At 41.3% G+C, this 72,089-nt stretch overlaps 1 protein-coding gene and 1 long non-coding RNA gene across 3 annotated transcripts; both read left to right on the top strand.

Moving 5' to 3' along the window:
- The first annotated feature begins 19,572 nt into the window (after window positions 1-19,572).
- Window positions 19,573-25,564, top strand: LOC124286326. The gene is made up of 2 exons (XR_006901008.1): window positions 19,573-19,635; window positions 24,999-25,564. It is a non-coding gene; the product is annotated as an uncharacterized LOC124286326 (long non-coding RNA).
- A 21,320-nt stretch (window positions 25,565-46,884) lies between these two features.
- LOC124286298 lies at window positions 46,885-71,545 on the top strand. Of its 2 annotated transcripts, none has more exons than XM_046722654.1 (2): window positions 46,885-47,196; window positions 70,225-71,545. In XM_046722654.1, the coding sequence occupies exons 1-2, from the start codon at window positions 47,190-47,192 to the stop codon at window positions 70,812-70,814; spliced, it is 597 nt and encodes a 198-aa protein (XP_046578610.1). In that variant the 5' UTR covers window positions 46,885-47,189; the 3' UTR covers window positions 70,815-71,545. The 2 variants fall into 2 exon arrangements, with proteins under 2 accessions (XP_046578610.1, XP_046578612.1); XM_046722656.1 differs by lacking the exon at window positions 46,885-47,196 and adding an exon at window positions 68,568-68,916.
- Window positions 71,546-72,089: the final 544 nt, after the last annotated feature.

Here is a 72,089-nt window from a genome sequence, read left to right as displayed (position 1 = left end):
AACCATATCATTTTCCTTACAGCCTAGCCCTCCCTGCAATGCTAAACGCCTAAATGAAGCAAGTCTAGATTTCCCCAGGTTCTGAATCTCGGGTCTCCCTGGGGCTCCTTGAGTCTATTTGTTCCAATTAAAATTATATATACTCTCCCAAAAGAGAAACGCATCATGAAAATAGCAATTTCATGTAGCAATGAATTAAAACGTGATTAATTTTACAAAAGGATTTGCGCTGTTTATGAGTCCTATGGTGTTTATGTTTTGAAACATTACAACAAAACGCACCATCCGTAAAATACCCGTATTTAACAGCATGATTTTCAATTACGGCGTGTAGTGTCACAGAATACACAATTCACATGCAATTTCACGTGAAAGTTGGGGATCAGATAGTCTCAATGATGGGTATAAAAGGTTGATCGCTGTCTGTCGATTATTCACTGTATTTGCAATATTGTTGACGAACGCAAAATGACACGTCTAAGTGAAGCCAACAGTCGCCATTGGTTTGCTAGAAGCTGGCCAGTCTCAACGTGCAGTTGCCCGACGCATGAATGTTCACCAAAGCACCATTTCAAGGCTCTGGGAGAGATATCGCCGGCAGAATGCGGTAGCAGATGCCCCTCGTAGTGGGCGACCTCGAGCGACCACTGCGGCGCAGGATCGCTACATCCGGGTACATCACCTGCGTCATCGAACAGCTACGGCGACCAGTACCGCTCGACAAATACCCGGATTGAGGAGGCTTTCTGCACAGACCGTCAGGAACAGGTTGAGAGAGGCTGGTTTACGTGCCAGAAGACCTTATTTTGGCCCTGTGCTTCGACAACAACATCGTCGACATCGAGTTCAATGGTGCACCGACGTTCAGGCCTGGAACCTACCGAATTGGCGTAGCATCTGGTTCAGTGATGAATCACGATTTCTATTGGAACGACGCGATGGAAGAATGCGGGTGTACAGACGTCGACGTAAACGTTTCGCCAACGCTTGCGTTCCCCAGGTGGACAGATTCGGCCGGGACAGTGTTATGATGTGGGGAGCGATCACCTGCCGTAGGAGAAGTGATTTGGTGATGATCCAGGGCAACCTGACAGCTCAACGGTACTGTGACGAAATCCTACACCCACACCTCCTTCCAATCATTGATCGCCAGAGGGAGTTGTTTCAACAAGACAATGCCAGGCCCCACACAGCACGTCACACTAGAGACTTCCTCCAGAACCACAACATCAATGTGCTCCCCTGACCCTCAAGATCACCGGACTTAAACCCGATTGAACATCTGTGGGATGCCCTGGACAGACGGGTGCGACGCCGTAACCCTCAGCCCCAGACACTTCAGCAACTCGCACAGGCACTACTGGCAGAGTGGGCTGCGATTGGGCAACACGAGATTCTGAGACTTATTCGTTCGATGCCGAGGCGATGCCGTGCAGTTCTGGATGCCCACGGTGGTCACACGAGGTATTGACTTCAGAGCCACCACACGTCTCCATGTGACACTCAAACTGACTTTCCTCGAGTTGGTGCCAAAGACGGATAAGTCTGCATTCCCAGTGTGCAATTTCGCTATATTTCATTAACTCATAAAGCCTACAAGATGTTTCAAAATAAACATCAAAATACAGTTGAAATTCCTATATGCGTTTCTTTTTTGGGAGAGCATATATTCAGACACTTAGCGTTAGTCTATTGTTGTAGCAGCAGCCTCAATCAAGTCTATACATCTCTTACTGCTCCGCCTACTGCTTCGGATGACCACCTCGACGACTGGTACAGTCATGCACTGACATGGCTACAGGAAAACAATTAACTGTCAATAGGCAACAGAGGCATTGTTCATCTTGGCAAATAACACGTATCGGTATTTCCTGTTGTGCATTCAGAAAACTATACCCTCTCATATATCTTGATTGTCGTACGATGTAACCATCGCATTGTGTACGTGTACATGTATTGCATTTACATTTCGTCGTTCTTCAAAGCGATCTTTGTGCTGGGACAATCGTAACTCCCATACTCTGACATAGACTCGCCTCGGTCGTATGGCCAGGATCACTTCTTGGAACTGAACCCTGTTCAGTAATAATCTGTGTACAGTAACATTAAAGAATTGTGACATTTGTTAATCAGGATCAATTCGATAGGAATCGTGAGGTTTCAATTTGTAACCATTATAACATGTGGTGGTGGGCGGTCTTGTGCATAGAGCCCAGGGCCTCGTTTCACAAAGCTATCGTAGCGCTGCGACTGTCGTAAGTCTATCCTACAGCATAGGTGGTACGATTCCTACGAGAAAAGTTACGAAATCTTAGGCTTACGAGAGCTTTGTGAAACGGGGCCCAGGTGACAAATCAGTTGTTGTTAAGCAACGTTGGTCACGGTGAGTCCTTGGATGGGTGACCATGTTTCACATCTTGACTCAAGAGATTCCTAATTTTGTTTGATCGGCATTCTTGAGCTTGGTGAGTCAGTAATGAAGCATACAAGTTTATGGATTACAACTTCTTGTTTATTGCATAGAGTGACGGTTCGGTGTAGATTCTTACACCGTCATCAAGCTAAAAAGTCATCCATAAAGTTGTATGATTCATTCTTGACTCCTGAGAGTTTCTAAGACTTGAGCAATACCCCACAACGAAGCACACGTGACACATGTGGTCTCATCTCAGGTAAGTGAGGTTGTTCAAAATTGTTTCTGTTCACTCAGCAGAAAAGGGGTACCCGGTGGGATGAGTTATATGACTATTAACTTTCTTGCGCCTCACAGTCGCCCTGCGCTAGTTAAGCGCTATATAGGTGGCCTTTTTATAACAAAGGCTCATAATATTTTAAAGATACATGACATTTCATCCACTGGTTAACGTATGTTAAGTACATTCATTAATTCAATACTGAAATACCACTGGAACATATAACCACTTGCGATGATGGTAAGTGACAAGGTGTCGCCTTACAAAATACAGGCATGTGTAAATTGTCGATTCATCTTCGTTGGAAGATCAGATCAGTATTTTAACTAACAGGATGTGTGTTTTATTTCAATAGCAAACATGTCAACACAAATTATGTCAAAGTTGACCACGCGGCAACAGTCTGGCGCCATCATACCGTCCCCGTCTGCAGCGGGCATGACTTCGATGACATGTATATAGCCAGCTGTCAGTCACGTGCCATCAGTTACACACATCACGCATGACACATCCACAGGAAGCAGATCACACCCATGCCCGATTCCGAGAACATTCCACTCACTGTCAGTTGATGTGTATTTGATCCGTGGATTAAACAAAATGATTATGATTTCGCCTTTAATAAATGCAATATATGTTTGGTAAGTAAATGATATTTGTAATATCAGAGCATTGGCGGTGGTAGTTCTGGGAGGATTGAGATGAGAGGAGGCGACGGTAGTGTAGGAGAGGGCTTAGAAACATTTCAAAGATGAAAGGGAGAAGGGGTGAGTGAGTTTAGTTTTACGCCGGTTTTTACAATATTCCAGCAATATCACGGCGGGGGATACCAGAAATGGGCTTCACACATTGAACCCATGCATGTGGGGAATCGAACCCGGGTCTTCAGCATGACCAACGGACGCTTTAGCCACAAAGCTATCCAACCGCGAAGGAAGAGAAGATGGACAATGGGTTGAGGAGAAGGTGGATGGCGAGAAGATACTGACAAAGAAAAAACGAAACGGTTGTAGGAAATGTGGAATAGTGGAGGAAGTGGATGATAGAAGAGGAAGAAATATAACATGGATGTGAGAGGTGAAAGAAGAAGATGAATCTGGTGAGGGCAAACGGCATCGGTTGGGGATGGAAAGTGGGTTGGCTGGTTGGTTGGTATTTTACACCATACTAAGCGTTATTCGAGCTATATGGTGGCGGTTTGTAAATAATCGCGTTTTGACCAGACAACCCAGTCATCAACATCATAAGCATCGATCTACGCAATTGGAATACGATGACATGTGTCAACCAATTCAGCGAGCCTTACCACCCGATCCCGTTAGTCGCCTCTTACGACAAGCATGGGTTTCAATAGACTAGACTAACAGCTAGTCTCTGAAATGAACATATTTTATAGAAAATAAAAGTTTTTAAATTAAAATTGTAAATACAATAAAAGGAGCCCAGGGACTTTCTTCATTATCAGAAGCTGTGGAAATCTAGACTTGCCACATTTTTTCTAGACTTGTGTGGGCTTTCTTGGATATATTTGCTTCAGGGTCTGTACGTCAGACCAGCCATAGGCCAATTCTAGCCCGCATCTTCACGGATCGGTGATGAAAGGCAGAAGTAACAGAGTAGGAAAAACGAGAATATAGGTAGTGGGGGATCGGTGGATGGTGATAGAGGAAAACATGAAGACTGAGATGGAGGAAGAAAAGGAGAAGTGAGTATCAAAGATGACAAGGCAAGGGTTGGGATTGTAAACGGGAATTCACTGATATTGTAATTTGTCATTGATTTATTCCCATTGCTTTGAAGCAGTTGAGTGCTTGACGTCACGAACTTATCATGCTCATAAACAGCAGTACTGGTAATAGTAAGCGTGGCTGTAGTACACGCTGGGGTAGGTGTTGAAGTAGGATGTCCAGTATATTATGTGATAAAAGCGTAACTAGAAGGAGTGTGTGGAAACGCAACGACAATCATCAAACCCTGTCACTGACGCATTACCAGACTAATTCGTGTCGATGTTGCTCTTCAAACTGTCACCTTCTCGAGCCGCCATTACGATGCATGTCATAAACACGTCACAGCCAGACTACACAAGAACACATGCATCTGACCAAAAAAAATCATGAACATGTCTGTGTTGTGACTGGCTATGGCTGGTGCGATAGTGCATTGGTAAACGTTTGTGAGCCTGTATGAGTTTTATTCTAAAATAACCAGTTATACAAATGTGTAAAACTGACAGCAAAGTAATTACAACGGCAGAACTAAATAGTCAGTGATAATAATATCTACCTACCAATTACAATGGTCAAGCTTCCAACACAGACCCATACTGGATATCCAGCGTAAAAATAAGGTTCTTCACACGACCACTTGACTTGATGTACCTTGAGATGATGAAAGCATTCACTTGTCCCTTTCAATGTTAAACAGCTTCGACACATTTCAATAGTTCTAGAAGTTTCCGAACCCATGACCAATATATGACTCGGACAGACCTCAATCGAATTGTAACAGAAGCAACGGAATGCTGTTACAACATTGTGTTACAGTTGAATTCACTACCTTATAACAGAAGTAACGCATAAGTTCTCAATTCTTGATTTAATGCCGTTTCTCTTAGATGTGATGAACGCCTTTGGGCTATTGGCATGCGTTAAACAGAAATAACTCAGCGAGATGTAGCCAGTGCGTTCAAGATGTCTCAAGTTTCGGGATTTTCCAGAATTCGACATGGGTTTCTGCAGATACGATATTTTAATGATTTGACCTGTTGAAGGTTCTGAATAACAGTTCAGGGTCGATTAATCAGAAACCAGGCTTTATGAACTCGAGTCCAAACAGACAGTCAGATATTTGTTCATTTGTCCGAGTGTTCAAGGAACTGAATATGTAGGCGTGGACGTGTTTGGTGGCGTCCTTAAGGCGGTCGTGCTGACTAAACGTAATGTAATGTGACAGGTTTTGAGTTTGTCTGTAATGATATTGGGGTATCACTATGACAATGATCATGACTATGAAAGCCACATATTGTCCATAGGAGATTCATGCTACAGAGATGACATACTGGTGCAAAACGTTTTGTTCCGTTGGCGCTCCATGCTGATCAATGTTGTGCCTTTCAAGACCCAACATACCAGCTGAGTACTTTATTTACTACGCTCCCTGTCGTATTTTACCGTTTCCTTGAATGATTCCAATGCGCCGTCAATATGATCCGATGATTCTCATGTTACTCGTAGTCCTTCCTTTTTCTGATCTACTTCCATCACTCAGTACAACCCGTGTCTTCAGTAACCCGTGCTTGTCGTAAGAGACGACTACCGGGATCGGGTGGTAAGGCTCGCTGACTTGGTTGACACATGTCATCGTATTCCAATTGCGTAGATCGATGCTTATGATGTTGATGACTGGATTATCTGATCCAGACTCAATTATTTACAGATCGCCGCCATATAGCTGGAATATTGCTGAGTGCGGCGTTAAAAAAGAAATACAAGATACAAGCACCACTCAATACCTTTATATTTCTGTAATCACATGTTTACGAATATCCCCCTCCTTTCTTTGAGAGTGTGTCATTAGAAAACTATAAGCCATTCATACAACACCAAGGTGATAATGTATCATATCATCAGAGTGACATGAGGTTATCATCCTGTTATTCACTTTAAATGTGTTTCATTCATAGAGATGACCTTGTATTCATCACAAGTGTTACTAAGAACATACCATTCTTTCATATTACTACAGTTATTAGAAATGTGTGTTATGTATTAATTTTTCTTTTGAGTCGTATATGTCATATACATGTATATATTACATCGGGGTTAACGCTTTGATGCGAAAGCACCGACTTCGATTAGCCGACTTCGATTTTCTTGTGTCCCCACTTATGGCATTTCTGTAATATTGGTAATATTGCAAAAGAAGCCCAAACCATACATTCTGTTATATTCACTCAATATTATTGCGTTGTCAGTGTTGGTATTTGGTTGCGTAACACTTAAACTTCATGTTATAGATTGAATCATTCGAATAATAAGTTACGCGTATGTGGGAACGCTTGTAGAAAAAGATGTTTCACTTTCAAATATAAAAAGTCGTGACAGTTCGTTGATGACTTATTGGCCTGGGGTCGCTTATCATGTTTTGTAGACAATAACAATGTCTCTTGAGATTGTACATCCATTATCTTAGAGATAACCACTTGTGTGAGAAAAGAAATCGCGTATCTGGGGCCTTGTTACAGTTGTACATATGTCTTCCTATGTCTCAGACCAATCTTATCGATACATACATCAGCGTTGTCAAGTGGACCTATGGTACTTACTGGGAATCTAGTGATGTAGATGAGGTTGTTTACTTGAACGTGAAACGATAGGTAGATAAGTCATTATCTACATGCTACAGGACAATGTCAATGACTAGTTCTGTTTGAAACCAGAACAAACCTGTGGCCAATACTATCTTGAAGGGAAAATTAAAGCGACAAAACACTAACTGCTAAAACATAGCTCATGGTATAATTCTGATTCAGATATATCATGAGTGAATATTACTTGCTTTAAAGGTATAGATGACCATTGGAAAGTTGAGGTCATCAGTCTTGTCATTCAGTCCAGAGGACAGTCTTGGGTTAAACATTGTGCATATGTCTAAACATGAAACAGATGGGACTGTCTCGCCAATCGCTTTTATTTCTAGCGAAACGGGAATTGGTTATTTAGCCATTGTTGAAGCTAAATTCATAAACATGAAGCTAAATTCAAACGACTGTGTCATTGTGCGTTCCTTTCCCAGTCCGAACAGAATGCCTGAATGTCTAGATTTTCAAAGTATCTTGCGCTCACATTACCGTTAAGTGAGTGAGTGAGTTAAATTTATCGGCAATATTTCAGCCATATCGTTACGAGAACAATTAATTTTATACGTAGGAATTAATGGTAAATTGTAAAAACCTGTCAACGAAGGACAGTAAAATAACTAGATTATCACAGATTCGAATTTATAACTAGTAATTAAATCTAAAACAGGTTAACTATAGATGACAATACAAGGTTAAAACAGGCTATATATTGCCAACAACTGAAGGTAGATCACCATACTAGGGACCATGGGGACTTACAGTACATTTGCTTCCTGCATGGACCCTAGTTGGATTTACACCATCCCTTCAGCTATTAGCAATTTTAGATAATCTAGCCACAAATTGAAGGAGTGAGTGAGTATGGTTTTACTCCGCTTTTAGCAATATTCCAGCAACATCACGGCGGGGGACACCAGGAATGGGCTTCACACATCGTGCCCATGTGGGGATTCGAACCCGGGTCTTCAGCGTGACGAGCGAACGCTTTAACCACTAGGCTACCCCACCGCCCACAAATTAAAAGAACATATATACTACGATTAAAGGCGCTATATAAATGGCCTATTATTTTTATTATTATTATTAAAATAGTAGTAGGTTTAAATTTACTTTGAATGTTTTGGGACTTACGTACCCTCTGAGACATTACTGTTAAGGTTGGCTGGAGTAGCATATTTTGACAACTGCCGTAGTCCTAAGATTGTCGTAATCTAAGATGGCTTCATTCCTGTCGCAAATTTAGGTTATCTTCGTCCGAGTAGACGGCAGACTTTGCAAAAGATATGAAATAATGTACTTTATTTCCAAATCTGACATTTATGTTGTTTATCGTTGTTACTCAAATCGACCCTTCAAACATCCAAGGTTTCACACCAGGTTATTTGCGTTGATTGAAACATTTGTTTTCGATAACTGGAGACGAATAAAAGCAGATAGTCTCCGGGCTACCGTAGAGACTGTGACCTTTTGTTTAACTCAAGAGCAGTTGATCTTTGTTCTTGCTACAGTTGGGAGTAATTTTTTTTCTGTATGTATGTTGTTAAAGGTATTTCGTTGTAGACGACCGTTTGTCGATGAAGGTGTAGCAGGGCAACACGTGAGTCTGGCTCTGTCTTTGCATGTCGAAAGTTGTCGAGCGAGCAGTTGGGCCGTCGCTTAAATCATTTCAAAAGGAGAGTTATCGCCCCTGGGAACAAAAAGATCGCCCGTTCCGTGTCACTTCTCCACGTGATTGACAGCGGCGGGAAACACCCAGCTTTTTCCAACACAAATGAGTCCAGTCTCCAACACAAATTAGTTCTATGTCAAATTGACAACAGTTTCGTATCTTATCGCCACCACGTCTGTTGACGTCATGACGTCAATCCGGGTTAGATTTTGTCGAGGTCGGGAATTTATTTGCATTTATTTGTGACAAACTGCAAAAACCTTTGAAGACAGCTTTGTTGGGGTGTTCTAGGGGGCATTTACGCCCCTTCCCTTGATTAATGTCCTATTACTGTTTAAATGTTAACCTTTTGAGACAAGCAGATGATGGAACATTAGTTGGAACCAGCCATATTTGTATAATCAAGCCTATCATTTACAAATTCAGTACAGAGGGGACGTGAATTCGTGTTTTTCAGTCCAGACAAAACCGGGTTATACTGAGTTCGTTGATGAAATCTACGGAACGGATGTATTCGCAGGGGCGCGGCTACCGTTATGATTTTTACTAAGTAAATATTCCAATTCTTGCCCAAAATACCTCAAATATTGTCTAAATATAAAGCGTTGCAACCTGTCGGGTTAATGGCTTGCTACGCGCCTGATTCGTATTCTGTAACAATGACAATATCACGCACAGACTTTAACCACCCGTGAATACACTCCGCGGTTCAGATCGGTCACCCATTGTTTGGCACACGCTCCGACCGCATCCTTAAAGGTTCAAAAGTTGAGGTTCCAATGGTAGCAGACTGTATTACATTGAGTGGACTGACAAAGGTTGTTATAGACAATAGAGATTATGTGACCAACAGAATAATAGCACCAATACTCATCCACAAATAGTGGAGTGAGTATCATGAGCTGCCATATTGTCCCACCCTTTCCTGTGAATGAACATCTTGGATGAAATGGTATTCCTAAAGAAATATGGAAACGTTCCTGGTTCCTGAAAATTCAAATAGTATGTGACATTTTATATAGTTGTATTTAAATCTCTAAATACCGAGCAAACTAAATACTACGACTGTCTTGACCGATATCAACTGCAGGGCTCGGTTTCTAATGTCAGCTGTAATTTACTGTACTTGAATAGGGGCTGAAACTACATTACACAAGTGAGGCAATCGAATCTGACGTCAACACGTATTTTTTATGCATAGGTGTAGGTAACATGCTGTCAATATGGATTGTACTAAAGCGACGCGCTGATTGTAAGATTATATTTAGTTTTTATGTGAGCTTGTTTGCTTGTGCACTCAGTAATCTTAAAGCTCTATGACGTCGGTTAGTAGATCACGAGACATGAACAGATAATCCGGTGATTGACATCATGAGCCTCGACCTACGCAACACGATGATGACATGGATCTACCACTCGATACCGTTAGTCGCCTCTTGCACGAATGTGTTGCAGAAGGCCAATCCTACCTGGATCGTCATGGGGGTGAACGTGTTCGTAACATGGTGTAAATGTGCATTACAAAAATAGACAGGCCGAATACAGTGAAAGAAACTGCTAGTATATAAGTCAACAATGACAGTCGAACCCATTTAACATTTCGTCTTACTATCTATACGTACTCGCCAACTATACTTGAGGGGTAACAAGTAAGGGGGTAATATACCATGAATATGTGCCACAGTGGGATTCCTTGTGACATAAAGTATGATTTCAATTCTGAATTGACATGTACGACTGAAAAAGATTGTAAATGAAAGGCATATCTAAAACTGTTTCAAGGTCCAGACAATTGTCAGGTAATGTTATTTCTTCATTCTGTTCCCCCAAATCAAGCCGACATAATATGCTAATGCCAATAATGGTTGTCATCCCCCTCCCCACCCCAACCCTCCACACCCCACCCCCCACACACACTCCCTCTCCAATTAAAAAAATTGAACGAGGTGACAACCATTATTGGCATGAGTATATATCTGAAAATACTTTTCCAAAAACTACATGCACTTACTCACTCACTCACTCACTCACTCTCTCACTCTCTCACTCACTCACTCACTCACTCATTCACTCACTCACTTACTCAGTGGTATGGTTTACACCGGCAGTCAAACGAAAAATGAAAAGCCCACATGAGACTGGAGCACATTTATTGTTCCCTCGTATAGATAATCACTGTACTGCATGTCCCTGATAACCCGTTTCTTGTCATGTTCAACAAAACACCTTAACACTCGGTCGGTACTTGATCCCAAGTCCTTCGCGTTGTGGAACAGTGCCAATTCTCCTTAGGTCATATAGGGCTCTGAACTCCTAATCTGTTGAGACGACGGCCAACTACAAATATTGACTTGAAAAACTGTATACCTAGACATTACTATCCAACCTTGAACATGTGTATATTTGCTGTGCAAATAGAGACTATATTTCGCCTATTTCCATGCCTTCCTCGGTATCTTCAACCCTTATCTGCTTGAGGCCAAAAGAAACATTCTGTAGGTTTAAGTATGACGTCATGACATTATGCAATAGAACAAAACGTCATGACGTCAATCCGGGATAGATTTTGTCGAGCTCGTGGAATACAGCATATGATGTAAGTTCGAAAATACGTCTTTTCCTTTTACTAGCCGACTATACGATCCGAATATAGGTTCAGATACACAGTCATAATATAAAGCGCTATATGGCAATATACTCAACATTCGGGCATCGTCACGTGTATGTAAATGTCACGTGCAATATCCAGATAATCAATCAGTGATATATCAGCCTGAGTAAATATTGATATCTCTCACATTAAGGTCATGAAGGCGGCCATGTTTGCACAACCTTGAAGGAACAATGTATCTGGAGAATATATGAAAACTTGTCCATGTGTATATCAAGTAGACGCCCAACGGCCTTCACCTTCTTCTAGATTTTAATCTAGTAACATAGTTACAGCCGGCAGCTGTTGGCCGGGAGTAGATACAGAACCTGTAAGTGCGCACTCTGCAGAAATTCACAAACAACATATATACGTAACTAGGCGGCACTCGCAGGTGAGAGGTATGGCAGCTGTTTGAAACAGCTGGTTACCAAACCTTGCAAATATGTTTGCTTTCAATGCATACCTTCTGTTGAACAGAAAAAACAAACATACCCGTGTTGGATATTGAATAGATATGAATACACATGAATACCTGTAAACTGACACTCTGTCAAACAGATACGACCGGTTGTGTAATGTTTATACATGTATTATAATTTCAAGCAAGCATGTGGTTGTGAACTTAGCCAGTGTGTAGTTGACCTCGTAACCTAAAGCTACACCGCCACACTGGAACAGTCATATGTCTGGCACGTGACAGACATAAATTTTAAATGTATATGCAGGACATCCATAATGTCTTGCCAGCTGCTGAATCCGTCGGGACAGTGGTGACCAAGTCGTCAAAGGCGCCGCAAATCTCTGTGTTGGTTTGCTCGTGCATCTGTGCAATGTAAATATGATCTATTCGGTTCTCAAAGGAGACAGCCTCGTCGGTCATCATTGTAAATGACAGTAAAAACTCTTTAACTTTCGGTTTTAAGGACTGTGGAGGATATAGGTGACACGTGTTCTGTCCTGTATATAGGTCTAAACATGAGGCCATCAGTTGCGGTGTTATTTGGATGGTTGACCGTATTATACAGCTTTGCGACTGACAGTTTCTAGGGCGTCGGTCCTGCCCACGCTTGAGCACATGCAGCAAATACGGTGTCTCCAAGAGCAAGTGACTAGGTTCGAAATGTGCCTCTGTCCTTTGTCCATCAGTAAATGGGTACCCGGTAGGATAAGATGCTAATGTGACCGATATCTTGGGTTGTATGTTTCTGAGGAAGCTGACGATGTAGAATCAGGTGCACACTGGTTAAAAGTGAATTAAGGCTTCGAGAAAACATTTCGAGTATGGATTTTATATTAACACGCAGATTGCATTTCTGTCACCACCATTATCATCATTGAAATAGTAGGGCTAAATATGAGAGTGGAAGTTTGTTTTTGTTCAGACTGTATGATAAACCCGCTGGCGTGATGCTTTTAGCTGTGCGTATTGATATGGTACTACAGTGACCGTCAAACATTTGGGTAAAATGTATCATTGATGACGGTGTTTTGTTGTGTTACAAATCTAAAACATATTAAAGCGTGAACCCTGCAACACGTGTATGGGTCACGCGTGACCATATACTCACGTGTTCATAAAACTCTCTCGGAGGTCTTGACCTTCACATGGAAAGCGAATTGTTGCTGGAGGGCAGATTAGCGCCCTGGATGCATGTCTGTCTCGCCAGGCTAATGTAATTCTGTGTGGCAGTCAACATGTCTATAATTATGAAAATACCATGGGTTTCTTCAGCCATGTAAATCATTAAAACAACATGTCACATATTTCCAACCCATTAAATTTGTAAATTCAACGATTTTTACGCAGTGCGTAATCAATGTCAAGGAGTATCATGTTATGTTTCATTATGTCATATATCTTTACAACTTTATATTTATAGTGTATATATTTTGCACACTATATATTCCGTCGTGGCAGGGAGGTGACGCGAGTCGGAGTCCTATGAGCGGTCTACTCCCATTTGTGAGAACTCCCAGTTGTGAGACTCCCAGTTGTGAGACAGTGGAGTAGGTACTTAGCAAAGAAAATACACCTTACTCCCCTATCTGATAGAATGGATTAACCCCAGCTGATTATGGATTAGCTGTTTAACTGGATCTTGTGGAGGTAACTTAATGAAACTCTAAAAGTTAAGTAATTAACCTACTCAGGTAAATGGCTTTAAAAAATAAAAACTTTGTGTAGGTAACGTCGTGATCATTTGAAAGAGAAATTAATTTATCTACTCAGATTTACGTGTTTGAAAAATCTAGCAATAACTGTTGTAACTATAATTAATCCAAATGTATTTATTAACCTTTGACTGCTCTTTCTGATCACCATTATGGCAGGCCTTCAACAAGTAGAATATATCGCCAGTTCACGATAATCTTCAGGGGCGGATACAGCTTTTTGAGAAAGGGGGGTGCACACCATTGAGAAAAGGGAGGGTGCTCACTTCATTTTCACCCGAGTTTCAATGGTCATTTAATAAACTTTCAGGACAAAGGGTGTGTGTGCCCCCATCCGCCTATGATCTTTTCAGTATTTAAGTATCTATTGAAAACAATAAATGCTCTTCAACGAACAATGTCTCCTGTGTTAATTAACTCATTAATAAACTATGCCTCTTGCGGGTACTCTTCAGCAACAGGGCTGTTCCCACTTTCATTGTAGGGTTGGGGAAGCACCACCTGTGTGCACTGAACCATTAATTAATGTGTCTCACAACTGGGAGTTCTCACAAATGGGAGGACACCATATGAGCGCGATGTTGGGGCCAGTTTACAATGTCCTGATGCGGGCGAATATGTGATATGATTAGGGTGGGGAGACGAGATCGCTCTCGTTGAGACCGTATGCTTACACAACGTATATGTAGGGTCAACTAATTAACACACTGGCTACCAATGTTTCTCCTGCAAACGTAATTAGATAAGCAGGAATGACATAAGAGACAAATCAGTCTAAGAAATAAAAGTTTCATTAATAAAATGAAAATAGGATTACTTATACCTATATTTTTTTTCAATTTCATTGTTGAGTTGATAATAACTTGTTTCCTTCATGCAGGAAAGAAGAACAAACCAATAATTTTATCTCAAGTATCACAGTTATAGCTCTTGAAATTCAGTGATCAAAACTTGAATAACTGATTCTGGTAATAGTTCTTTTCCTTGGTAACACATTGCCTTATTCGGTTGAAAACATTCTTACATCGGAGAGGGGTGTTTCGGAAAGTGGCGCCGATACTACTAAAATACCTGGATCATATCCCACAATGCACTAATTTAACCGGACAGTATCGTATGTGGTGGTTTATTTACGGTAACGCACCGTACGTGGGAGCAACGGTAACAAACCGTGTAGACATAACAGTGGATGGACTGTAATTGTAACGGTAATATTTTACAGTGTGAGTAAATTTAGTTTTCCACCAATTTTAGCAATATTCCAGCAATATCACGGCGGGGCCACCACAAATGGGCTTCACACATTGTACCCGTGTGGGGAATCGAACCCGGGTCATTAAGAGGTCAAATGTAAGGTATGGTATATTTGGGATTACACTTTCTCAGTAAAGTGCAGATTCTAGTACTTTTGTTGCTTGAGTCCCGTCCGGGCTTCGAACCCACTCTTCCAAAGTCAGGCTAATCGCCAACACACTAAGACAGCCGTCTCAACAACTTATAGTTTGGCATGATATGCATGTGGACCCGGTTTTTTGTAAATATCTCTTCATCCAATGACCCAATCGATCTCAAACTGTGCAAGTGGATGTTTTCTCAGACAACCTAATCACATTGTAAATCACCGATTTGATGCATTTGTATTAAAGAATCTGTCTATGTAACTGTCAACAAAATATACAGCAGAACGCAGACGGCTTGCAGAGGGAGGGAGCCAATGACCTGTAACAGCGGCAGTGTTGGGTCATAAAGGTCAACGTTTGTCAATGTAGGTCAGCTATGCACGTGACAGGTCTGAAGAGGTGTCACAGGTCGTGAATAGGGTAAGGTGGGTGCCAACTGTTAACCATCATACGGAGTTTGTTTCTCTGAGTTGTTCAACATTAACCACAAAACCCATTAGTGAGAATTAGTTTGTTTCTCTGAGTTGTTCAACATTAACCACAAAACCCATTAGTGAGAATTATTCTGTAGGTTAAAATCTTTGAATTTGTAATGTTAATGTCATATTTTGTTTATGCAGTACCTAAGTGGAAATGCATTTAAAGAACACAGAAAGTATATTTACACTAAATCATTAATCGGACCACCTATGGTTAGAACTCAACAACTGTTAAAGCCCCGTTCCCTCGGACACAAGCACACACAATCATGCACACTCATTGAAGAAAAGATAGAATGAAGACAAAAGTGTTATGTTTTGATGTCGTTCACATTCCAAATTAAGCAATGCATTTCTAATAGCTTTAAGCATATAGATAGTTAATATTTATATCTTCATGATAATTTTATGTGAAATGAGTGTTTCATGTTACACTGTAAGTCGTTGGAATTAGTCAGTGCTGTCATTGTTAAAAGAAGTTACATTTCTTTGAGCATATCTGGCTGGATACTATTATTATCTGTAAATATAATACAGAATTAAACTTCATCAAGTTCACTCCATTCTTCCACAGAGGAGTCATCAGTGTCCAGACGAAAGACAACTGGATTAACTGTTTGCTCCTTCAAGCCATCTTTGAGCCAGTACTCTTTCTCCACATTCTTGACATGTTCAACACATGCATGCCAGCGTGCAATGTCAATGTCACATATAGCAGTGTTGACAATGTGCTTGACATCATTCAACTTGAATGATTTATTTTTCCGGGCCACTGTACTTTTAAGGTCTCCCCAGATAAGTTCGATTGGGTTGAGATCACAGTGGTACGGTGGTAATCTCAAGACCTTATGGCCGTGTTGGCGTAGCATGTTGTCAATGTTATATGTGGGTGGAGGTTTGTTAGGTTTAATCAAAGAGTACAACTGTGGTTTAGTGGCCTTAATTGAAAATTGTATATTGTTATTTGTTAGCCATTGCTGCATATCTGACTTCTTTGTATTGGAAGTTGGGCACCTACTGTTTGGATCTCGAACACTGTGATAGGGAGCATTGTCCATGACAACAAGACTTTTGTAAGGCAGAGTTGGCAACAATTGTTCCTGAACATACTGTGTGAAAACCGTTGAGTTCATTTCTGTATGATAGTCCCTACCATCTGTGCTCTTTGACCGAAATACCAGATCACACCCAGGTGGAATCCACGGTGGGAACCAGCATGAAGAACGAATAAACGTTCACCTTTGCCTGTTGGTATTTTCCTACCATCACTGGGATCATTGGGTAGCCACTGTCTGGCAGCAGTATGGTTTGCATTGACCCAGGTCTCATCCTCTCTTGCCTGCTTAATTTCTCTCAGATAGTTACACCTTATTTTCACAATATCAGATCTCTCACACATTACAAGTTTCTGGTTTGCTACCTTCTTGTACTTGTATCCAAATTTGAGCAGAAGTTTGCTTAGCATAAACCTAGAAACATTAATGTCGTAATGTGTTTTAACTTTCTTGTGGACAGGTGTTCATTTCTAGCAAATAGCCGGCGAATGACATCTCTGATGACCCTGATGTCAAAAGAATCTAACTTTGGATGCCTACCTTTTTGTACAAGGTATTGTTTATTGGTTGTTGGTTTATTTTTCACAATTTTTAGCACGATGTTCTTTTTCATGCCAAGAGCAAAAGTTGTACGTTTCATGTAATCCGACACCTTATCAATCGGTTTGCTACGTTTGCTCTCTTTTAATAAAAATTCAACACATTTGTAATTAAACGTTTAGCATCATCTGAATAAGCTTTCATGATGACAGCTAGAAGTAGTCAATGTGAATGATCCAAACGGTCTATCACTGTGCAGTGCACAGGTAACTATCATGAACTGCACGTGCATTTACCTTTATGACCCAACACTGCCGCTGTTACAGGTCATTGGCTCCCTCCCTCTGCAAGCCGTCTGCGTTCTGTTGTTTATTTTGTTGACAGTTACATAGACAGATTCTTTAATACAAATGCATCAAATCGGTGATTTACAATGTGATTAGGTTGTCTGAGAAAACATCCACTTGCACAGTTTGAGATCGATTGGGTCATTGGATGAAGAGATATTTACAAAAAACCGGGTCCACATGCATTTCATGCCAAACTATTTTTATAGCCTCCGCGGCTTTCTGAAAAAGTCGGACAACCGGTAGTCTAGTGCACCTAGGTGCCATTGCACGCACTCGGCTTCCCCCTGCACGTGTCTGCTGCGTGGTCACACTTGGCAGATTTTAAAGCCTTGAAACTCTTTTTAATTTACTTAAATAATTGCTATGACGTCAGAAACGAGTCACGGTGTGTGATAAATGCCGGTAAGGTCAGTTCATGTCTTAACGTATCTGGGCCTACACGCTGTCAACTCGCTCTTGAGCTTAAAACGTCCTATAAAACACCACAGCAAAGGTGGTTGAAAAATGATGACGTGTTTACTGTTTGTAACGCCCATTGGGACTGATGCTTATTGTAAATTTTCTCAAGGTTTGACATTTTAGCCGCTTCGTGTACATCCCTTTTGACATGACAATGACAGGATATCTGATGCAGGTATGGATGACATGCAAGCAATGTATTCAGCCTCTTTAAAGTGAGAACACGTTTTTTGTGCTAATAGCAGGTGCTTTACCAAATAAACTGGCTCCGAGATCGAAAATCACTTGTAGCGAAATCCCCATTGTAGGTTCATATGGTTTAAGGATTATTTAGAGCCTTATCAAACCGTTGGTATACTTTCTCCACGCATTCGGTCTCAAAAAGTGTTAACCTGGTCAGATGTGACGTCACGTCAAATGGCGTTGTTGTGTACAATCTTAGAGAAAACAATGAACAGGAAAACCCCTCCGTCAATTCATCAAACTTGAGCGCATTCAGCAAGCCTGCAAGTCTGTAAACGGTGCCTGAATGCTATCAGACAGTCGACCCTTGTACCAGGAGACTACAATGGCCAATCCCACGGGCTGTAAAAACATCGGCAGCAACGTCACCAATAAATTCGGTAATCAGGACAAGGAATAATCCGACTGGAAAATAGTTACTTGCAAAATGCGTAAGTGAGTGAGTGAGTGCCTAGAGTTTTACGCCGCTTTTAGCAATATTCCAGCAATATCACGGCGGGGGACACCAGAATTGTGAGTTGGATTCAATGCCTGACGGGTTGTATGTCCCAGGCGTCCACCACTGGGGATGTCAAACCTAAATAATCGAGGTGGACCGGGATTCGAACCCATACACGATGATAGATTTCTAGTTTTTCCAGGGGACATAACTCTGCACAGGGAATTAGGACGCCTTCGAAGACTGGGTTTGGTTTTATGTTTAATGCAATATCGGAAAACGATAATCTTAGGGGTTAGCTGGCTAGATTGTAGAGTGATTACATGGCTAGTAATAATTATATGTTACAGGGGAATGTTGGAGCGGAATTGGTTTGAAAATACAACGAAACCGATCTCTGTGTTTGCGATTTAATTTTACCTTGTAAGATCTCAGAAATCCACTCACGAAATCTTAATTAAGTAATTAAATAACTGTTAAATGTACGCAACCTGTACATAAAATGCGGATAACATTGAGAACCTAAAGAATAATACCAAGAAATGATAACAGAGAAAGCATTTGATAAAAAATGGACGTTCATTGTTTGACGAAAGTTGTTGTTGTCAAACATACCCCCGTACACACAAAAATTTACAAGTGTCGTTTTTTTCTATCATCACGGTATGTTGCATCCATTAGCTGCGCTACCGGCTTTAGATCGCCGTCTTATTGAGTTTACATGAACTTGGAAAAAGGCTTGAGGCCACGGTACCACAGGAATGTCCATGGAGACTGATGTATGGGGACGAGCGGTATCTTGCTGGAAGGCTTGGGGTTAGGTTGACCCAGGGAGAGTGGTCTGACATGGTGACAAAGTACATAATCCCTGTCACATGCACACGGAACACGTGTATAGCGGTCCTCTGATTATAACGGCAACCTCCCCTTACCACGGTCCTCCTCATCGGTCAGCTGTTAAGACACGGGAGCGTAACGTTCTTTATGTCATGTCGTCGAGAACGGTTGTGACCCTTCGTCTGAAAAGGACGTCTTGTTGGCCTGTTGACGTTGCCGACGCAGCTGCCCACTACAGACGTTGATGCTGGTGATGCTGAGACAGTAGTGGCCACGTACGGAGGTAAGGACGACGACATCGAATTCCTGCCGACGACGAACAGTGGCATCTACCAAATGATGACGTTCACCTTGGGGTGAGTGAGTATGGTTTTACGCCGCTTTCAGCAATATTCCAGCAATATCACGGCGGGGGACACCAGAAATGGGCTTCACAAATTGTACCCATGTGGGGACTCGAACCCGGGTCTTTGGCGTGACGAGCGAACGCTTTAACCACTAGGCTACCCCACCCTCCCGTTCACCTTTTATGGTTGTAGGTGTCTATGTTACGTATGTCTGACGGTCTCGTAGATGTGCCCCCACCCGGGGTCACGGCCCCGCGCTGGAGTAATGACCCTTGTATGTCCAGCACCAGGCCGGTCTTGGACAGTGCCAGTCTGTTGATGCCTTGCAACCAATCTCGTCATAGTAGACACAGGACATCGGGAGTATCTCTACACTGCTGCTGATGTTGATCCGGCCTGTACCATCCCAGTGACAACGCCCCTCTGAAGTTCGGTTAGTCCTACCATGTTTCCTGTCCTTTTCAACCGCCTCCGTGGTGTAGTGGTTAGAGCGTCCGCCCGGAGACGTTAAAATATGGTACTTGTTGGTCCCTGCCAGGCGCTCGGCATTAATGGGTACAACAAGGACTGGTCGGCTCGGAGTCAGTATAATGTGTCTGAGTGGGGTATTCATGCTTCACTGCGGCATGGTATCTCAGTGGGCTAGTACTATAAAACCAGCTTAAGTCTGGGCTAGTACATGCATCCGCACATACACATGCATGCACGTCGGCTTATGAGCGAAATATTCTCAAGCACGACGTTAAACCCAATTTCACCTCACCTGTCCTTTTCAAATATCGCAGGTGAAATGCTTGATGCTTGTTCACGAAGGAAGCAGTGACCAGTACTTCTGCAATGCATTTCTATGTATGCAACTCGTGTGTATGCAACTGTTTACGCTGTCTTGTCTTTTGTTGAAGCGTTTTAAGTATATTTTCAGTTAAAATTACATGTGCATGATAATGAGACTGTCATTGCGATAATTCAAAGTACAAATATGGTCATTTTATATTAAACGTCACTTGATGCATACAATGCCTGCTTGGTCGCAACTGACTTAAGAGACTCGTGGGGAATTTAGTTATTAAAGCGTTGGTTCGTTGGCGCGTTGTTTTAATATGGCGGAACGCGGTGTATGTATAAAAACATATTGTTACAACTTTAAATACTAACGGCATCGCTCACTTGGTTGATGCATTTCATCGTATCTTTTTATCCTCGATCGGACTTCGTGCTGTCAATTACATACTGTCATATAGAGGCGATAACGTACAGGCCGCAGTCATTTAGCTGGAATATTACCGCGTGGCGTGTGAAATAATTGCATGCACACACGCACACTCACATGCATACTCAAACACTGTTTGGGGTTTTATCTAATGCACAGCTGGGATGGACTTGATAGGGTCCATGTGCACTCACATCTACCGTTATATCTAATCCTTAGTCAACAAGCAAGGGTTTCGAAATGTACGAGGCAACGTCCACGTGTGCAGATTGCCAGGTGTATCCCGTTTGTTTTATCAGAGTTAAAATACAGTATCTATTTCCCAGGTGTATATGACACCCTAAAGCAAACCGTATCTCCTCACTTGACATGACTCTCGGACACAGACTTATCATGTACTTAAAACGTTTTCCATACCACCGGTGTGCTACCTTTGTACTATTTGGTGGCTGATGTCGATATTACTGGGTTAAAGTCACTTGCGACCGGGGTACCCACATGCTTGCCGGCATGTAGCTCGGCACACGTGGTGTTACTTTTTGACCCACGATACAGGACATCCAGAATGTTCCTTGAACTTGTCTATATATTGGACAGAGAGGACAATGTCGCAAGTATCTACTTTATGTACAAACTAAATATAACCAGATAACGTATCCATACATTATCTGATTCATTGTTTTTAACACAGATATAGAACTCTCCACTCGTGCTGCAATATCAAAATTAGGATAAATGATCAACTTACTTTAACTTGTGTACGCCATGGCCCCAAAGCAACGTTAGTTATCCTGGCCTACATAGTTATTTAGACATTACTTTACAGTTTCATTGTTGCTTTGTATGATTTATCGGTTGTACTCTCACTCGTCCACTTCTAGAATTCCATGGTAGCACTAATACAATGACAGTATAAATTAGTAACTGGCTACTGGTAATAGCAACACAGTCTACGATCGTAATATTCAATTGAGGCAACATTAGTCAAGCTTTTGTAATAGTCCCTTGATATGCAGTGAAAGCATTTCATCTTTACAGTACCACTGGACTTATTGTAACACGAGGTGGGAGAGGCATGCGCTTATCCACTCTTATGGTCTCAATCAATACCTTCTAGAACGTTCTATACTTTAATGGGTTAGATTATAGCTTCGGGAAGGTTCCAGATTACACTTGACTCAAGATGCATGAAAATATGACAACTTCAACAACACTGCTTGCATAAGACAGAAGACTAAATATTGTTACACAATGTTGTCTAGTTCTACTGAAAATCAGTGTCACATAGTCTGTATGTATCTATGTGGAATCAGTGGTACATAGTCTATGCATATCTACGTGGAATCAGTGGTACATAGTCTCTGCGTATCTATGTGGAATCGGTGGTACATAGTCTGTGCGTATCTATGTGGAATCAGTGGTACATAGTCTGTGCATATCTACGTGGAATCAGTGGTACATAGTCTGTGCATATCTACGTGGAATCAGTGGTACATAGTCTGTGCGTATCTATGTGGAATCAGTGGTACATAGTCTGTATGTATCTATGTGGAATCAGTGGTACATAGTCTGTGCGTATCTACGTGGATTCAGTGGTACATAGTCTGTGCATATCTACGTGGAATCAGTGGTACATAGTCTGTGCGTATCTACGTGGATTCAGTGGTACATAGTCTATGTATTTACGTGCATATCTGTGCATATCTACGTGGAATCAGTGGTACATAGTCTGTGCATATCTACGTGGAATCAGTGGTACATGGTCTGTGCATATCTACGTGGAATCAGTGGTACATAGTCTGTGCGTATCTATGTGGAATCAGTGGTACATAGTCTGTGCATATCTACGTGGAATCAGTGGTACATAGTCTGTGGTATCTACGTGGAATCAGTGGTACATAGTCTGTGCATATCTACGTGGAATCAGTGGTACATAGTCTGTGCATATCTACGTGGAATCAGTGGTACATAGTCTGTGCGTATCTATGTGGAATCAGTGGTACATAGTCTGTGCGTATCTATGTGGAATCGGTGGTACATAGTCTGTGCGTATCTACGTGGAATCAGTGGTACATAGTCTGTACGTACGTATCTACGTGGACTGACTGACTGAGTTTGGTTTTACGCCGCTTTTAGCAATATTCCAGCAACATCACGTCGGGGGACACCCGAAATGGGCTTCACACATTGTGCCCATGTGGGGATGTATCTATGTGGAATCAGTGGTACATAGCCTGTGCGTATCCACGTGGAATCAGTGGTACATAGTCTGTACGTACGTATCTACGTGGAAGCAGTGGTACATAATCTGTACGTATCAACGTGGAATCAATGGTACATAGTCTGTGTGTATCTACGTGGAATCAGTGGTATATAGTCTGTACATATCTACGTGGAATCAGTGGTACATAGTCTGTGCGTATCTACGTGGAATCAGTGGTACATAGTCTGTACGTATCTACGTGGAATCAGTGGTACATAATTTGTACGTATCTACGTGGAATCAGTGGTACATTGTACGTATCTACATGGAACATACACGGATGTTAAGGTAGACGTCTGAAAATACTATCAAACACATGTCAAGTAACGAGTATACGTGTCGCTACACACATCGTTGGGATGCTGTCTCTCTGATGTCACAGACAGGTCAACCTCTCTGTGATTCACCGTTAGCTATCTACATCTGTCTGCTACCTTATCACAAGATAATTACTCAATTGATTACAAGGGCACACCTGTGCCATTTCATCTAGGTATTGTGTAGTTTGATATACGATGTATAGATAACATGTGTTGTAAACAACATCACTTTGATAACTTTGCCCCACGACGAGCATTGGTTGCCAAAGACCAATTCTAACCCGGATCTTCGCGGGTTGTGATCTTCTGGGAATAGTAACCTTAAACGCTCTCAATCAACACACTACCATTTGGTTATAGGTGCATATCTCAACTCCAAACTGATAAGGGGCAGAACTTCATAACGCATGACGGATTTTGAAGGGCTATTGGTACTTATGGCAGATACTAGAAACTAACTAAAACTGTAACTGTCACTTGGAAATCTGTATCATAATGCTTGGATAAGTGAGTGTGCTGCGGACGGATCTGAGGCTCCTTTCACGCAGCAACAGTTACTTAGGTTAACCTTAACTCTCATTCTTTAACATTGCACTAAGGTTACCTTAGTGACTTACGATCACCTTAGTGCTTTGTGAAAGGAGGCCCTAAACAGTATTTAGCTGAATCACAACCTGACACCATGGAGTGGAAGTATATAGAGACTCCAACCACTGTAGTGGAACCCCTGTGTTACTCACAAACCAAACTCCATAGTTGGGGATTGGAACCCATGATCGAGTCATGTCACAGAACAATTCACAGATGTGCGTTACCAAAATGAAAGCAATTGTCGTTTGAAGTTTACCGAAAAAACAATGTGTGAAATGCTGGACTTTCTCATTGATAACATCTTCGTGACATTTGGGGGTAAAACATTTCGCCAAGAAGCAGGCATCCCCAATGGCACCAATTGTGCTCCCCTCCTTGCGGATCTGTTTTTTGTGCATATGAATCAAAACAAAATAATTAGGCCAAGAAGTTTAACTTAAGCTTCCGGTACACAGATGATATAATATCGTTCAATAACCATCAAACAGCCAATTGTCTTCCACTGATTAACTCACCTGAACTCGAAATTATGGATACAAGTGAGACCGCTTCAAGTGTTTCATATTTAGATCTATGCATAAAGATTCAGTGTGACAAAAAACTTTCTTCAAAGCTGTATGACTTCCCTTTCATGTCGAGCAATATTCCAACAGCTCTAGTCTTTGGTGTTTACATTTCACAACGTTTGAGGTACAAGGGTGCTCTTTTTATCAGGATTTCAAAGAGCGTCATGCCACTCTTGCTCAAAAGTTGTTTGATCAAGGTTAAAACATTCAAGGTCTCAGTAAAGCTTTCAAGAAGCTATATGGTAGACATGTTGAGGAAATGCCCAAACTTGATGCATCAGTGACAAAAAATGATGTCCAATACAAATCCCTTCTTTGACTTATACCATCCGTTCCCGAATTGTTTCAGGTGAACGATTAGCTGGACTTACCATATGTTTATGACGGGTGCCACCGGTGGGACAGGATACGCCCAGGTTTTCGCGGACATCTGGCTGCTGGATCTGTTAGAATATTTATGGAAACAAGGATTCAGTTTTAGACTCCGTGCCTAGTGTACAAGTCACACCATGGCTCCATCATACCTGCCCAGACTGCTCCAACACTACAAACCAGTTACATCACTTCGCTCACAAGCCCAATGTCGTCGTACAGCTCCTAATTTCATGTTGGTCCCTGCCTGGCGCTCGGCATTAATGGGTACAACAAGGACTGGTCGGCTCGGAGTCAGTATAATGTGTCTGAGTGGGGTATTCATGCTTCACTGCCGACGTTTCAAGGCCGACCACTCAAGAGGCCTAGTCTACAGTCAACATTGAACTTTCAACAGCTGTCAACAAATCTCAATCAGGATATCAACAAGGATCAAGACTTTGGTTACTACAGATAATGTGACCCAATCGTATGAAATTAGAATCTGTACTGTCATTCATTGTAACCTTGTCTATCTTTTATCTAATATATTATTGAATATTACAGACTCGTTTGTGTTTTAATTTTGCTGGTTTAAAGGAGACTCACAAGCCTTTTATCACCGTAATTTCTAAACCGCACCACTATCTTATGATCTTTAATTTCTCTGCTCTTTAAGCATGCACTTGGTGTATGGAATTTAACGCTATAGGGCTACACATAATCATTATCATCATCATCATCATCATCATCATCATCACTATTTCATAGTGATTCATAAACACATGCTCTGTCATCGTGTTGCATGGTGACATTCACTGGATTGTCTGGTCCTACAAACAACATTGTGCAGGTGTAATACAGCTGAAACCAATATATAGTCATGATACAATCACAAGTGTACAATCGACATTGCTTTTAGCACAGATGTCTTATGGATGTGGAAAGGGTTTTGTCGCTTATATCTATATGTAACAGGCATTCATGTAATTAAGTGTATCACCCATTGCTTCAGTTATAGGCAACAATAATTATTTGTAGGATGCTAGATCTTATCAAAGGATGTGTGGAATACATCCTTTGAGACATCGTGAGAAATGCGTGAATTGGTCTTCAGCACGCCATGCGTATCAGGGTCGCTGACGTGGTTGACGCATGCCATTTTTTATCCTAGTTGCGACGATTCCTGTTCATGATGTCAAATGAGTGGATTGTCTCGTTCAGAATCGGATATTTACAGACCGTCGTTCAATAGTTGGAATATTGCAGAGTGCGGTTAAAAACAACAATTATCCGTTAATATGAAGACAACGGAGTGTGACACTGTACATCAACACGTATCTACAAGACATGTACATGTACAATGCAATCCACAGTAAAGATGTACGATATAGACTGTGTGACGTACATTACAATCCACAGAAAAGATGTACGATCTAGACAACGAGACATGTACATTGCAATCCACAGTAAAGATGTACGATATAGACTCCAAGACATGTACATTACTATCCACAGTAAATATTAACGCTATAAACTGTGTCACATGTACATTACAATCCACAGTATTGAGGTACGATATAGGCTGTGTGACGTACATTGCAATCCACAGTAAAGATTTATGATACAGACTGTGTGACGTATATTACAATCCACAGTAAAGATGTACGATATAGACTCCAGGACATTTACATTACAATCCACAGTAAAGATGAACGATATAAACTGTGTCACATGTGTACCTTTTACAATGTACCAACTATACCTGATACTTTTACAACGGGTATACTTTCTTTCGTGTGTCAGTATAATCTATAGCTGTACCTAGCAGCCCACGTACACAGGACATGTGACATGACATAAATGCAAGGAAGGCATATTTGTAGGACATGCACATATTGTAGTTTTTCATATTATTCACGAACTCTGTATGCATAAAGTTTAGGTAAACAAGATCACATGTCAAACAAAGAAGGACACAAGCCTTCTTTCAAGGAGGAAGTTCGAGTGTGTTGCCAGCCAGAATGAAGCACTTACGTCTCGTAATTCGGTTACCACGTCTTCTTTCCGACCTAGGTCAATCACATCATATAATTCTCATTATTGTGTGACAGTGGTCTATATGGTATGTGGTGGCCTCGTTGTTTAAACTTTTGCTGAACACACTTGTTCTATTCCCACCAGGGTACAATGAGTGAAGACCATTTCTGCTGCCCCCGATATAGATGGAAAATGCCGAAAACTGCTTAAAACCACATTAACGCACTCACTCACTCACTCACTCACTACAAAATAAAGACACAATCCCATGAAAGTTATTTCTCATTTTAAATAATAGTGAGTGAGTGAGTTTAGTTTTACGCCGCACTCAGCAACACTCCAGCTATATGGCGGCGGTCTGTAAATAATCGAGTCCGGCCCAGACAATCCAGTGATCAACAGCATAAGCATCGATCTGCGCAAGTGGCAACCGATGACATGTGTCAACCAAGTCAGCGACCCTACCATCCGATCCCGTTAGTCGCCTCTTACGACAAGCATGGGTTACTGAAGATCAATATTCTAACCCGGACCTTCACGGGTCCATTTTAGATAACAAAGGCAAACCTAACGATTTTTTAACTTCTTTGAGAGGCATTTAGAAGTGGGAGCAGTAAGGAAGGATAACAATATATGGATGAACAACTTCTGCTCTCACAGCAATAAAGAGGTTCTTCATCCATTTATTGTTATCATTCCTTAACGAATATATAACCCTGACATCAAGCATCACTCAGGATTTGGCATGAGTGTCCAACTGACCTAAAAATGTACACTCAAAAATATTTCTTATATGAAACAAAACGTAATTTTAAAATTCGTAAACATCAGCATTTGAAATTATGTACACTCACTTTTCTCACCTACGTTATATTGATCTCAGGTGATGACGTAATTAGGGACAATTTAGGTCTTCTGTCGACTCCCAACGCAAAAGGTATCCATAGTAAAATTAATTGACTTTAAAATAAGTAAATGATACGCAAAACTTGCATTAAATCGATTCGATTCAACCTCATGGAAATTCTAATTATTATTGGTCCATGGTCATTGATTTGCGTCCTTCAGAGCATTAAGCCGGATGGAAACTATAAATAGCTTCAGTGCAAACGTCCTTTCTCTTGTGAATAGGTTAAGTGCGATCTCATTTTCTTTGTAAATGAGCTTAATACAGTCAGCTCTGTGCAATCGCATTTTACTGTACCTACAGCACTTGATCTGGTCTAATAAGGTCCCTTGACGACATGCTTTTATATAATAGCACCAATCACGCCCCATTGCAAGTGACACAAGCCACGGTGTGTTTATTATGGGAAAAGAATTTTCCGGAAGTGCGAAAGATGTTTTACTCGTGATATTTGTATTGTTTGGGCTCTGTAACTTAAAGGTAAACACATTACATTAAAAATGTGCAAGATAAATAGCTCTTTTTCGTGTGAACTTGTGGTTTAACATTCGTCTGAGTCTCTGACGTCAATGGTCACTTCAACAATGGCCCGCTGCCCCATATAGTCCTGAGACAGTTGCCGCCAGCCCCCGTAGAATGTCATCGGGAGAAGCTGCAGGTCCCGGGGGTCCTACAAAAGGACACGGGGAACATGTACCACGGGGAACATGAACAATACCAAACATTAACAACGGGGATTATTTTTGTTTATGTCAAGACTTCTTGGCCACCTTACAGACATGCTACTGGCCTGTACAGCAAACGGGTCAAGCTTTCTAAAAGATTTTGTAACAAACGTCGAATCGTTTGATGATGTAGAGTATCAAGTCAAGTTTTTTAAATCGTGTTGTCGTAAATTCGTTGTCCATGAGGGTGTTACGGATGTAGTAAGTATTCCAACCAAGAACACCCTCTCCATAATATTTACAACACCAATAGCAATATGTTCAAAATACAAAAAGAAGGAAAAGTAACATAATAACGTATTTATAATTAGACGCGGCTATAAGTATTTCTTATGATAAATTGCCAACTGAACAAAATTGAATATACTTTGATATTCATTTAAAATAAATCTTTATCGGGATGTAAAATTGTTCGTCATCAATCCAGCAGAGATCATTCACTTTAGGGTGAATGTGTGAGCGAGGTGGCTTCTAGGGGGACAGGTGCGCTCCACAGCACTGGTTACAGCAATGGTTTAATCCACGAACTCGATAACTGTGCTCAAGGATCATAATCGGTACGAATCTGGTTGAAATCCTTGCACAATCTGGAGTGAATACACGCTACTGTCGACCATCGTCAATAATCTACTTTATCTCACTACCGCATGTAAATAGTCGAGGACCAGGATTTGGACGAGGCAAATATGTGCAACGATCCCCAACACCTGGATACAATTAAACTCAATTAGGTATGACTGTGCCGGACAATCCTGTTGCCATGTTTGTTTACTGTTACCAGCAGGAGATACACGAGCCTGTCCCAGGGAGATGTGTCGACAAGGACAGACCACCAAAAAGGTGTACAGAAACTAATTAAGTAGACAGATCAATACCAACCCATATATATATATTCATGCATTACACATCCTAACTCATCGTCATCTTCGAAGGATTATTTTGAAATGCCAATACTCAACCCTTCTCGTTCAATACTATACTAATCACCTTTGTGATCGTATCACTTTTGTTGTTTGCTTAAGTACATATGTATCTATCTTCTTCCTCGCTTCTATTTACTGTTTCTCATATACAGTTGACACCCATAGATTTTACATGATGTGTTGTGTGAAGCCTATTTCTGGTGTTCCCCGCTGGAATATTGCTAAAAGCGGCGTAAAACCAAACTCACTCACTCACTCACATGATGTGTATTACTTCCATATGCCATTCAAAGACACATTCCTTCTGCTTTGTTTTGTTTGTTTTTTAACGTGAGAACTCAGCATCTATCAGGTCTATGGCGGTCAATTGGGATACGATGACATATGGCAACCAAGTCAGTGAGCCTGACCACCGATCCCGTTAGTCACCTCATACGTTGCTGAAGGTTAATTCTAACCCGGATCTTCACGGTGCAATCCTAATGCAATTGCAAAATACGCGTCATATTGAGAGTGTGTTGGGGTCAAGCATAGAACTTGTGGAAAAGCCAGCTTGTAAAGGAGTACACCGTCAGTCACCTTGATGCCTGAGTATCCTCTTGGTCCCAGCCACAGGCTTTGTCCCACTCACACTGAAGTATTGACAAACTATATATATGACTCGAAAACTGCTCACTGCGGGGACAAATAACATTGACATTCCCAGAAGCTGCAGTCATGTCAATAAGGTATGTGAACATTGGTGTTTGCAGAACATATCCGGGACATTATTTACACATGTATACAAAGGAAACAAACCATCTTGAAGACTTAAAATGTAGGCCATGTTTGCGCCCTACTAAAATCTGAACGAAACGAAAACATTAGACTTCACAACACATTAAAAGCAGAGCACACATTACAAGTGAAATAGCCTTGACAGGCACTCAACATTTCTATAGAGACGGCACTGGTTCAACAGCAGGTGCTAGGAGGTGTATGAGTTTCGCATACTGACTGATAAATTGTATTGGGTTTATTTGTATCGGTGTGGACAAGGTTCATCTTAGCGTGTGGTGCTCCCATACATTGTGTGTAAGTATTTTGAAGTTAAATCTGACTATTGAAGATTGTTGATGTTCTGTTCTATATTTAAATCTCATGATCATTCCCCTTATTATTCATGGTCACAGTTTATGCCCATCTATAAAGAGGTATAATAACACAATTTCTATGCATACTGGATATCGGTTACAGCATTCATTGTTACATCTGAAGAGGCTGTTACAAGCTGTAACAATAACACTGAATACATTGACACTGTTCCGCCATATAAATTCAGACCTAGTGCACCTGTCTTGGTTTTAAGGATACATTAACCGAGATAGCGTTGGATATTCTTGACAAATCTATTGTGACTTAAATCTAACGCCATCATTTTACCCTTGCGTTGCTACTGCAAGGAGGTGCTGTATTTTGCAGCAGACTGTCCCTTTGAAGCGGTGTAGCGTTTTTCCGACCCGTATCTTGCAAGAAATAAACAAATGACACAAAAGTCACGTTGCATGCTGCATGTATAACCGTATAAATGAACATTGTATAGTTTCACTTTTACGATATTTTGTGTGGAATTTTCTTTTTGAAGCAACATCGTAGAGTTTATTGTTTGTTGACATTACTTATGCAAAGAAAACCTTCTTCTTTCCGCTGTAACTAAATTGCCTTTTTTCCAATAAATAATAACTTTATGTAATAACCGACATGACATCGTTTTCATCGTTGGGTAAACTACTATTTATCAATATTCCAGCAATATCACGGCGGGAGACATCAGAAATGGGCTTCACACATTGGACCCATGTGGGGAATCGAACCCGGGTCTTCGGCGTGACGAGCGAACATTTAACCACTAGGCTACCCCACCGAACCACAGAGACGGTGAAGCAACATATTGCTGCGAACACACGATTTGATAAACAAGCGGCTCAGGTGAAATTATTAGTGTACATATCACTGTAAACACAGCTAGCCTAGCAAATATACTTGGATCAAATTTCAACATCACCCATGCGATATTGTGGAGATGCCACCGTTTGCAACTCGTTACCATAAAAACTGTTTTCAATATTTTTCATTAATGTTAACCAATTACTTCGATAATTCCTTACTTTATGTTTACCCTGGCTTCGCATGAAACAACTTATGTTTTAGTTTACGAGGTTCGAACTGATAGATTACCAGTCAATACAATGACGGCCCATTCAAAACAAACATTCAGTTTTTGGCTCCTCCTCCGAAGGGAAGGTGTCCATGGAGGTGTTCCTTTCAACTCAGCGTGACTTGGCTAAAATAAACAGAGGCTTCATGCTACTTCTTCCTTCAACCTAGAAAATACCAAAAGTATTCCCATTCCATTAACAAAAGATGCCCTTATGCCCTTTTACCAAACGGACGTCTTAGGTAATGGTTTCTGCACAAAGGAATGGATCAATGTGTCTTTTAAAGAGGGCGTGTCTTTTACCCGGGTATCATAAAAATGTGTTAATTGTTCCATTTTCTACCTTATCTGCTATAGACACTGTTATCTGTGAGCTCATCAAGACGGGGCACCTCATGTAAGCATGATACCGCTACCACATATCCACGTGACCTTGACACAGTAACACCCACTTGCTCCGGTTCCACAACGTTTACATGAATTATTTCCCCACCAGCTGGTTACTTACAATGTGATATCTAGTCACGAGTGAGACAAGATTCATTTATCACCGGAATTTAAAGCTTCATGGCGACACGCTGGCGTTTTTCACAGTGTGTTAGACGACGCGTGGCCTCAGTGCTTTACACAGTCAAGACCACCTGACCCCAAGGCCGTATTACGACATGACCTCCAAGAGGTTGCGGAGTCTGAGGCCACGCAGTTCATTCAGAACCTCCGTCAAACTGGTGTTACAGTTCCGATGCGTTACTGCTGTGTCTCTGTTACGCAGTTGGCCTAATGGTTAGAGCGTACTCTCGTCACGCCAAAGACACGGGTTCGATTCCCGTTATGGGTACAATGTGTGAATCCCATTTCTGGTGTCCCCCTCCGTGCTGGAGCATCACTCACTCACATTGCTACACAGATGACAGAAGGTTAACTTACAAAGGTGATAGCCACCACACCATTTTTTTCTGGTAAAGGTTAAGAATATTTGGACATATCGTGTCTTCCGATATTCCGTTAAATCCGACAACACATTAAACGTGACGAGTGTAGCCCATCTAACACAGTGTTCATTTCCGTTGAGATCACTGCACGCTTTGGGCCATTTATGCAACATGGCAGAATCGGTGTCTTTAAAGAACGGGACAAGGCACAGGTAGAGTGAGGTATTACGTGGGTGGTCGTTCATTGTACACGTAGGCGGAGCACGACATACATCATCTGCCGCTTACACAGACACGACCCAGGCACACGAGGGGATACCAGGATGTTTTCACCCCTGCATACATTGGTTGTGTTAGTGTTTAATTAGACGTGTGTGAAGACGCGGTTCATTTTTCACACACATCCATGTTTTTATATCCAACGACTTCCTGATAACTGACCTCGACCTGGGAGTTAAGGTTAACCTTTTTTATAGTAAAGGTTGCTTCGTGAAAGGAGCCCCAGGACAAGATGGAACGGCAATACGATTAGGTAACTGCTGTCGGATCTACGGACGCCTGAAGCAGTTACGACACTACACTGCACTGTAATGGACAAAACTGAGTAAAGAGTCAAAGAATGCTGTACCTAGAGGGTAAATCACCAACATATATTCATGATTGGTTGCGTGCTGCTTTTCAGGAGACAAATCCCGTCATGTGCTATGATTAAACGCTGGAATTGTACAGTAGCTAAATGCAACTTTAGCTATAACTGCAGAATACCAAGGTGGTAGAGACATTCTGGTCGATGACGTTCCGGCCGACACACCACCAGAACAAATAAACATCAATGCCAGAACAAATCTACTCAGTATCTCATCGTTCATGAGCGGCGGTAGGGTAGCCTAGTGGTTACTTGTCGCGTCGAAGGCCCGGGTTCGATTCCCCACTTGGGTACAATGTGTGAAGCTCATTTCTGGTGTCCCCCGCCCTGATATTGTTGGAATATTGCTAAACGCGGCTTATCCCAAAAGTTTTGTATTTAAACTTCTTAGAATGACGGCGTCATAGATGTCCTGTTGGCACTCGAGAAGACTCATCGTTCATGACGCATCAAGTATTTATCCCGCGAGTTAAAGAAATCCATGGACTTTGTGTTTAAGTTAGCAAACAGATTCTAAAATTCACTAATAGGACACATGAAACGATCTATTTATTTGTTTTTTGGTTTAACTCAGCACACAGCAATGTTCAAGCTATTTGACGGCGGTCTGTAAATATTCGATTCTTGACCAGACAACCTAGTGATTGGTATCATAAGCATCGATCTACGGAGATTGAACACGATGGCATGCATCAGCAAGGTCAGCCAGCCTGACCACCCGATCCCGTTAGACGCCTCTTACGACAAGCATGGGTTCTGAAGACCAGTTCTAACCCGCATCTGCATGGGTTATGCCACACGAGATCAACCGCCTATTAAGAGACTGAAAGTGTCGCTCGTTTCCAAGTGAAAGTCATCTCACATCGAAACACTGGGACAAAAAATATATTTTTCGCACGGTCCTATTCACAATCTACCCGTCCAACCTTGGGGTTGTCTAATAACATCAGATCAAAAGACAGTTCCCAGTGAAGTGTCTTAGGGCCTTCACTCGGATCAAATAAATAAGACCTATGTTTGTTCCAGTGAAGCACCATGTTGACAGTGCTCACCTTTGCTTCAGCACCGGCGGGTGTGGGGAAGTGTTCCGCGTGTCCCTGAAATGTGACCACGGGGATTCCAAGGGCTACATTCACCGTTCCTGCTGCCGGAAGTAACAGCATCTTAATGCTAACCCTTCATCCTTGAGGCATTGAGAAGATGTCGCTGTGTGTTATTTAACAAAAATAGCCTTAGTCCTATTGAGGACTTTGCTTTGTGCTGTGACATTGAGGTGGGCATGAATTTATTCTTTATTGGTATGTTTAACTATATACTGTGGGCAAGGACTCCCAACAAACAGGATTACATAAAAGTCGTCACGCCTCAAGATATACGTGTTTGTCATGCAACGAAGAAAAATACTATGTTTCTTACAAACGAGCATGCAACAACATCAGCCCACCTCTGGTGTTTGTAACACCTAATTAATATTCGTTGACATAGAGATGAATGCCTAAGTGGCACTTTGGGTGCTTCTGCCCTGGCGGCCATATTGGAGAGGTAAATTTGTAAATTTGTACAGTCATATATTTAGGCGAGCGTCTTATAATGATATTGATTAGGTCAGCGCAGTGTTTGCAATACTTTAATTTGTCAGTTGGCCATCAGGGCCTGCTGCCGCCTGCAGGTTTTAAAATGTACAGGCCCTGAATGAAATCTACAGGCCCATTTTGTTAAAGTCAAACCAATAAAAACAAAATAGACAACACTGTACACAGTTTCACACTGTTTCTACAAAATCAATTAGCGAACCCTATGGCGCAGAGAGACGTTTTTATTTGTTAAAGTCTGGTGTTGACATTCCTATGCGCAAAGCGCTGAAATACCAGAAAGTAAAAGTGTAAGTTATCGTTACATGACGGATCATGGATGATTCCCGAACGTTAATGAAGGGAAAACAAACAAGGGAAAGATTCCAGTTGTTAAAAATAGAGAGATAATTTACTGAAGGCTACAAGGGCCTGCAGACATATGAAACTGCCGGCCCGATACAATAACAACTGGCGCTGGGCCTCCGGGCCGGCGATTATTTCGAACGCTGGATCAGCGTATACCCAGTCTCGAATATCTGTCTAAACGATAATCCAAAGTTACGAATGGATGACTGAAACTCCCTGATGACACAGGACAAGGTAAGCCTACATGTGTTACTATAACGAATGTAACATGCCATGTGTATGCGGCGCCCTGTAATCGAACCAGGATGAGAGAAATCAATGATTGATATTAAGAACATCGGTATACCTTGACACACAGTTATCAGGTCATCGAACTTACCACCGGATCCACTAAGTCGCCTCGTACAACAAGCGCGTGGTGGACATAGTCCCCCTTGGTTTCCCCAGGCTAAGGAAGCAGCAAACTGCCCGTTATTCACGTTCTGGTGCAGTCGTACTCATGTTATAGAGTCATCTCAAGGCTCAACTGACCATGTCCAGACTTTCAATTCAGAAATGGGAAACCATTTGATAAATGGATTATTATTTTTTCAAAACCACCGTGAAGGTGGTTGAAAAAAGGATTCTTTAAATGATCTAATAAGACTATTGCTTAGTGAGTTAGAACTGACAAAACAACATGATAGTTGTTGCCTTCCCATACTGACATACTTTGAATTCTCATCCATTGCGTAAATTGAGTAAGGAAGGAAAAAGAAGTCATTAAAGTTGATCATCCTGGGTTTGTTATGAGCGGAACACTAAACCAGGTAGTTAATCAGGCATTATTAATCTACTGTTTGTTTCAAAAGGAGGCACATTCCTTGGTTCACATTTCTCCAGATCGTGTTCTAGGCTACTGTTTCACTGTGGAGAATTGAGTTGTGGGACATGATATTCGAGACGATCCCGCTTCAGGACTCCAGCTGGTAGATAATGGGGCCTATTCTGTTGTATGGAAAATGGTTGTGTAACAGGAATTTATAAACAGTTCTAAATCGGTGTCAACCCGATCTGTCGACAAATGAAAAATAGGATGTTGCTAACCGTCGACAGAACAAAAAACCCGGAGTGTCGGCATCGCGTGGTCAACATACCGTGACGGTGTTAATTAATGAAAGAGAATGTTTGCTTAGTGATTTGCAAGTGGCTGTCGTGGTTATGTTCGATTCATGAGTAAATGAATTAAGTTAATTATAGAGAATGTCTTTTTAACAATTTGTAAGACAATTAAGGTTGCAAACAGACTATTATTTTACGTTATGCGAGTGGAAGGATTACCATTTTGGAGTTAAACATGCAAACAAATACCCAAAAGAAATTATTTTGGATATTGGGAGTAGAAGGATTATCGAAATGCTGTTGAAATTTATGCTGTGAATTTATTTGGATACATTTGATTACGTTACTACCACCTGGGTAGAAGGTCCATGGACACTGCCAACTTGGAATCATTTTGAAAATGATGGACACACAACTAACAATAATTTGGAAGGTTGGCACAACAAAATCAACAAGTATGCCATAAAGACACATCCGAATGTGTTTGAGGTTGTGCGAATGCTGCAAAAAGAACAGTCAGCTACTGAAGTTAAACCCCAGCAGATCCAAGGACAGCAGAGAGATTCCGTCCTCAGACGTCGCTACCGAATCATCGACGCTAGGATTCGATCCTTTAAGGCCGACCTTCTTGCCGACAGACTTACTGACTTGAACTACACAGACCATGTGTCAAGAAGAAATATCTGGACTCATCTTTTATATATTTCTTGCCTATACACCAGCATAAATCACTTATTTCTATAAACACACACACACACACAATATATTGTGTGAGATTTATGAAATATGTATACAAATATGTTATACTCTGTGACATATGATACATACATGTTGTTATATTGACTAAATAAATATATTGTCTTCTATATATATCGCACTCTGTTTTTAATTGGTTTGTTAATATCGAGAACTCTGGGCGTGAAGTCACTCCTGTAGAACATCATCCCCCTTTCCCCGGACTGTCGACAAGTTGTTTGGATGGATTATTTGTTGTTGTCGACAGTCCGGGTATAAACCTCTAAATCGGCCTGTGATTCTGTTGTACGAAATATTTTGATATCTTCAGGGTCTATCATAGTAATATTCATTCATTGAAGTTAAGGAAATCGGAATATCCGATGAAGCTGGGTCTTACAACGCTTGGCCAAGAGTTCAGTAAAATCTTTGTTCTATTTGTTAATGCTGCACTCAGCAATATTCGAGCTATGTGACGTAAGTCTGTAAATAATCGAGACAATTCAACAACTGATATCACGAACATCCACGTGTTGGAGATACGATGACAGACATTAACCTTTGTCGAGTAAAAGGAACCTAAAAAATAGACATTTCATCCTGTTTCATTATCAAACGTTCTTTAGATACTTCAGATCCTTGTGGTCTGATCCGGGTTAGTCGATCCGGGTTCTTTTACTCAAATATTGCCGGCGGGTTTAATACAATTGACCTCATGGAAAATGTAAGGGAAAGAATCTGAGTGATATGATTATCCTTCAGTCGGACGTACGTCACGAGAGTATAGAGTTACACAGTTAGTAATGATCCAGTACTTTCACGCTCACATGCATGTAATCCAGGTTGGACTAGACAGTCTGGTAATGAAGAGCATTAGCACAACCGCCATCGGGGAAACGATGACACACAAACGGTCATGTCAATGACCTGATCCCTTGATCCAATTTAGCTACTGCTGACCAGCAATAGATAGTTAGGGAACATCCCAGGAGGGCAGCGTGTCCCCATATCAGGTTGTATTGACATAGCAGGAGGGGTAAGGACAATTCTACCAGCTGTGAAGTTCCTTTGTATCACACAAGATATCACTTTTTTCAAGGCCACATGGACACTAGCACCCCTTTTGTCCATTCAGGTTGTACGGCTTTCTTCGTGGATTAAGTTCAGGGTAATGGTATCCCTGAATTATCGCGTTTACATAAGCGTCATGATTCACTCGTGTGTTCGGATCGGCAAACAGCAACGTTTGAACTCGTCACCAATGTCTGGGTACCCGGTATCTATTGTCATGGGTCGTTAGTTACAGTTTTGAATTTCTCGTGGCAAATGTTATGTTGTACAATGGAGAGAGATGTTACTTTGCTCATCATTTACCAACCTTTCAGTTAGCTGTATTAGGTATGCAAAGATGATGGCATAACAATCAGGGCGTAGGTTCCAGCAGGTGTACGTAAAATGCCCATATACAACAACGTCAATGCAATGTTATTCCTTGTGTAAAGATGCTAAAATATTACAAACGAATTAAGAAACTAGTGTGTTACACTACCGAGCACAAGGGTGCACACATAAACTATGGATTTGAGTGAGTGAGTTTTACGTCGCTTTTAGCAATATTCCAGCAATATCGTGGCGGGGACACCAGAAATGGGCTTCACACATTGTACCCATGGGGAGAATCGAACCCTGGTTTTTACCGTGACGAACGAGCGCTTTAACCGCTTGGCTATCATAAGTATCACACCGTATCAAACATATCACTACGGTTTCGCTATTTCTGGTTTCTTTTTAGCCACCATGAAACATACGTGTACATTGCCATGTGCTCGGACCATACGTAACCGATTGCGCTGTGCCCATGTTCGTCCCCGACGTCCTTATGTTGAGCCGACTCTCACACAGGTAACCCGTAACGAACGTCTACACTGGGCACAATTAATTGCACCTGCAGATTTCTAAATTTCCTGCAAAATGTTCGTAGTGACGTCATGGAATGGTCATTGAGATCACTTTAGTTCCATCGAACACATATAAGAAGTCTTTGAGACGTCAATACCAGAGTGTTCACGAGCTGGGCGCCATGTTGGTACACTGTGTTCACGGGTGTTAGGCAGTCAATGAGTCAACGTTGCCTCACTGTCATGAATGTGAGAGAAGGTGTATACGTGATACTGAACAAGCTCAGATAGCTGGTATCTGCGGAATCAAAATTCAAAGCGCACCTTAACACCTAATCCTGTTTTAGTGTCCGCTAATTACGTTCATTAATCAGATTTATCCACTAGCAACACATTTTCATCTGTATGGGTATATTTGGGACATACATTAACACACGTGAAGTTTCCTTTTTTGTTTAGTATATGTCCCCAGCATCCTATGCTTGAGGGGCGGTGGGGTAGTCTAGTGGTTAAAGCGTTCGCCCGTCACTTTGAAGACCCGGGTTCGATTCCCCACATGGTTACAATGTGTGAAGCCCATATCTGGTGTCCCCGCCATGATATTGCTGGAATATTACTAAAATCGTCCTAAGTCCATACTCACTCACTCCTATGGTTGTTTCCCCGTGGTTGGTCTGGGTAAGACTGACTGACTGACTGACTGAGTTTGTTTTAAGCCGCTTTTAGCTAAGCAACATCGCGGCGGGGAACCCTTATGTACCCTGAAATTCGATCCCAGGTCTTCGTGAGAGCCAACGCTTTAACCACTAGGACTAAGAATGTCGCTACCCAGAACCTATGCTCGTCGTAAAGGTGACTATGTGGATCGGATGGTCAGGCGTGACTCGGTGTCATCGTTTCCAAATTGCTTTGATTGTCATAATGTCCGTCACTTGATTGTCCAAACTGGAATATTTATAGACCGCCGTCATATAGTTGAAATATGTTTTAGTGCAACATAAAATACAAGCAAGCAAACAAACAGCCGTTTTTATCAATATTCCAGCAATATCACGGCGGGGGACACCAGAAATGGGCTTCACACATTGTACCCATATGGGGAATCGAACCAGGGTCTTCGGCGTGACGAGCGATCGCTTTAACCACCAGGCTACCCCACCGCCCCAGTTCATGTGATTGAGGTAGAATGTTGCTAACCATTGTAAAACAACAACAAACGAGAGACCGTAGGTTGGTACTGTGAGGGGATTATACTGCAGAACACCTCACGCATTGGCAAAATAATATTTTAATACTCACCTATTCATAGAGAGCGGATAGTGAAGTTTAAAAACTCTTAGCCAGATTTCTAAATGCAAGACGGGCATCTTGTGATAGGGATGACCGGCATGAAGAAGGTCGAGATGCCCTCGACAAAACCATATGGTCAGCAGAAGGCAAACAGTACATGTACTTGTATACATGATGAATATATTTGGACATTCTAATCGCTATGCTGCAAATCTATTGACTTAAGACTGGTCTTAGTTGTGTATTATATGAGCGCTTCCATCAACACCAGGTTGTAAGCCTAGACATCACGGTGCCAATGTTACGTCAGACCATACTTCATTCAGACCAAAAAGTAACTGCCATGTCCTTCTTGGGATTATTTAACAGCATTATAATTAATATTAATATATTTGATATGATTATATAAGTCGACTTCAAATTCCACAAGGAGCCGATGATGGCCATTATATTCCACATTCTGGATGCAAATTTGGTATATATGTTCCCATGGAATACACAATGCCATTTTAGAAAGTGGTCAAACGTAACATATGTTATATTTGGGATTACACTTTCTCAGTAAAGTACAGATTCTAGAATTTTGGGGGTTGAGTCCCATCCGGGATTCGAACCCACACCCTCAGTCAGGCACCTAATCGCCAGCACACAACGTCAGACGCCTAGACCGCTCAGCCACCGCGGCGTCCACAAAAATATAAGTCGGACAACTGGTAGTCTAGACTGCGGACTTTGTGTACCCATCTGATAAGTGTTAATTGGCACGGCTCCCACGGCCGAAAGCTATGAAATACACAATGCCATTTTATAAAGTGGTCAAATTAACAGATGTTATATTTGGGATTACACTTTCTCAGTAAAGTATGTGTGCTTTTGTGTGCTGGCGATTAGGTGCCTGACTGAGGGTGCGGGTTCGAATCCCGGATGGGACTCAACCCAAAAAGTACTAGAATCTGTACTTTACTGAGAAAGTGTAATCCCAAATATAACATATGTTACATATATGTTCCCAGTTCACCTGAAACAACGCGTTGCTACACTGGAATGTCGGAACATGTTTTATTGTGACAATACACATCGTGTCCAAGATGCAATTTACTGCAGATTTTTCCAGCATTTGTGAGTGAGTATATTTAGTTTTACGCCGCTTTTTGCAATATTCCAGTAATATCACGGCGGGGAACACCAGAAATGGACATCAAATACTGTACCCATGTGGGGAATCGAACTCGGGTCTTCGGCGTGACGAGCGAACGCTTTAGCCACTTGGCTACCCATCCGCCCCCAAGCATCTGTGTGTTTAGTACACAATGATAAGGGCATCAAGTAACATGATTAAGTTATCACACACATACAGTTTAAAGATTATCTTACCTGTTATTTCATCTACGTTATGAAGGGTGTAGAAGGGTGACTGCCCCAGTCGCTCAGGGCGTCGCAATTTGATGTACAGAGTTATGCCCCTTAGGCGTGTCAGACACCGCTGTTATTTGTTCAAATCTCACATTATCTCAGCAAATTATGTTTCTAGGTTTGTCAACACGGTACCGTGCACGTGGATTTAATCAGAGTGGAGACCGCCTCCGTGGTGTAGTGGTTAGAGCGTCCGCCCGGAGAGCGGAAGGTCGCGGGATCGATCCCCGACCGCGTCATACCAAAAGACGTTAAAATATGGTACTTGTTGGTCCCTGCCTGGCGCTCGGCATTAATGGGTACAACAAGGACTGGTCGGCTCGGAGTCAGTATAAGTGTCTGAGTGGGGTATTCATGCTTCACTGCGGCATGGTATCTCAGTGGGCTAGCACTATAAAACCAGCTTAAGTCTGGGCTAGTACAAGCAGCCGCACATACACATACACACTCATGCACGTCGTCATATGAGCGAAATATTCTCAAGCACGACGTTAAACCCAATTTCACCTCACCTCACCTAATCAGAGTGGAAGTTCGCATCAAGTTGGACCTACCTACCATGTCAACTTGACACGCTGTGATGTAGATGAAATACTGCTCAAGCTGGTACTGAACCCAGGTAACTCACTCTTGCATTTTCGCATCGGTTAGAATATCTCTGTAGGAAACGTGGTCGCTTAGCGTGCAGGCTAAAGTTTGATATTGTTTTTAAAAAGACGTAGCTGGGGGATTAAAAGGTAAGCAACTTTTATATATGCCAGTGTCAGATCAGGTCAATAGTTACAGCGGTAATCGTTTTCCGTTCTGCAAACCATCTGAAAATGTTCTAGATATGTTCGACAGGTTTTTTTAGCAACAGCGTCTCAGTATATCCTTTACAACGGTTACACTATTGCAGGAAAATATGTGAAAATGTCGTTGTCATTGTTACCAAGTTTCATTGTTAACATTTAACAATGTCGTATTATAACCGTAAAAGCGATGTTTGAGTGTATGTTTATCCATGAATGATATGGGATTCAAACATTGTAAGTGTTTGGTCCTGGTCGTCAAACGGTTACAGTGATGTCGTCAAACGGTTACAGTGATGTCGTCAAACGGTTACAGTGATGCAGCTTCATTTGTTTCCACGCATTTTAAACAAGGTGTATCTTCAGGTGAACATTAATAACTGTTACTGCTGAGGTTCTGCTTTGAAATAGGAGGAAGTACAGCCCGCCACGTCTATTCACGCTCGTGCGCCGACGTAATTGAAAGATGCGCACGTAAACTGATGCTTATTGCATATCAAGGGGGATAAGTCTGAGATGCTGCCTTCTTAGCTCGATCGGTCACCGTGACCCCCAGTCTGTCTCACAATCCCTGAATAATAATATCTTCCTTATCCACCACACCCTGTGGTAAAGCTATAACTCCGGAAATAAAACAAGTCTAGATCTTACACAGGTTCTATATTCTAGGGGAGATGTTGCCAGCTCACTTCATTCAAAACACCACTGCACTGCACCTTTTTTAATCAATAACATCCGTACAGATTTCCTTTAAAGTCCATAAATGAGCACATTTCCAGGAATGCTCTAGTGTAGCTTCATAACCAAAACTATAGAACTGAGATTTACGTGGAGCTACGTGACTGCGCCCGTATGTACCCATCTATCAGGGCGTTTCTTACATCAGTAAACCTGATACCGACCACCTTGCTCTGAGCACGAGTTGGGAGGGTGTTATCGTAGCCAATTTACAAGGGCAAAGAATAACTTCATGGCCTACACGAAAATGAAGCCATATATCTTACTGGGGAGTTGCAGCACTGGAGGAAAATATTTTTAAGAAAGAAATGTACGGCGTGTTGTGTTTCAAGAAACGGAATAACGATAACGATTCTTTACTCTGAGTTAATACATAGAGAAAGTCATGTAGGCAATGTCTCACACTTGAACAGGTTAACATCAATGTATTTTAGGGAAACTTATAATACGTAGATAATACATTTACTTAAACGAGTCGGAGAACACTAGAGCAGATTTATTACATAACGATTCAAGATAAAACTATAGTTGGGCCAACAGACTGGTGAGTGAGTTTGCGTTTAGCAATATTCCAACGTGAAGAATTGGGTTTGCTGAGTGAACGTTTAACTACTATAGGCTACCCCACCGCTCCTCAGTCAGACTAATGACCAGGAAACGTACAGTACGTCTACCTGCTTGGAAGACTAGCACGATTTACACCATCTCTTACGTTTGAAAGCATGTTCAGTGGAAAATTCAGCAAAATAATAATTCCTCGGATAAAGTAGTGTAGTGATAAATACATTGAGTCACGTGGTTTTACCAACCCCTCAAGAGGCACTTATTTCCCACTACTTCCACGCCCCTTTGTCCTTACACGACACCTTTCGAAATGACCACGTATACAGTGAACTCCCGTTTATCCGGACGATGCAATTCCATCAGATTCATCCGGATTACCCATATCCGGATATACGAGTTAGCGAGTAATCACAATTCCTTCTATCGACATTCCAAACTGACGAATCTGTAACAGCATGACTGACTAGCGAGGTGTTACTGTTTTAATATGTTATTCTTGTATGAGTAGTGCACTTCAATTCAGTTAATCGACAAAACATTATGTGGATTGCCAGTTCATTTGTGGACTATCCTTGTCGCAACATAGTAGTTAGGAGCGGAGCATAGTAGTTCACAGAGTAGGGCCGAGCTCATTTTCTTAAGTGGGTATGTAAAATGCACTCACTCGCTAGCTCACTCACTCACTCACGTCCCAGTTAAAAGAGGAACTACAAAAACTGTCCACGTAACCACAGCCTCATTACTAAGTTTGCTGGAACCCGGATCCAAAGACGTCTAAATCACCGCTCCCACCTTCGCCTGAACTGTCTGGCTGAGTGCCATGTGAACTATCAGCAATCTGCATCTAACCTACCACCATCCCTATCTATACAAGCACCGTAATCTGTTGTCTCGCTCAGCTGTCACATGACCACAGCTCAAGGCTGATGGGTACAAAGCAATTTAGAAAACCAAAGCCCCGAACATTTATTGCAGACTGTAGTTTATGGCAAACTCTCAGCTGGTGTGATGGCTCATTTGACGGAGTAACTATTACTGACGAAAATGTTGAGCTCAGTCGGTTCATGGAGTTTAATGTGTTAATAAGTGATTATTTTGGACAGACATATGTCCAACTTAAGCGGCCTCATCCCAACGTTATGAAAATATTTACACATGTATCGTATACACATATATTGTGGTAACCCAACAGCGAAAGTGACAGTCCTCTGAAATATGCCTCACGTTTAGACCTGCACACGGAAACTGGCAATCCCCTTGGCTTGCAATAATACTTGGCAAAATATAAAGTGTTTTGATAGGGCGCTGCATGTTTTGCTAATGGATTCTAATTATTATTTTATTGGTGAACAGCGTGTAATAAAATGAGAGCCCTAATTATCACACCACAAACACCCGAGTGCATGGGTATTAAACGCTCAGGGACATTCTCTACTGAGGGCGGTGGGGTAGCCTATTGGTTGAAGCGTTCGCACGTCACGCCGAAGACCCGGGTTCGAATCCCCACATGGGTACATTGTGTGAAGCTCATTTCTGGTGTCCCCCGCCGTGATATTGCTGGAATATTGCTAAAAGCGGCGTAAAACCAAACTCACTCACTCACTCATTCTCTACTGAAGGCGACGTTCGTCATCACACGTCAAGCGACGTTCGTCATCACACGTCAAGCCAGGTCTCGTAAACAACCTTCTGCGGAGAAGATTGGGAAAATCGATACTACTAAAACAGTAATAACGGTCCGATATAAAGTCATGTATGGCTCTATGGCATAGTTCAGACGTGTTGGTAGCATGTTTGTTTGTTTATTTGTTTGTTTGTTTGTGTGTTTGTACGCCTGTTGTTAAACGCCATGCTTAGCAATATTCCATCAATGCGCAGGCCGTCTGTCAATAATCAAGTCTGGACCATAGAATCAACTGATATCATGAGCATCGATCTACCAAGTCAGGAAGCCTGACCACCCTACCCCCTCGGTCGTCGCTTTTTATGTTCCTGGGGACATATATTCTTTCCAGGAATACCTGGGATGTCAATAGGAAGATGGGTTCATTACCTTTGCCAAGAAATTTCCGAAATGCCAGGATTTAGATAGATATCTGCTATGTGTTGCATACATCTGATATACTTCGCTGAGCAAGTTCCAAGCTTTGTGTGGTGTCAACAATTATTAAAATATGGCTGTTGCACATTTTATTGATGATCAGATACCGAAAAGGATCGAAGTAGACATTAAATATTCATATCAAATATGTCCTCAAAGAATGTTTATTGACGCATCCCGTTGGATGGCGTTAAGAAACTATAAATACTTTGCTTTTGTCCGCGTTGACCCTCGTCCACTGGTAATTGTCGCAATACACGTGTTTTGTGGGACTAATATTGTTCATGATGTGGCCTCCCCATGAAGGTCCGGGTTAGAATATTGATCTTCAGTAACCCATGCTTGTCGTAAGAGGCGACTAACGGGAACGGGTGGTTCCCAATTCCGCAGATCGATGCTCATGCTGTTGATCACTGGATCGCCTGGTCCAGACTCGATTATCTACAGACCGTCGCGATATAGCTGGAATATTGCTGAATGAGGCGTAAAACTAAACTCACTCACTCACTCGTGATGTGGCCTTGATAGTGTGTGCCCTATTGTGTGTGTTCAGTGTGTGTGTGTGTGTGTGTGAGAGAGAGAGAGAGAGAGAGAGAGAGAGAGAGAGAGAGAGAGAGAGAGAGAGAGAGAGAATGGGGATATTTACATGTAAATATACCTGCGTTATTGATTACTTATGCATACAGGTGTAGACGTGAAAGGTGTCAGTAATTGTTATTCATGCGTCAGGGCATAATGCGATTGACATGACATAAGCGACGGTGTGTTTACTGTGATCCATCGTACAGTGACCCCAACATCTTGAACTGTCGAGCTCCGTTTGTAAACATGTTTACAACCTCCCACGATCGACAGGGGATTTCCCACCATGCATCCCGCTCGACCCCTCGCTGTATCCACAAGCCGTTTAGCGGACGCAGCAGCACAATTACCGATCCACTAATCGAAGGGATGCATAAACATTATTTGTCGTCATTTTCGGCAGATATGGTCATTAATTTGACCCGTATAAAACCCCCGATATGATTCATGTGTATCACGTGACACCCCTCACTCAAGCAAGAGAATCAATACCAGTCACGTGACCAGCCAACAGCTCTCGGCTTAGCCATGAAAACACGGGCAGTTGAGTGAACAACACTTGAGGGGAAGGTACTAGTTTTGAGTTAGCTGATGGTGTGAATCAAGTCAACAGTCATAGGGATACACCAGTCCCTGTGTCCGTCCGTCGGTCAGTCTGTACGGTCAATGTGCGGTGAGTGGCATCTTTGTTTACTGATTATATACTTTCTGCTTTGATGTTTGTATACAGCCATAGGGAACATATACTAGTATTTGAAATGTGCATTTTCGGATGATGAATGTCAGATGGCATAGGTTGTTTAATGCCTACAAATGTTGCTAGTTATTAAACCACGCAGATTTAGTAACTGGGTCTTTTAACCTTGGTTACCAAGACAACATGCATATTGTGATTGTTGTTGTTGTTGTTGTTGTTGTTGTTGTGTGTGTGTGTGTGTGTGTGTGTGTGTGTGTGTGTGTGTGTGTGTGTGTGTGTGTGTGTGTGTGTGTGTGTGTGTGTGTGTGTGTGTGTGTGTGTGTGTGTGTGTGTGTGTGTGTGTGTGTGTGTTTCTATATATTGTGTATATGCCGTCCAAGAAGGTTCGCTTTTTGACAGCTGGGTTTTCCACAAGTTAAAGGTGAGGTGAGGTGAAATTGGGTTTTAACGTCGTGCTTGAGAATATTTCGCTCATATGACGACGTGCATGTGTGTGTATGTGTATGTGCGGCTGCTTGTACTAGTCCAGACTTAAGCTGGTTTTATAGTGCTAGCCCACTGAGATACCATGCCGCAGTGAAGCATGAATACCCCACTCAGACGCATTATACTGACTCCGAGCCGACCAGTCCTTGTTGTACCCATTAATGCCGACCGCCAGGCAGGGACCAACAAGTACCATATTTTAACGTATTTTGGTATGACGCGGTCGGGGATCGAATCCGCGACCTTCCGCTCTCCGGGCGGACGCTCTAACCACTACACCACGGAGGCGGTCACAAGTTAAAGAATGAACAGGATAGCCACAAGATGGTAACAAACTTCATAATACTGAAGGCATCAAAGAATCTCCTTTCGACCTAAACAAAACCAGATCGAGATCTGACAGAAGATACCCACACATTTCAGGCCGCTTTTAGCAATGTTCCAGCAATACCACGGCGGGGGACTCCACAAATGGGCTTCCAACATTGTACCCATGTTAAGAAACGAACCCGGCTATCCAGCATGACGAGCCAACTCTTTAACCACAAGGCTAGCCCTCCGCCCTTTATATGTAACGGGCGGTGGGGTAGCATAGTGGTTAAGGCGTTCGCTCGTCACGCCGATGACCTGGGTTCGATTCCCCACATGGGCACAATGTGTGAAGCCCATTTCTGGTGTCCCCCCGCCGTGATATTACTGTAATATTGCTAAAGGTGGCGAAAAACTAAACTCACTTTATATGTAACAAGACGAAAGAGAAGAAATTTATTTCACACTGAAACAGAATACATCTAAAATAGACCTAGCACAGGAGACTGGACAGAGACGCAATAGATACCAACACGTGCCAAACACAAACCCAACAGGTTGCAGATTCTCAATATTAGGACTTTGTTACAAAACGCTGAAACAAAGATCTAACTATCACATGCAAGCCTGTAATAGTTTGCCAAATCTAGATGTCTTCATTTTCTATGAAGATATTTCCCGCAGCTGACATGAAAGCAAAACAACAAAAGGCCTTTTTGAAATATTTTCCTTTCACAAGTTACTATTTATAATTCCTTTGTTTTCCATTTGATCCCCGTCAACTTAATGCAAGAAATGTGAATACTCATTTTCCGACAGGACTTAGCCAAACACTCGACAAAGTACCAACACTTGTCTATTCTGTATTGTGCAACAGTTGTATAAGTTTCTGGGCTGATGGACGCCTACGGAAATCACATTTGCTCATGCATTGCTTTCACAAGGAACAGCTCAGAATACAATATACTAAGCGCTGTCACTTCAAAAGGCGTAGCGTGGAAAATATTGCACTTATGTGCGTGCGTGGCTGCTTGTAATCATCCGGCCTAATGCCGGTTTTAATTGCTTGCCTACTCCGTCAAAGGAGTCCGTGAACCATATTGTGTTCCTTCCGACCTGCCCTCACTGTAAATATTGGGCACCTGTTACCGAACTCGATATAGAGCTTGACTAGATTCTCCACATTAATCTCCTACCTCAGTGGAGCTCCTTTTAATTGGTTTCAATTATATTCTAAGCAATAATCTAAGGACGAGCCTTCTGAGATATTGCCTGCAATTTAACATGCACACACAACCAGGGGCACCTTTCACGAAGCAACCGTTACTAAGGTTAACCCTAACTCCAATTCTTTAACATTGCACTAAGGTTACCTTAGTGACTTACGATCACCTTAGTGCTTTGTGAAAGGAGGCCCAGTATACCGTCCACGAGCCGACCTGGAAGCAGTCATAGCGCTTAGGTGACCGTGACTCTCATACCTTAACATAGACCTAAGGTAGTCTTGGCGCTTACGTTCTTTCGTACAACAGCACCCTGACCTTGTTATATATACTTACTAAAGCCAGGAGTCAGGCAAGGAAACAACATGCACCTTTTTAACGTCATTTGGTATGACATCAGGCTTGTTAAAATATGTCTTTGTGTTTTTATTTTTTTGTTGTAGAATGAAATAGGAGTTATATTTTCCACACTGTGGTTTCTTGTTGCCACCAATGTTTACACACTGTTCTGTTTGATTGATGAAACCTAAATACACGTACATATAATGATATCAATAGACTAAACTACTTTACACGTTTAAAACGATCTGACGGATTTAACGAATTTGTTTTGTTCTGACCGCTTGTATATTTTAATCGAAATGCCTATCAACAACTACATTCTTTGAGTCTATTACAACCATACGCGTAGTTTAATTTGTCTGTCATGCAGACCCGAAAAAATATATCAGGAAATCTCATGCAAGTCTAGAATATGTCACAAGTTCTGATTACCACAATTAATTACGTCGCTGAGTCCTTTTCATTATATTTTATTATTATAATTTAGGAGCTAGTTTTTTTTCTGTTCATTTCAGAGACTAAATGTTAGTCTATAGTTTACTGTACGTTGTTTGTATTAGTTTAATAGTTTATGTTTATGTCATTGATACAAGACAAGAAACACCTTTTCTAAGAAGCAGAATACGATATCTACCAGCCATAAATCTTCACGGCTGTACCTACTAGCCTTTGTTTGACTCTCGCTGACGTCAAGGTGTGCGCTGTGAGACTGAACGCCCTGGGACTCAATTGGACGTACTTAACTTGATCGTTGACTGCATTAGTTGGTTACAGCAACGTATTCGTCATCATTGAAGTTGTTGATGTCAGTTGACTGACAGATCGTGTCAAGGACACTGTCAATGTCTGACAGTTTATGGTCACTCGTGTCGACTGTCTCCACACACTGAAGCAAGCAGAAATGCAAGCAGATAAAGACGACTCGAGTGGTATCAGATTTATAATGTACTGTTACTTTCAATTGCATTTTGGTGTTTGCTATCGTATTCATCATAAACTGTGTAAACGATCTGTTGATATCAGTCCTTTGTCTCATCGCCAGGAGATAACTGGGGGTTAACATACTATCTTTTGAGTTAATTTAACTATACGTTAGATACTTCTGATATAAAATTGGAACTGGGTAGGTAACAATGTAGACTAATGCTTAGTCTCTGAATATAAATAATTTTGATATTAACAAACAAGCCCATTTAAATTAAAAAGGAGCCCCAGGGAGACCAGAGGAACCTGGAGAAATATAGACTTGCTTTATTTAGGGCTTTAGCACTGCAGGGAGGGCTAGGCTGTAGGGACTGACTGACTGACTGAGTATGGTTTTACGCCGTTTTTAGCAATATTCCAGCAATATCACGGCGAGGGACACCAGAAATGGGCTTCACAAATTGTACCCATGTGGGGAATCGAACCCGGGCCCTCGGCGTGACGAGCGAACGCTTTAACCACTAGGCTAAGTAGTAGGGAAAATAATGTGGTTCAGGGACTGCGACACAGACTAGTAACAATGTTTTCTTTACATGTAAGGTTTTTTTTTAAAAATATAATAACGTCGCGTCAAATAGGTCAGGTTGTGTATGTGAAAAGATATACTTCGTTTAATTTCGAGTAACTGAATGGAAATAGATACAAAAGTTTGATATTCTTTTGACCAGAATCCTGGATTCTTCATTGTCATTGTAGATTAAATCATTGATTCCAGTCTCAATATGCATGAATACAAACTTCGTCATTTCGCCTTTCATCGAATTATTAGTAATTAATTATGTATGTCATCCACTATGAGTATGTGAATAGTTTTGCATGACTCTGAATAAAGTTCAGGATATATTGAATGTATATGTATCTAATGCTCCGCACACATCACAAAACAAGACGTAGATTAAAATTTATATGCGTTTTCATAGAAATGTGTAGAGTTGCGTCCCTTGGGCACGCAAGGAACTTGTTCGAATTAACGAAAGAATATGAACTGATATGAGGAACTGTAAGCAAATGCAGTAAACGAAGTAAACTAATAGCTTTAGAGGTGGGTATGTATATACACGAGGTTGAAACAGTAAAACGAATTCGGTCTCATTGCGGGTTCATTACTTTTTCTTCTGTGACATAATTCACTAATGTCAAAGTTCAGTGTGAGTTCAACCATAAAACCTTCAGCAGTAACTGACATGAAATGTCAAAGGGGCATTTTGTCTGCCAAGTCTTTGGAGCTTGTACAGGTTGTGTGTTGATGCTAGTCCCCCATATAGCGAACAGACAGTGTACGATACTGAATAATGACGAATATTGTATGCCTTTTGACGAAAACATGGAATTGTTGTCAAGGCAGCTGATAATCTTCCACAGTCATTATGTTCTCGGAGAGGGCGGAGAAACAATAGGCCTTTGACTTGTGGTGAGGATGTTGAATTTCGTAATCAATGTAATGATGTGTTGAATTTCGTAATCTAAGACCTGTCATAGCCACAAGGTTTTCTTGTCGCCTAAAGATTTGTGGTTGATAGCGTGTGTGTTTATTTCAGCGCGTAGACCTGACTTGGTTAGATGGAGACTAAAGCTGCATTTTCAACACTAACGGTCAACACAGCTATCGATGGTATATTTGTACTGTCATTGGTGGCCATCAGAGCACTCGGGTATACGTGGCTTCTGTGATGGTATATTTAGTTCTGTCATTGATGGCCATCACAGCTCTCGGTGGTATATGGTACTGTATTTGGCCAGTTCTGTCATTGATGGCCATGGTATACAGCTGTCATCGGTGGCCATCACAGCTCTCGGTGGTATATTTGTACTGTCATTGGTGGCCATCAGAGCACTCGGGTATACGTGGCTTCTGTGATGGTATATTTAGTTCTGTCATTGATGGCCATCACAGCTCTCGGTGGTATATTTGTACTGTCATTGGTGGCCATCAGAGCACGTGGTGGAGCTGTCATCACAGCTCTCGGGTCATATATTTCGTGGCTTCTGTGATGGTATATTTAGTTCTGTCATCATTGATGGCCATTCTGTCACCACAGCTCTCGGGTATACGTGGCTTCCGTGATGGTATATTTAGTCATTGATGGCCATTCTGTCATCACAGCTCTCGATGGTATATTTAGTTCTGTCATTGATGGATTCCGTGGTGGTATATTTAGTTCTTCTGGGTCATCTAGATGGTATATTCACTGTCATCTCGGGTATACATGGATTCCGTGGTGGTATATTTAGTTCTGTCTGTCATCACAGCCTCGGGTATCACAGCCTCGTGGTATATTTGGCTTCTGTTCCGTGATTCCGTGGTGGTATATTTAGTTCTGTCATCACAGTTCTCGGGTATACGTGGATTCCGTGGTGGTATATTTAGTTCTGTCATCACAGCTCTCGGGTATACCTGGCTTCCGTGGTGGTATATTTAGTTCTGTCATCACAGCTCTCGGGTATACATGGATTCCGTGGTGGTATATTTAGTTCTGTCATTGATGGCCATCACAGCTCCAAAGCTCCATCACAGGTAGTGTCCATTTTAGTCCGTAATCCAAACGATAGAGAGTGTTGAAACTATTACAAGTGTCGTCCTTTCTTTGGCCCCAATATCCCTAAAACCGTATTGATTCACTCAAAGTACGTTCGGTTTTGATGATATAATATTTAATAAATATTCCAGAAGAGAAAATATCTCAAGAAAGGGATTGAAGGTTATTTTCCTAATGTCTTGAGTGAATCACGGTTATTTATGAGGATCATATTCTGAGGATTGCGATGAATGTAATAGTTATAAAAATATGGAAATACCACCTCCATAGACCTGCTTCATCTGGAAATTTTATTTCGCAGTAACATTGAAATAATTACAAATAATTATGACCGTTTACTAATCTATTTTATATCGTCTTTCGTGAATAATTCATTAACTAGCATTTTGCGGCTGAACTGACATAAATGAATAATTCTATATTATGGTAATCGTCTGTTTGTAGAACTTTGTACACAAAATGCCCTGCAGATTCACTTAATTGATCCGTGTACCATGAAACTGGATCTAATCATTTTTAGATATTTAATTAGGACGACCAAATGGCCAGGCATAATTAACATACTGGAGTCAGTGCTAGGCACGTGAAAGGGCAAGCGGTCAAGGGTAGGTTGAAGTTGGATAGTAATGGTCCGTGGGGCCAGATGTGCCTGCTGCGACCATCTCAAGCCATTAATCAGCTTTGATCAACGTTGTCATAGTAACCGTTCTTTGAAGGAATGGAACTGTAAACAATCTTTGGCGTTCCACTATCAGCCTGTTTCCCGATTGCTGTTTTGCCAGTGATCTTTCCGTCAATAGTAACGTTTGCGGTGATCAGTAGCCGGTACTCCCGGTGTTGGCCGGATTCTGGCTGGACTGGCATAGTAACAGCCTTTGATGTGTAGTGACCAAACACACTTTGTGTCAGTCACAGTGCTCTCAGCCAGGATCGAGTTTGGATCAAACGTTATTAACCACGCTTACGTTTACGCTACATGTCATCGGTTTTCTCTTACAATTGCACGGCATGTTTGCGACGGTGCACGGCAGGATATGGTCAATGACATCTTTTCGCGAACATCTGGTGCTATCACTTACTCAGTGATTCTAAAATGCCGGATAAAAAGCTGACTAAATGCAGCTGACTGTGCTGTTCGTAGACGCACATTTATTGTGATTATGGAAATGCTTTTGTCGCTTCTGTTTACGTATATTTGTTTTGTATAGCGAAAAGCTTTAGGTCTGGTCTTCGAATTTCTCCCAATTTTATTGGTCTCAGTGAATGAGGCAAATTAACGTACTGCGGTCCCAGTCATGTCTGCTGTACGTCCTTGGTACCTCTGGAACCTATGATCGTGGGGTAGAATCCAAGGTAACCCCAATTATGTTTCGAGGTCTGTTAGCACCGTTTCTGTGTTCGCGAGTTTCACTGGACTGCATTACTTCGGGCGTTCTTCCCACATTCAGCAGACACACGGTGATACACCAAAATACTGTCAACTGCCGTGTCCAAAGTGTTCCTCAACTGTGAGAGTCACCCCCACCCACCCTCGTCAACTCGGCTTCCATAAGTGTACTGCACCAAATACGTATTTGTGGTAGGCTTGTTAACTATAACTTGTCCTGGGCATAGATTTCCGAAGCTCTCTTATCGCTAAGATATTCGTAAGTTAATTTTAATGAATGGCACTTACGACTATCTTAGCGCTAAGATAACTTCGGTACTAGGCCCTGAAAAGGAGATTTACGGGAAAGTTCTTTCGACCACAATCTGGTGTAGCTGTAGATGATGAACCGTTAATAACCGTACAGTTTAGAAGTTTATTATCTATCACCCCTGATTATTATATGCTGTTGAAATAGCGGCACATGTTATATTTGTTTTATTCCTTCTTTTCTAGATGTTGTATTATTTGGCGGACTTACACGATCGAACCCAAAACAGCGGGCCTGACTGTTGGCCAACTGATGTCTAAGAATCGTTATACAATTCTGATTTCGCAATCACCTTGTGTTATCAATTATTTTCAGTCATGTATTCGTGTATTCTTCTGCTTAGACTAAGGCTTAGTCTCTGAATATATATAATTTTGATAGTAACAAACAAGCCCATTTATATTGAAAAGGAGCCCTAGGTAGACCAGAGATTCCTGAACCTGAGGAAATCTAGACTTGCTTTATTTAGGGCTTTAGCACTGCAGAGAGGGATTGGCAGTAGGGAAATTAATGTGGTTCAGGGACTGTGAGACAGACTATCTTCTGCTATCTTACCTTTACGCCCATTGTTTCTGATAATAATCGGGTATCGTATTTCATTTAGACACTTGCATTGAGATGTCAAATTGACCTGCTTGCTATGCATTAGATTTGTTTGTGCTGGCTATCATAGTAGATGGGCAGACTAAACCCATACTTAATGGACGTCTGAAGTCACCGACGTGCACTGCAGCCAACACCGGCATCTAGATTCACACCGCCATTCGACACCACTGCCGGTCATCTAAGAATTGTGACGTCTTCTTACAAATGCATTATACATGTCATGGCAACGCAACGTCGATAATTGACGATATATTTTCTTAGCACCAAGCAACACCTGTTTCTTGAAGAAGATTACATCCCTGTAACCTCTGTATCACCTGACGAGGCTTGCCATCGCCCACGTGTTTGCAGTCGGCGGGTCCGTCTACCAAATCATATTCAGGGCTGGTCTGGCCAATACCAATGCCCTGTTCGAGCACCGAAACGTAAAAGACAAACATTACCAATGTCCTGAATCTATCTTTCGCTGGAAGGATGGGAGGTATGAAATAGATTGAATGCCTAGCGTTCTTGACTCAGTGCCAGATTCCTCATAGGAAGCGTGCAATATTACCTTCCTCTGGCCCTTCAATAACGTTCACATCTGTAGGACGTTGCCACGCGCGGTCAGTTGTTTATGTATGGCAATGTCCGCTCCATAGAACATCGAAATAGGTTAGTATGTTTCTACCTCTGTATCAGTAGCATGTTGTCAGGCACTGACATGCAGTTTGGATACGTTGACGGTTATATGAAATCCTATTCTGCGTGTACGTAACTCCACGTTACCGTATGTGTGTATTATCACAAATGATAATAAGACAGGGTCAGTGAGAGAAAGGGTCATTTGGGCTACTTCGCTTTAAACAGGTTCTTTTACCATGTTCAGAGTGTGCCAGAAATGGCGCAGGTCTTTGACGTTATCCATTTTGGCGAAAATCGGGGATAGTGCTGATAAACCCGTAAACACAATCATACTGAATCTTTGGCTCTACGTGAATCTGTGATTGATAGATCGTGAGGCCAGTTGTATAAATAACATCCCTATTTTAGACTACTAAATCTGTTGCTGTTGCTGACTCGTGTGGCGCGTGGACAAAATAACTGCAAACTACACCCGTGGGTAATGCGTTTCCTTGTCACTCCAACAAGGTCTGGACGGTTCCCCCAGTGGGTGAGGGTTGTGTACCCATGATAATGATTGTATATTGCACACATTACCCATTTTCCGGATTAAAACGTGTGGATGAAACACTCTTCCGGATTACTCTGTTCTTAAACCGGCATTCAGCAATATTCCAGTTGTTCATGATCAGGGCAGGACCAGACAATCTGGTGACTGATACTGTGACCAAAGATCCACGATAGGAGTACACGTTATTACCCACGTCATATGACTGTTTGATCCACATGTCGCCTCTTACGTCAGCATAATTACTGAGGTCTATTTCCGACCAGGTTTCCCGTAGATTCATTCCGGATTAACCAATCATAAGGGCGGAACGAATTCCCAACAGTAACCTTTCAGAAGTCGGTTTCCGGGTAAACCAGGTTTCATTATAGGTGGAAATACGTAAACGTTGAATTTTAAATGACTTCAAACGTCATAGCTTGTCCACTGAGACCGGCCAATTGAAGAATATGCCAAAAGAACTACTTTGTGAACTCTGTAATATATTTTCAATAGATGTATTTCTTTTCAGATGCGAGCTCTTATCAAGCAAAGAATTATTATTCCAACTAATTATCATATACTATATTTCCAGAAATACTACCTGTGGTAAAACAAACATATACGGTATGCATCCGAAATATGTTCAAATTTATTGTATGTGTATGAAAGATCTTTTATTGCCATATGTAGAATACATTTCTGGTCAGTAAGTCAGCCAGGATATTCAATAATGTCCAGTTGGATTACGGTTTTAATAAAATTAGAGTAAGACCGGTGCCCTTTTATACAAGTAAATACAGTACATTGTAGTATCGGTATTGCCTTATTTATCATGTGCGTGGTTGTCTTGTTTCGCCCATCGCTCTGTAGACTGGACAGATCACGACTGTTCCCCAAAACCATCCATCTTGTCAAAACTCGAGCTGTTCACCGCTTTCTGCTCGCGATTACTGATGAGATAACAAGCAGGAGTTACCGCTAATGGAAGCACGAACACAATCATGTGACCACTAGTATGCCATCTTCTTCATCTGTGGATGTTCACACCATCCTTAAAGCCTGACATTTGAAATAAAATAATCATCGCTCGGGATGGTATTTTTCCTCCTCTTCTCCATGCCTCAATTCAAATTGCTGAAAACATGAGAATTGTCAAAGGCTGGAATGACGAGGGTGAACGTGTGCGCAAACACAAGTGTTCTCATTGATTTATACAAATATTAATTCAAAACGTTTATAAAATATTAAACAAACTTCTGTTGAAATCACAAGGGTATACTAGCACACTACGACATGCACTGATGTAGAAAATATTACAAATGAGCTACCCTTTGGGGGCAGCTATAGTCTGTCATACTGACCCTGAAGCAAATATATCCAAGAAATCCCACGCAAGTCTAGAAAATGTGGCAAGTCTAGATTTCCACAGCTTCTGAAATGAAGAAAGTCTCAGGGCTCCTTTTCATTACATTTTGGGTTTTTTTTCACTGTGAGCTTTTCTACTATAAAATATGTTCATTTCAGAGACTAGTTGTTAGTCTAGGGCAGCTACGGGTGTGGCTATTACCAACTGGTGATCTGTCTGCCTTATGAAATTGTTTTGTCAGTCACGAATATATACTGTTGATATCAATTTGTGTTGTGCGAACAGAAAACTGTTATTGCTTATCACTCCGATTAATGGGTATTTACTTAACGTAGAAATCATATAAATTAGACCTTATGCTTTACCTTTATCATGTGACGCCAGAAAATAAACTGGCGTGCGCCCTTTGGGAACCTAGAATGTACAGCATTATTGAGCAACAAGAGCTCGCAGACCAGTCCCAGTTGAAACTATCATCCCACGGTGGATGTTCGTAAACAGTGGTGGTACCACGTGTATGAACCATGTGTGTTATAACAGCTCCCTGCGTGGGAAAAGCATCACGCTTCCGTTTGCATGCAGCTAATGGATCTGTTGTCTCCGTGTGGAGGTTATTTGCTTGTTATATCGGTGCTTGCTGTAGGGCTACTGTTACAGGGGTAATTGTCGAGATGTCATCAATGCAGTTTGGATTTCTCTGTTGATGAATGCTGTCAACGATGTTACTTTCGCCGGGTGGTTTTAGCTAATGAGTGTTTGCATGCCCCGACAAGAAATGGTCGAACTGTAATGACAATAACGGTGAAATTGAGTTCATTGATGGACAGATGCTGATGTGTGGATACTGTTATGTTCCTCTTTCAATGTTGATTCCAGCCTTGGTGCTTTTAATTACATCCTAAAATGGTAAATATTGTCGACACTGGAATCCCCGAAGTCGGTTATTACGAATACCAGTTACTAGTATACTTCATGGGATGAGGCCATCATGAGTGTTTTGCGTGTGGTTAGAGCAGATATATTAAGGATCACTTGACGCTATCGTGATGTGTAATATGTATACTTGACTCTTTCTTCTCAACGTTTAATCCCTTAAGAAGAGCATCCCTGTTGTGTCAAATACAAGAATATTTTACCACTATATAGGTTACAGAGAGAGAGAGAAGGTAGGGAGGTGTGTGAGAGAGGGGGGGGGTGGAGAGAGAGAGAGCGATCGAAAGAGTCAGAGATATCGAAAGAGTTAGGGAAGGGGGATAGGGAAATATGCCATCTAAAGAGTGAGATAGAGAGAGATATATCTAGATCAAAAAGTGAGAGAGAGAGTGAGATAATAAAAAAAGTGAGACAGAGAAAGATCGTGAATTCATTTCCGAAACCAAGTTATGGAAACTAATATATCCTAGATTTTCGAGGATGTCGTACAACACCACTGCCAAGGCTTGTGTTTAGATGTCTAAGTAACATACCTACCTGGTACCTTAGATTGCTTTCTCTGTTGAATAGCAGTAATAATGTCAACACTACACAATATCTACGCGGGGTAATGGGGATTGGCTGGCCCGGTTGTATCGCATTGGTGATTGTATGTCCTCCAAAGGAATGGGACATTAATCGTGCTAACAGACACTAATTTGCAACACATACTTGTGCGTGCGTATGTGTGTGTTTCGAAAATTCACCCAGTTGAAAGAGTAATGGCTGTGGTTTGTACCAGATGGCAGCCCTGGTCAGGAAAAAGGATCATATCCATTTGTTGTTAGTTTTCTTTTTACCACTAGCACACATTTGATATTTCATCCGGAATATATACCCATGTTCATCTGATCGATACGGTAATTTACACATGCAATTTTTTACCGTTATCTCCTCCCCCATCTAACCACGCCCTCTAGTATGACCTGTATCCACTTAATAAATATCCTATAATAATAACATGGGACGTTTATCCTTTGTTCCTACAAGACACGTGATACCGCTGTAATTACCGGCCACGTGCAGTCTGATCTCGTGATGGCCCGTGTGTACTGTTAGAGGGGCACAATCTGGGATCAGATCTACTTCCTGGGTGCTGTCTTTGGGGAAAGAATGCATGGCACGCTCCTTAAACAGGTATATGTCTATATGATTACTTCAAGTAATGAAAATCTTTTCACAAGAATCTGTATTCGATCTTTAAACTGAGAAGTCACAAGCAATTTCAGCTGCATGAAGAGCTAGCAACAATGTGTGGAATAATGAACTGAAGGATTGAGTTGCAAGATTTTGTCAAAGACCATCATTAATAATTCTGGGGATTGTAAACACAAGGTCCACTAAACACTGACACATCTCTCTGGGGCTGTGGGTTAAAAGTTAGTTTAAATTATAATTTAATATTTTGAAAATACTAAGAACAAGTTGTCAGCATATCGAGGCTCACCTGTTATTAGGATAGATTTACTATACAACCACAGACTTGTGGATCAGTACAGATTGAGAGCAGAGTAATCAAGATCCGAAATACATAAAAATGGCGTAGTAATGACGTGTCACTATTTTTAGATCTAATGAAACCGAGTCAGTTCCTTGCATGGCCTTTGTGTGAACCCTACCATTGACTGCATTAAAGCAATGTGTGAAGCAGATGGCCGCGAGGCTCGGCATGTGTTGCACGAGAATTATTACCGATGTAATCCGAGTGCTTACTTGTTAGAGCAGTCGCTGGTTTCCGTCTCGCTTGAACCAGGTTACAGTTTGACTCGTACCTACAACATACCGAACAACACTAACTGGACGTTTTGTGTACAAAACGTGTGGTAAGATCAGATACAAAGTAGCATTCAGTGAAGGAACAGTGACAATATTATCTAAACTACAAATATAAACACAGTAGGTACAAATATATAGACATACACAGGTACATTTCACATATAAATGATGTACATTGTAACAATTCCATTTGGAAAACGTAGCATGATGACATAGAAACATTATGAGGAGTGAGGAGACTATGGCGATACAAGGAATGTATTTAACATTGTAGATATATTGAAGGCATTGTTCCAGTAGGGTTGCGGGGCGGTGGGGTAGCCTATTGGTTAAAGCGTTCGCTCGTCACGCCGAAGACCTGGGTTCGATTCCCCACATGGGTACACTGTGTGAAGATCATTTCTGGTGTCCCCCGCCGTGATATTGCTGGAATATTGCTAAAAGTGGCGTAAAACTAAACTCACTCACTCACTCCAGTAGGGTTGCAGTGTTTGTATATCTTCCAGTTTCAATTTTCAGAGTAAGATTACTTAGTTTTTAGAAATGTGATCTATGAGCTTTAGTTTTACATGAAATGGACAATTCTCGAGTTTTATAGATGTATGTGACAGTCACGACAACTACCGTGCCAAGTATCAATGTAGGATAAAGTTGGGTGTGACAGGTTTATATCTGTATTCAGGTATTAAGCAGGCTTATGGCAGTTGTCAATGGATGTTTCATACATCAATAAGACATTAAGCATGTGAGTTAGATGTATCGCCATTAAAGCCGTGCCTCCAGTGCTACTCATAACTTTGCTTTGTTCGAGAGTCCACTGTATTTCAAGCATCGGTTTGTTATGAGCGTAAAAATGAATAAGTGACATGACAATCAATATGTTGATGATAGAAGTTTGGTTTAGAAAGACTGACAGACATGTACACGCCTTGTCTCCCAAATCCTACAGAATATATGAAAACGAATACATCTCAGGTGAAGAATGATTTGGGAAGTCTTGATTACCTCAAATCTGGCATTGATCTGAAGTCCATTCGTATGGCATTTTATTTTCTGTAGATGTATGATACATATGATAACTTGTTAAATATTAGTTTACACTGTGAAACGGTTGATACATTGGTACTGAGACAAACCATTGGATCGTGGCTGACATGATATTCCGACATCTTCAAACACAGGACTACTTACTATACTGTACTAAATCTCAGACTTTTTCAACGAAAAGTTTTCTCCTACATCAAAATACTGGATTAACAAAGATAAGAGTAACATTGTCATAAGTATCATCTCCATTGTATCGTGAAGTCGCAGCTGACGACGTCGTGGATGCAGCACCTGCATACTCATACAGCTGTATTAGACAAGACAATAGACCGATATAATTCACTTTTTAAAGACTTGAAATACTAAAGAATACTTCCAATATACTTGATGTGATGAATATTTTTGAGAATATTTCGCTCATATGACGACATGCATGCGTGTGTATGTGTATGTGGGGCTGCTTGTACTAGCCCAGACTGAAGCTGGTTTTATAGTGCTAGCCCACTGAGATACCATGCCGCAGTGAAGCATGAATACCCCACTCAGACACAATATACTGACTCCGAGCCGACCAGTCCTTGTTGTACCCATTAATACCGAGCGCCAGAGGGGACCAACAAGTATCATATTTTAACTTCTTTTGGTACTTGAAATCAGAAAAGAAAGGTTGTTATTGAGATATGAGGAATATATTTACTGAATTGTGCATTTTATTTGTTTAACACACACCAGTCTCTTCCACTTCATTTGAAATTCTGCCCTTTTCTTCAGAGCTACCCTTCCTCTTCATGGAAAGGACAGTGCTGAAGCAAGCGAAAAGGAAAAAAGCGCACAAATGATCAAATCACTGTAAAAGATTCACTAAATCATTATCTTGTTCCATAAATGACTATTTTCCATTTGAGATGTTTTTCATATTGGTAAATGGCTACAATCATTCTGAAAACGGCATTACAACATGACCTAAGTATTTCTGTATATGGATTCACTATGTGTGAGACCACCCGGTGTTATTCACACGTTCCAATGATTATGTTATATTCTCATATACCCGTCAAAGCAGCTATAACCACCAGGATAAACAAATTGTAAGATGTTTCCGCCAAAGAAATATTTCACGAGATCTGATAGTCTTCTTTTTGCTAACCACATAATCTATACCAATCATATCGATCTTGTATAGTTTCGTCAAATCATGTTTCGGGTTAATGACCCAGGAGTTGGGCCCATAGCGTGGGTAATCAAGTGTATGTTTCGGTATGGCAGTAACAGTGTCGTTCGGGCTGGTGATTGACATGACGTGGCCCCAAGCGAGCGTGATAAACCATCTGAGGATTCTCCCACCACATGATGTGTTTGCCATTGTAGGGATCAATATAAACTGGAACAAATCAGCACCACGAGATGATGGTCCTACAAGATCGTCAGTCTACTCGTACCGATGTCGTAGATCGTCGTTCTCGTATCGGCTTGGTCGTACTAGGATGGAACGCGGTAGGACTGAATTTCGATTTTTACCGGTTATGTTGTGAGAAAAACAAATCGAAGATGTTCCACATGGTGTATATGCCCTCATTGTCGATAACATGGTTTTGTATTCAGTGGTGAATATTAAAAAAGATTGATTTACAAGACATCGTCCGATGACCATAACCCATTGATCTCCGTCAAAGGTCAGCTGGACAAAGGTCAGTGATACACTAAATGTTCCACTTTACATTCGTTCAGTTTGCATCTAAAATTAATTGAATAGCCCTTTGATGGTTGGTGAATGAGCTTATTTTATGGGCTGCCTGTTTGGCGTCTGGTGACGTCATCATTGGCGTCATTTCTGAACATCTTCACCTGAAACAGCACGATTAAGATGTTTAAAAGAAACATTATTTACAGCTATTACTCTCTTGTTCTTAAAAACATGTAATTAATTTTTTGCATAGTTTTGTTGGTATTGCGACTTAAGACATATATACAAATTGTTCACCATAATTTAAAATCTAACCCTAATTTGACCATTTTCATAAATGCTCTTTAGATATATTTTTTGCTTTCTATACACCATCCAATAAATTGGCTGGCTGATTAAATACAACCTCACAATGCTGCATACCGTGTGTGGTTGTTTATTACGCAATTATTTCGTCTTGACCACAGTGACTGTTGTCGCAATCATCAGCGATATATATAGGTCCATGGACTTACTAATTACAATGGCGGCCGGGTTGTTGTGACGAGGGTGATACGATGACATCAATCTGTTGGGTATTGACTGATAAGTAAACAAAGTGTGTTGTTCGTTTGACAGTAGCAGCCAAACACTGGTGAAATCAATATCCGTATTATATTTCTGCCCTTCACGTGGACTATTAATGCGAATGTTCAATACACCATGTTTACACTTACACGTTCGGCCTCATTAACTGGTCAGTTGATTGAGACGAATGGTCAGGGTCCATGTCCTACACGCTGCATGTACGTTTGTTGCAATTATCAAATAAATCACCAAAACATACTCCTCTGATCAATATTACCCTGGCCAATCAAAATGGAATCGTAAAATAACGTAGCATACAGTGCAGCACCAATAGGAACTATTGGTTTATTAATTACCACCTACTATGAGAAATACTTTGACGTACCTCTTCCATTCCAACTTTCTCTTTTATCAGACTTAATGTTGCATCTCTTAATCGGAAAAATGCACATTATCGATTGTAAACTTTGTCCATAAATATATAACGACATGTAGAACAATTCAGCTTAAGGGTCTTCTATTCTATTTAACACCATCTACTGGGCATGCTGTACATTGTATTAAACACCATCTACTGGGCATGCTGTACATTGTATTAAACACCATCTACTGGGCATGCTGTACATTGTATTAAACACCATCTACTGGGCATGCTGTACATTGTATTTAAACACCATCTACTGGGCATGCTGTACATTGTATTTAACACCATCTACTGGGCATGCTATACATTGGATTTAACACCATCTACTGGGCATGCTATACATTGGATTTAACACCATCTACTGGGCATGCTATACATTGGATTTAACACCATCTACTGGGCATGCTATACATTGTATTTAACACCATCTACTGGGCATGCTATACATTGGATTTAACACCATCTACTGGGCATGCTATACATTGGATTTAACACCATCTACTGGGCATGCTATACATTGGATTTAACACCATCTACTGGGCATGCTATACATTGGATTTAACACCATCTACTGGGCATGCTATACATTGGATTTAACAACATCTACTGGGCATGCTATACATTGGATTTAACACCATCTACTGGGCATGCTATACATTGGAAACCAAGTATGAAAAAATACCATCTCAGTGTGATGACTAATGCTTGCTGTTTAGTAAGTACGTACACATCTGGATTATTTTAGTTACTTGTAAATGTATGAGAACTGTGAAACACGATAAGCCAGTAGTATTGGAAATACATGTCACATAAGTAATGCGTAATGACAAAAATCATAAATAGTGTGCCTGCTGGTATATATGTTTTGTAATGTAGCGATTCAAAGTTGAGTATCCTTGAAAAACACCTTTTTATAATAACCAAGCGTAATATTCAAAATTGTCATTACAATAAGACTATTCCCATATTTACTCAATTATTACCGCCAAAAAAATATAATCACAACATAAAGAAATTCATTTCTCGAGACAAGACCAAATTTGCAGAAAAATGGGCTCCTATACTAATACAGACGGACGCAAACCAATGCTTGATAATACCATCCTTTCTCTCCTCTATTTTCTTACTTTCCTACATCCCTATACCTCTTTCTTTGTACTTTATTCATACACCCATCAATCATGCTGTCTCTCGCTTATCCCGCAACTTGACTTTATGTCTTGTGTTTATTATCCAACTGTATGAATATTGTATCACTTGCTATCACAATAAATAAAAAAATAAAAAATTAAAAAAATGTTTTGTAATGTAAATGTTGTATTTCTGAAGTGAGGTGGTTAGTTTTAATGAGGATGCCAGCAGGAGGGTGGCGGAACAAACGAGCAACTGCTATGCATAGATAAGCAACTGCCAATTGGACAAGTTTATCGATTGTTGAAAGTTTAACAGACTGAAAGTAGACCTCCAAAGGCAAGTAACTTTTGCAAGTTTAATGTGATGTATTTAATGTCTTCTTTGTTAACACATCACACTCTTCCATTGCTGTCATTCGTGACTCTTGAAAACACTGTTTGTCTCGGACTCACGCTGTGGGTGAATATGTTACGTCCAAGTCAGCTGTTTGTCTCAGACACAAGCTGTGGGTGAATATGTTACGTCCAAGTCAGCTGTTTGTCTCAGTCACAAGCTGAGGGTGAATATGTTACGTCCAAGTCAGCTGTTTGTCTCAGTCACAAGCTGAGGGTGAATATGTTACGTCCAAGTCAGCTGTTTGTCTCGGACTCAAGCTGTGGGTGAATATGTTACGTCCAAGTCAGCTGTTTGTTTCGGACTCAAGCTGTGGGTGAATATGTTACGTCAAAGTCAGATCTTTGTCTCGGACTCAAGCTGAGGGTGAATATGTTACGTCCAAGTCAGGTGTTTGTCTTCTCGTGCGCTCACCTTTTTGTCTGTCTCACAGTCCCTGAACAGTACCCGTCGGCCTAGACTAACATCTAGTCTCTGAAATGAACATATTTTACAGAAGAAAAAAACAGTTCCTAAATTATGATAATAAAACATAATGAAAACAAGCCCTGAGACTTTCTTCATTTTTAGAAACTGTGGAAATCTCGACTTGCCACATATTCTACACTTGCCCTGAAACATATTTGTTTCAGGGTCTGGATGACTGACTACCTTCTATTGGGCGATATTGGTCGGTGTTGACAGTTCAGGTCTTGTGTTTCATGTGCTGTTAATTACATGTTGACATGTGACTTCGAATCATGTCTAGACATGCCAAAATTACTTTCTCATATTTTGTGAAGTTATTAAGTTATGATATCAATGTTTCGTGTAATGTTGACAAAAACGTTTCATTGTTCTCCTCATCAATGTCATTGTTATGACGCACGCGAATATGATCCTTGTGGTATCAGGGAATATGTCTGGTGACTGGGACAGTTAGAATTTATGAGGGTAATGTGACCCAAAACACATGAACTGGAGCGCCACAACACTGCGGCATTAGGTCACTGGGCCATCGACTTCACGAGAGACATTTACTGTGGGCATGTTGAAACAATAAACCACTGGATACTAAATAAATATTAAATTAATTCAAGGGTCTCAATTACGAAACACAGTTTTTACATACAATACTTTCATACAAGACCATTCAAACATACTCTGTTTGTGGTGGCGCGTGGTCCTGTGCACAAAGCTCAGATCACAAATCGGTGAAGTTAAGCTGCGTCGAGCTCGGAGAGTCCTTGGATGGGTGACCGTGTTTGGCAGCTTGACTCCTGAGAGTTTCTAGGACTTAAGTCCTGACCCAAAACGAAGCACATGTGACGCATGTGGTCCCACCTTAGGCAAGTGAGTTTGTTCAAAATTGTCTCTGTTCACCCAGCAGGAAAATGGGTACCCGGTGGAAAAAAAGTCATATGACTATAACCTTCTAGCGCCTAACAGGCAGCTTGGGTTATCCGGGGTAATAATGTCCTGTGCCTTGATTGTTAGCGCTATGAGCATACCTAGTGTGGAGTTTGGCGCTATATAAATGGACACATTATTATTATTATTGTTCAAGCAACATACAATCGTATTCTAATCGTGCCTGAAATAGCTACAAATATGTATTCATTGTAAAATACATTCAAAGAATGAATATTGAATCTTTAGATGCTCGGATGTGTCAACCATATTTCAGATATGGTCTCAAAAGGTGTTACAAGTTGCCGACAGCACTGTAAACAATTATGTTTTAGAACTATGATTCCGACTGCTGATTTGACAACTCGTGTGAAATGTGACCATCAATGAATGTCCATATTGTACTTAATACACGTTTTATTGTAGATTGTGAAAAATACCTGTTATATTCATATGGAACTGATGCTGATTAAAATCATCATTACCAGATAGTGTCATGGAAACATCCTGAGGAAAGAGCAATCTAACATGACATACAAAAGACCATGTGGGGCGCGGTGGGCGAGCTGTCTAAGGCGCCAGGCTGGTGATCCAGCGAGGTTGAGGTGTCGGGATCGAGCCCACTTGTGACCGGGTGTAAAAACCTTGGAGTCAACTTTGTGTGCAGACTCTTCCAGTGTTGTCACAACCCCTGGTGTACAGTACACAACCCTGTGCACTTAAAAGAACTCACGAATCCGTTGGTATATGACCAGATGGTGGCCACATGAATACAGCAACGTGCAGTGAACTTGGACAAAGTACTGTGACTGTGTGTACCAGTCCACCCAGCTGTGAATGGGTACCTCGTTAGGATGAGAAAGCCACAATAACTCGGTGCGCCTAGTGGCTGCAAGAAATGTATACTCCCCAGGGAGTTGAGATTGATAATATGATGTGCCGATGAGATTGACATCCAATGATCGAGGGAAAAAATAGCAGCGCCTTGAGCATGCACTAGTTGCATGGATATGTGCGCTATATAAATATCCTATAATAAATAAAAGAAAGTACACACCCGGTGCTTTTGGATTACTTTTCCAAAAGCGACGTAAATGTTTTAAAAAGATGTTTTACAGTGATATATAAGTCACAGACTTTCCTAATATGTTGTCAAAACACCCCAGATATCGTGCCCAATTGCGAATTTGCCAGTCAAAATCACAACACTTTTCAAATGATCCCAAACACCAGGTGTGTACTCTCTTTTGTTAAGTCAGTATATTTAAATACCAACAGGGTCGGCTGACAGAGCTGACATGTACAAGACCGTGTGAACTCAAAAACCGCACATGAACTACATACGCCATTGGAATTCTCAGATAAAGCCCTTATCTGGAAGGGTCTTGCTTTGTAAACAAACATCAGGTCAGTAACGATTGGTCAGCTGACATTTAGAGTGGCACTCATCTGGTGCCCAGCAAGTATCAGAGGAACTAGCTTGCACCTCAAACAGACTGTATTCCCTTGAGAAGCTAGAGTCTTGTCAAAACTAACCTGCTGTTTAACAGACTGTGACCTGCATCGCTGTAAACAAGAGAGCTGTGCGGTTGCAGATCTGAGCAGAGGTATTATATTACTTGTTTTTCGGCTACCTTTTGCTATTTTCATTGGAGTCTATAACGTATGTTGTGCATTACGTATTAGGTGTAATGTAAAAGGCCTTCTAGGTCACGTCGGCCCTGCTTCCTATTCGGCGGTCGCCGTTAGTTGCGAGCTCCGTTCCACATTCTGCTTACAGTTGCACAATTGCTATCTTTGACCAGAGGTTACTGCGTCGTATATTCCTCACTGTGTTCCTTCAAATGTCACAGCTAAGAATTTATGTTCTCACTTCCTAGCATAATGAGATTACATTTTTGTTGCTGAAAGATCGAAACCAAACAGTTAGTGCAACTAGAAGTGAATTATGAATTATGTTTTAATTCAGCGTCATATCCCTTAGTCTGTCCGATCCCATGGCATCAGAGTCAAACATAATATTACCTGTATTTAAAACCCAATATGTGCCTCATATCTAATAGATCCCATGGCATCAGAGTCAAATATAAAATTACCTGTATTTAAAACACATATATATATATATATATATATATATATATAAATATATATATATATATATATATATATATGTGTGTGTGTGTGTGTGTGTGTGTGTGTGTATACATATATATACATGGGTTAATGAGTTAAGTTTCACTGGGAATCCCGTTAGGGTCAATTCATGGGTTTCTGGTGATTGTGTCAGGTACACACAGTACATACGTTTTGTAGTTATATCTTCCAAAAGTCGTATAGTTGCTGTGACAGATCAGTTCATTAACATATAATGAACCATTTTCCACCTGAACGTTTGAGTTAAGCACGGAAATCGTACACAGGAAAGTTGTCTGATTTATTTAACTAAATATTCGCACCGCTGTCTTATAGCTGCAAGTTAAACCAAATAATTCTCCTTTAAAGGTATTGATTAATCCTAGGCCAAAATATGGTGATTACGAACACATCAAACTGAGGGTGAGAAGGAATGGTTACAATGATGGAAAACGAATCCGTCTAAGGCGTGACGAGCGAGTGATCTAACCACCATGCCTTGTTCAGCATTCACTCATATGCGGATCTACGCAGATGCTCCATTTAAACGGAATATATAGTTGGAGTTTAGTAGGAGTTTTGCTCTTATTTCGGACAATGTCGAACGATACAGAGCTTTAGTGTTAGCTCGTTACAACGAAGGCCCAAGTTCGATATTCATCTGAACAATTGTGTGAAAATCATTATTGCCCCTATGTCGTGATGCAGCTCCAATATTTTCGCCGGACCAAGTAAGAACGGGTTTATTTCAACCTATTTAAAACGTTCTGTTCTTGTTTCAGTTTGGCTGTTCAGCGGAGGAGGTGAGATGTTAAAAGAAACAATGAAGCACCCAAATATCATCCTGCCTCATTTTACGTCACTTCCGGATGGCCGTGACGTCATAGTTGACGCGATGACAGAAAGTCATTTAAAACAAGTATGGCACATCGTTCAGGAAGCCGCACAAAACAACGACGGCTTCGGGTCTGACGAATTCCCCACAGAAGAGACCTTCCGGGACGACATCAAAGGCGGTAGTCGCTTCGCCATCTTGAACAAAGAGAATGGTGAAATGATTGCGGCATTTGTGCTTGCAATAAGTAAATATTACCGTGGACAGAACGTTGTGGATCCATTTGTTATTGTTCATCGTTGTGAAAGGAGGAAAGGAGTGGGAGAACTGTGTTTTCAGTTGTGCATACAGTACGCCAGGACGTTGGGGTACATGGGAATGTATGTCGACACGTTCAGCTCAAATACTGCAATGATCAAGATTATTGAGCGGTCGGAAGGCTTTCAGAAAGTGGGTTATCTCCCCATGGGAGGTCGGACTAAAGATGGCGCTATCATCGGTTCATACATTTACTACAGGGATCTCAGAGTTACGTGATAAGACTTTAGTTTATTATCAAATGTGCAGCTGGATGCAGATGGGGACCTTGGGTAGACTGGTACCTACCCTTCGCCTCCTAATGGCTGCACAATGTGAGGAGCGCAAGCGCTCTTGGGAAGACGGACCAGTCTATACCTCGGGTAGTACGTTGACGTGATACTCAGGGTCGTGTGCAACAGTAGGCAGCCATTGGTTTACTCTATAATTCAAGGGGAATTTACTCTTTTTTCCTGGTCTCTGAAGGTCTATGAAGTCAACCAGTGTCAACGGGGGCGTATTGGAAGGGGTGCACTGGTCCTACTGCCTATATGTTCCGTTAAACTAAAATAGAAGTATCCACTAGAAGAGATATGTAGGCTATGTCGATACAAATAAGCCGGTTGTTCCGGCTGGTGCCCTATATGTCCATAGTTCCCTTTATAAAATATGAAATGTTTGTGTATTTTAGATATGTTCGTTTTAGGTTAACCTGAATAAGAAAACAATGTGAGTAAATGTGTTAGGAGCTGGTAGCCCCCACTTAAATTGAATGTCTTACATTAAATGATATTCCGTTTCTATGGTATGAAGATGCAATAAGCACACGTATATTGATGGGGTTTTGTTCAAAGTGTGGCATGTATCCGGTATATATGTACATTCTGGTTTCATGACGCAGTGGACACACTGAATGTGTATAGTTTATAACACAGTTTGAAGCTCAGACTAATAAATATTGTTGTAAGTTATTTTGTCTTTTGTGGTAATTATTTAAGTCGTGGTGGTGCCATGTCAACTGTCATATGTACCTACATATGTAAGTAAGAAGTACATGGGCAGCGGTATAGAAGTATTTAGGCGAGGTAAAACTTGATTTAACGTTGTTTTCAAAAGTATTGCAATTATAATACGTGTAATGTGTGATAATGTGTCTGCGTGTACTAGACCAGATTAATGACGATTGTGTTTTCAGAATATTCCAAAGTCTTAAAATGCACATTTGCGTATATTTCCAAAACGCTCCTACCCATGAAGATCAGGGTCAGAATTGATCTTTCAGTAACCCATGCTTGTCGTAAGAAGCGACTAACGGGATCGAATGGTCAAGCTCGCTGACTTGGTTGACACATGTCATCGTATCCCATTTGCGTAGATCGATGCTGATGTTGTCGATCACTGGATTGTCTGGTCAAGACTCGATTATTTACAGACTGCCGCCATATAGCTGGAGTATTGCTGAGTGCGGCGTAAAACTAAATTCGCTCACTCACTCCAAAACGTCACACAATATAA

The sequence above is a fragment of the Haliotis rubra genome, unplaced genomic scaffold (genome assembly GCF_003918875.1).
Source record: "Haliotis rubra isolate DU_JTF1 unplaced genomic scaffold, ASM391887v1 Scf38, whole genome shotgun sequence".
Lineage (NCBI taxonomy): Eukaryota > Metazoa > Mollusca > Gastropoda > Lepetellida > Haliotidae > Haliotis > Haliotis rubra.
Note: the sequence above shows the minus strand (reverse complement) of the source record. Positions and strands in the feature narration are given on the sequence as shown.